The sequence below is a fragment of the Spinacia oleracea genome, chromosome 4, assembly GCF_020520425.1.
Source record: "Spinacia oleracea cultivar Varoflay chromosome 4, BTI_SOV_V1, whole genome shotgun sequence".
Lineage (NCBI taxonomy): Eukaryota > Viridiplantae > Streptophyta > Magnoliopsida > Caryophyllales > Amaranthaceae > Spinacia > Spinacia oleracea.
In genome coordinates, this window is record NC_079490.1 from 42,883,978 (window position 1) to 42,956,066 (window position 72,089).

The 72,089-nt window shown below is 35.6% G+C and overlaps 4 protein-coding genes and 1 long non-coding RNA gene across 9 annotated transcripts; 2 read left to right on the forward strand and 3 right to left on the reverse strand.

Annotated features, from left to right (window-relative positions):
• Positions 1-18,294: 18,294 nt before the first annotated feature.
• On the forward strand, positions 18,295-23,327 carry LOC110796906 (uncharacterized). The gene is made up of 3 exons (XR_002535696.2): positions 18,295-19,690; positions 20,821-20,966; positions 23,095-23,327. It is a non-coding gene; the product is annotated as an uncharacterized lncRNA (long non-coding RNA).
• A 14,276-nt stretch (positions 23,328-37,603) lies between these two features.
• LOC110796894 (protein ABCI12, chloroplastic) lies at positions 37,604-49,357 on the forward strand. Of its 2 annotated transcripts, none has more exons than XM_056843668.1 (7): positions 37,604-38,063; positions 39,441-39,526; positions 46,035-46,191; positions 46,509-46,673; positions 46,807-46,882; positions 47,395-47,459; positions 48,713-49,357. In XM_056843668.1, exons 1-7 carry the CDS (start codon positions 37,734-37,736, stop codon positions 48,860-48,862), a joined length of 1,029 nt encoding a protein of 342 aa, XP_056699646.1. In that variant the 5' UTR covers positions 37,604-37,733; the 3' UTR covers positions 48,863-49,357. The 2 variants fall into 2 exon arrangements, with proteins under 2 accessions (XP_056699646.1, XP_021857678.1); XM_022001986.2 differs by having other exon boundaries at positions 37,606-38,063; positions 39,410-39,526; positions 45,955-46,191.
• A 937-nt stretch (positions 49,358-50,294) lies between these two features.
• Positions 50,295-51,943, reverse strand: LOC110796897 (alkane hydroxylase MAH1-like). The gene has a single exon (XM_022001988.2). The coding sequence runs from the start codon at positions 51,939-51,941 to the stop codon at positions 50,442-50,444; it is 1,500 nt and encodes a 499-aa protein (XP_021857680.1). The 5' UTR covers positions 51,942-51,943; the 3' UTR covers positions 50,295-50,441.
• Positions 51,944-60,549: 8,606 nt separating this feature from the next.
• Positions 60,550-68,046, reverse strand: LOC110796893 (GPI mannosyltransferase 1). 4 transcript variants are annotated; one of them, XM_056841654.1, is made up of 6 exons: positions 67,900-68,046; positions 67,379-67,774; positions 64,037-64,309; positions 63,320-63,502; positions 61,170-61,708; positions 60,550-61,077 (listed from the first exon to the last, which is right to left on the reverse strand). In XM_056841654.1, exons 3-6 carry the CDS (start codon positions 64,302-64,304, stop codon positions 60,766-60,768), a joined length of 1,302 nt encoding a protein of 433 aa, XP_056697632.1. In that variant the 5' UTR covers positions 64,305-64,309; positions 67,379-67,774; positions 67,900-68,046; the 3' UTR covers positions 60,550-60,765. The 4 variants fall into 4 exon arrangements, with proteins under 4 accessions (XP_056697632.1, XP_021857674.1, XP_021857673.1 ...); XM_022001982.2 differs by adding an exon at positions 64,470-64,561 and having other exon boundaries at positions 67,379-68,037; XM_022001981.2 differs by adding an exon at positions 64,470-64,595 and having other exon boundaries at positions 67,379-68,037.
• LOC110796896 (glycine-rich RNA-binding protein 4, mitochondrial-like) lies at positions 66,201-67,385 on the reverse strand. The gene has a single exon (XM_022001987.2). It carries the CDS (start codon positions 66,890-66,892, stop codon positions 66,464-66,466), a length of 429 nt encoding a protein of 142 aa, XP_021857679.1. The 5' UTR covers positions 66,893-67,385; the 3' UTR covers positions 66,201-66,463.
• Positions 68,047-72,089: the final 4,043 nt, after the last annotated feature.

Here is a 72,089-nt window from a genome sequence, read left to right on the forward strand (position 1 = left end):
CCAAGTAGGCATAGAATTCAGGTCACTGAAGCTATGCAATTCTTCTATTAGATAGTGAAGAAACCTACAACTTGCAGTCAAACTATTAACATGTAGATTAATGGGTTTGTGACTTGTAAGAAAGCTATGATGAAATATAGATACCCTAAAATGGTTAGAGGCCATATATAGACTCAATGTTTTAAATGGTTAAAGGCCATAAAACATAACCAATGTTTTAATGACAAAATTGAAATTTTGTTGATTTGCAAGAATGGTTTACACCTATTGGTTGCAAATTGGTTTTAAGGATGAAAACCATCAAACATGGAATTGTGTTCACACAAAGCTAGATTGGTTGCTAAAGGTTACAAGCAAATTCATGGCATGGATTGTGTTGAAACCTCATGCATAATCGTAATGCTCAAGTCTATAATTCAAGCAATGATTGCATATTGGTACATATGGCAATTGGATGACAAAACGTATTCCTCAATCAAATGTTGGAAGAAACTATGTACATGGCATGTTATAGGATTTGTGGATCCAAATAAATACTTGAAAAGAAAAGCTAGCTTATGAAATCTAAGTACAGATTTAAGCAAGCAATTGAGAATTGGAAATGTATTTTAGTGAAGCTAATAAGTATTTTAGTTTCATAAAATGTACATGATTCTTATAGATATATAAGAAGTTTAGTGGGAGTACGTAAAACTTAATTGGTCCTATGTGTATCGCACACACATCTCTCTATTGTGAAATAACATTCAAATGCTAATGACTTAGATTTGAAATTATTCATCAATGATGGACCATGGCGAAACTTAGTACATACTGGGTATTAAGATCTATTTACAAAGATCTCATAATATTGTTTTGGATTAAGTAATGGCATTTACTAAATCAAACACGAAAGACTCCATTGGAGACATTCGACCCATATGAATAAATCTAAGTAAAGGATGTTTGAACTATGTATAAGCATTTACTAAGTTAAACATCAAAGGATCTAAGTGAGATTCTTAACCTATATTATATGTCAAAGAATTTAGCTGGATTCAGTGTCTACTGAAACTGAATGAGCTAAAGTTACATGAATAGAATTCAATTGGGAATTATTCTGCAAAAGAATTTATCATGTATAATATAATATGAGGATCGCCAAAAATGTATCATAAGGCTTTAGGCATGACGAACATATACCAATCTCTATTGATCTAAGTGAAGATCAACTAGATTGATATCAAGAAAAATTTATGGTACTTGAAAAGGTACATAAGAATAGTTCTTGATTCAAGGAAATAAAGATATGATAAATATTGATGCTACGCGCATAAACACTGGCAAAGGATCAAGCAAGATCCCTTTGGAGTTAACCATTGACAAGGACGAGCTAAAGAGCATCGTGTTTTGAAATGGCAACATGGATTGGAGATCATGAGTTGTTGCGTGGGAAATTAAAATAATAATTTCTATGTTCTAAGATACAGATGGAAAGTCTTCCACATATCTATGGACTGCTTGGATAAGTAAATCCAAACAAAGAATCACTAGCAACCTATCAAGTAAAAGTAATTATTGCCTAAGAAGCAATGAAACAGGGTTATTTAAGTTAAAGAGTTCTTCACTGAACTTGGGTGGATCACATGTCTGCTGACTTGATGGTTCTTCATTGCAAAATGCGTAGAACCACTATCGAAGTAAGAAAGACTATATCACATAATAAACAAACTCAAAAGATCTTATCATCATATCTCGAAGAACATTCGATGAAAAGGATATTAAGATTGGCAAAGAATGATAACTAAACCTATGCAACAAGTGAGAAGCAACACTCACATTCTAGCACTGGAAATCAAGCATAGCTTTGAATTCCATGAACTGTTTTAAAGATGGGTTTGAGGCCCATGGTTTTAAAACGTTGGGGTTGAACATTTATCATATATGAAATGTATTTTCATATTCCATTTAATCTTGGTTTAGTATTAAATGATGAGTCCCTTCAATTTGACGATATATTCAAGATAGACTATCAGGACCAGTCCTGTGACTAAGAAATGTCTATCAAGTGAACTTGAATGTCAAAAGTTGAAAATGGTCCCTGGTCGGAGTTTTCTATAAAGATTGACGCATAGAAAACATTAGACGACTAGAATGCAAGATGACTAGTAGTTCTGTTTCTTGAACTATGTGGACATGGCAATATCGTAATCATTTGCATAGATACTTACTTTGGGAAGACTAGTATCGGACAGACCTATGAAACTTTAATGTAAGAGATGAAAATCTGTCATAAGTAAATTTCATTAAAATTATTAGACACTAATCCTCAATACCTGAGTGATTTGAGATTACTTGTTTGAGAACTGCTTACTTTGACGTTGTCAACCATCGCACCGTAAAAGGAGGATATAAAGGCAACGCTCAGGTAATCACCTATTAAACGAAGTCTAATCTCAAGATCACAAGATTGGGATTGTCCTCCCATAAATCGGGATGAGATGCTGAAAAGTTGTACAAGGCCACTCGGAGAGCTAGAAACTGTAAAATGCATGGCCGTGCTCAGATGAATCATAGGCTATGATTATCTGTTTATTTGATCAGTTGAACTCTGAAACCGAGAAACACCTCTGGACATAATAAGGATGACAACTCTTACCTTATGTTCAAGAGCAAGCATCGAGTGACAAAGGAATTAGGAAATGCACACTTGTCCCTAAGGACAAGTGGGAGACTCAAGGAAATAATGCCCTTGGTCCAAGTATGCATTTAATTTTAAGTCTAATAAATGCAGTTCAGTATTAATTAACAAGCTAATAATTCAGTGAGATCAAGTGAACTGTATGCCTAGCTAGAGGCCGCTTCAGTTCAAGTGGAATTAATGATATTAATCCACAGCTTACTCTTGACTGAACCCGTAGGGTCACACAAATAGTATGTAAACGGATCAAGTATTTAATGGCATTAAATACTCCATCTATGGATATTCGAAAATCGACGGATCTTGGTTTCAGTAGGAGCTAAAGATCGTCAAAGGCAAATAATGAATACTCCGGAAACGATGATATTGCCGGAAACGGAAATATGGATCGTATCGGAAATATAAATATTAGTCAAGTCGTAGATGTTGCCGGAAACGGAAACATGGTACGTATCGGAAAATATTATCGGAAATGGAAATATTGCCGGAATCTGAAATATTGCCGGAAACGGAAATATTGTCGGAATTGGAAATATTATTGGAATCGGAAAATAATTCCGGAAACGGAAATATTAAATATTTGTTCGAAACGGAAATTAATTCCGGAATCGGAAATGTTAAATATTGTTCGTATCGGAAATGAATTCCGAAATCGAGAAATTAATCGGAAGCGCGTCGTACGAATTAGCATCGGACGAGACTTGCTAGACGAAGGCCCAGCACGAAGCCAGGCCCGCGTCCAGCAAGTCAGCGCACCACACAAGGAAACCAAGGCCACGCCAGGCCCAGCAGGCCAAGGCGCGCGCGCGATGGGCTGAGAGCTGCGCTGCTTGCGTGGGCTGCGAGGCTCGCGTGGGCCGTAAGGCTTGTGTGGGCTGAGCGCCCGCAAGGGCGAGGCTCGTGTGTGTTTGTGTCCGATACAAATCCTAAATCTAAAGGGATTCGTTCAATGATTAATTCCTAATCCTAATGGATAGAATTAGTTTAAAAAGAGTTTTAATAAAATTCTAAGTAAAGCTAATTAGTATCCTAATAGGATTCCAATTCCCTTTCCATACCCCTATAAATATGTGGCCTAGGTTCACAATTTAAGGGTCAGCAAGGATGCTCTCTTATGCTGGAAGGCTGCAACTGATCAAATCTGTACTTTTTGATATTCAACTCTACTGGTGTCAGATATTTGTTTTACCAAAAAAAGTCATGAAAGAGATTCAGAGAATCTGTAGATGTTTTTTGTGGACTGGTTCTGATGCTGGTTCAAAGAAGGCTCCTATTGCTTGGGATCAGCTGTGTTTGCCTAAGAGTAGTGGTGGTTGGAGTCTGAAGGACCTTACTATTTGGAACAAAGCTGCTGTTCTGAAACATTGTTGGGCGCTATCTTTGAAGCAGGACAGGTTGTGGGTTAAGTGGATACATGCTTACTATATTAAAACTAGCAACTTTTGGACCATGCCTATTCCAAATGGCCTTACTTGGTCACTGAGGAAAATTTGGCAAGGTAGGGATATGTTCTCTCAGCAGAGTGGCTTTGATCAATTTGTTGTTGCAGGATAGTTCAGAATCCAGAAAATGTATAGATTCTTGCATGATGGAGGTGATCCTGTGGAGTGGAGGAGAATTGTGTGCAATAGTAAAGCTAGACCTAAAAGCACCTTTATTGTTTGCCTTGTAGTCCAAAATAGGCTGCCTACTAAAGACAGGCTCATCAATTGGAATATTAGCATGCATAGTACTTGTGTACTTTGTCAGTTGTAGGGTGAATCTCTAAGCCATCTTTTCTTCCAGTGTAGCTATTCTTTGGAGCTTTGGACCATTGTCCTGCAGAAACTTGGAATCGGTATAGGTGTTCTACCTTGGCATGATGAAGTGAGATGGGCTGCAAAGAAAAGCAGAAGCTGCAGACAGAAGGATAGCAAGTGTAGCATTGCATTTGTGGAAGCTGTTTATGCAATATGGATCCAGAGAAATGCTAAAATTTTTAGAAATCAACTTGATCCTGTTTCAGTTGTAGCAAATAGAGTGTTGTTTTATGTTTTTGGTAGAGCTAAGTAAGTTATTCTTAGTTTGTTGTAGTGTCTTTGTGTGACATTGGTGTTAGGGTGTATGGTTGACAATGTTTCTTTCTGACTTGGTTAATAAAATCCTATCTATTTGCCAAAAAAAAGGGTTAAATAATTTGTAGATTGTTGGAAACTTTGATTAGTTGCTGAAAATCTTTATGTGATGCATATTTTCTACTAACCTTCTTGTCATCCAAACCAATAGCCGTTGTAGCTTCAACAATTTCAATTGGAGACAAATCTTGTAGTTTACTCAACGATTCAAAGAGTTGGGTTCTCTTTTCACCAATCTCAACATCACGTAATAAAGACTTCTTCAAATCATTCATGACTGAGGTAGACTCTTTCTCAACATCAATGAGAGACACAAGGGCTTTGGACAAATCCCCCAAGCTCTTCTTTCCCCATTCCCCTTTTCCTTTTACTGCCTTTACTACTTGCAGAACCAGAAGCCTGAGTTGAGCTCATTGAGCCATCATCATTCTTGTCACCCTCATTCTTGTCAACCTCCACATCATCTCCGAGACCCTTGGCCATAGATCCACTAGCACGGTCTTTGGCATAAATTTCACACAGCTTCTCAAACAATGGGAAAGGTTTCATAAAAAGAGCAGAATAAGGTCCATCACGACCCTGCGAATATCGTATGATGAAGAATAATCCATGAAAATATATAAAGCAGACAGAAAAAACATTACCTATACTATATAGCATAAGAAAAACAAACATAAGGTTAAAGCTCACATGACTACATGAGCAATATGGTATGCAGCATGTATATGATAATTGAGCTTGTCAAATCAACAAGTCCAGAAAATAGAATAAAAACCACAAGGCGCAAGAAATTACATAACTGCATCAAATCATGTACAAAAATAATACCAAGAGCAATCAGACACTAACTTTCAAACTGCATCCAATCAGATTCGGAAACAATCACAAGATCATGAAAATACATAAGAGTAAAGGGGCAACAGAAAAATTAACTAGATGATCAACAAGAAAAGAGAGAAGGCTCAGGGAAATCCAAAACCTCTCAGAAATGACAGGTAATACAAACAAATAAGCCGAAACTGGAACTAAATCTTGTATATCAAACAGAAGCCAAAGTTAGTAGCCTTCCTACATGTTAATACTATTGGTTCTGTCTCGCCGTTCCCCTTCCTCATCAACCCATTGCATAGAGTTGATGATGAAGCTATCAAGATAAAGAACAGAGCAATGTTTAAAATGAATGAATGCATTTTACCTAATTGATTGTATATGGTACAAGACACAGAGGAAATGAGAACTTTGACACACAAAAGTTATATAGGCAATAAAAGATTCAGCTTCATGTTTCTGTTTAAGCTAATAAATCAGATCTGCTAATAAAGTAACAAGGATGTTTTTATCTGCAAATAATTTCTTCAACAGTAACCCACAACAGAATAGACGAGATAAAGTAAAAGAAACAAACTTACTTGAGCCCAACCCATAAAGAACTCCTTATCACTAGTAACCATCTTTAACTCGTCGTCCCAACCAAACCCACTGACTGTCTTCTGATTTCAAGAATGTATCCTAGTTGCCTCTTCAAAATTTTGATCTTAGACTCAATATGTGGCTTCCCTTTTAAACCACAGTAAGGAAATCTTTCATGCATCTTCTTCTCGATGTGAGATTGATAACCCGTCTTGTATCCCGTGTCACACTTCCAGTTAGAATGTTGCATTTCCAGAAGAATATCTACCATAGCATTCTCTTCTTGTGAAGGCCACATTCTCTTATTTCTCCCTCTACCTCGTGCATCATCACCCATTTTCCACAATCTATAGAAAAACAAAACTCAATAGAAGATAACTTATAAATGCAAGAAGTAGATAATAGGCAATAGGCAACATGAAGTAAGTTTTATAAAGTAAACTTGTTTAAAGAACCAACAATTGAGAACTACATCAATGCAAGAAAGCATAAAGAGAAGTAGAAGTATAAAATATAAAGCAAGCAATACATCATTGTTGATTTCTCCTAGCCAACCATGAATTATACATGTTTTGAGCTAAACCATTTCTGAAAATAGACCATGCATTAGTAGTATCTAAGTTTTGAATAAACTCCCCAGCATTTTCATCCTCATCATTGCCTTCATCTTCTCTAATATCATCTAACTCCACTTCGATGGGATCAATGCTCATTTGTTGGCGAATATGATTGTGAATATAAACACAAGCTAATATAATATCTATTTGGGTGTGAAGAGGATACTTGGTGCCTTAAGAGAGAGCATCCCATCTTATTTTCAATAACCCAAAAGCATGTTCAATCACATTCCTAGCCGAAGCATGCCTCATATTGAATAGTTCTTCTCGTGTATTTGGTTGTTCATTCCCATTTCTCCATTCATGATAAGGTATGTTTCTATATGGGACAAGAAATCCTTCATAATGCTTATATCCTGCATCTGCTAGATAATAATTACCTATGCCATGAAACGAGAAAATAAAATAAAAACCTATGCAAAATAATCTGCTTCGTCATAAGCTTCATACATGAATAACTGAAATCTTACCCCTTGGAAATTTTAATCCATTTTCCCTATCTAAATCATTTCTAATCACTCCTGCATCCGCCGCCGAACCCTCCCAACCAGCCAATACATAGATAAATTGCATATCCGGTGCACAAGCCCCTAAAACATTGGCAGAAATAGTATTTTTCCTTGATCTATGCCTTGACTTGTCAATCACCAGCACATTCACATTAATTAAAGTCCCGTCTAATGCACCTATATGCAATTCTATAAGAATAATTATTAAGAAACTTTTTAAAAGAAAACACGCCAAAAGACAAAAAAAAGGAAATATTTACCGTAAACCACTTCCACCTATCATCATCACAATCCTCTGGAATTGGAACAGGCTTCTTAAGCAAAACACTCGAAAGTTTAAGAACGGCTCTCAAAACATCATGGAAATGCCTACTAATAGTTTCTCCCGATCGATGAAAATCATACTTTATCTCTCTATTTTTCTCTTCAAATGCAAGGATATGTAAGAACATGACAAGCATTTCCTCCATTACCATATTCTTAGTATCACTTAACCCCCAATTTTACGAATCATTGAAGCAAGGACATTAAAAGTGCGACGGTCCATCCTTAGTTGTTCAATGCAAGAAATATCACTTATAACAATCATACCATCCAAATGTTCAAGTCTATAAATGGGATTATGGGCACTTGGTTCCCGTAACAACCTTCGCCTTACCCTTTACCTTATAATCATAATCAATATCATAACAATGACTCTCCTTACCCTACCTCTCTTCATATTAAACCACAAAAACAGAAATTCCTTAGGAGATCGTTGCATGCGTGCCATGACTGAGAAAAAATAAATAAGCAAGCAAATATAGTGGTGATACCTAATGACATAAACTTGAAATCATCATAAATAAATTTATCTATTGAGCACATCAATTTTAACTTTGTTTTCCAATGTTAAAGAGATAAAAAAAGGCGCAATGATGTATGCGGATCTTTCAAGTGAGGGGCTATAGCTTATAAATATCAATTAGGATCAAACACAAATAGACCAACATCAAAAGAAAGTTTAACAAGCATTAACTAAAAACTAACTGAGACATTTTATCCCACCCACACTTTGCCTAACCAAAGTTCCCATCACGCACCTTCCCTCGTTCCCACTTCCCACCCACACTTTGAAACCCAAAACCCAGAACTGAAACAGATAGGAGGATAACTTAAAAGCTTCATGAAGACAAAAAAAAAAGGGGAACTTTCCTAGATAATATACAAGTGAAGGTATATGATCCTGCTTTCCTCAATGACATTTACCCATAAAAACTAACTGAGACATTTTATCGAACACCTTGCAAACATTACTGCTAACAAAGAGCTTTGCGAAGGATTTTTTTTGTAAATTTGTAGCTAAGAATTCAATGAACGTAATTCCAGACGAGAACAACGATATGATGATACTAAAAAATGCAGCCAGATATTTGGTGCTTGTTATATCAACAACGTATTATCAGCCACATTTTCACCCAGATAACAGTTCTAAATTGACCCAAAAACAACAAATTGAGAAAATCCAACAAATCTCTAATTAAATCAGTACCTCAACTACAAGCGTATAAATCGCGTATGAATCGCAAGCTTATGATCGAATTGCCCCAACCGCAAGCGTAAGAATCGCTAAAAATATAGGAAAATCAAATCCAAAAATTAAAAGAGAAAAACGAAATTGACAATTTAAGGGTAATATTTTGGAGTAATTGAAAGAAATTTCTCACCAATAAGCGCCGTTAGAGAGAGAAAATTAGGGTTTCTGACTTTCTGTCATTTTTTCTTTGCTTTAGGAGAGAGAAAATGAGTTAGAAAGGGAGGAGATAGAAGTGTAATGGGACAAAATGTTATAAACGACATATATTTTCCGCCCATTTAATGAAAGCCCGCTTTTTTATCAAGGAATGGAGCATTACCATTCCTTTCTAATACCAGGGTTTTTCATGGTAATGAAATTGATTAATTTTGGATTTTTATTTACAAGATTTCATTACCTTGCATTACCATTGAAGTTTACCAAACAACTAAAATGTGGTAATGAAATTTTCATTACCATTCCCACCCTATTATTACATACTGAACATAAAACGGGCTGTTAGTGTTACATACTGAACATAAGGTAAGATCCAAGTCATCTTTATTAGGTCCAGAAGTGTTTCTCGAATTATTGAGTTCAACTGTTAAACTTTTACAGAAGGTTAAGCCTGAACCATTCTGAGCACGACCATGCATTTTTCACAGTATCTAACTCTTCGAGAGGCCTTGTACAACAAAAACACCATATCCTGTCAAAGATAGGAGGACAATCCCGTCTGTTAAATTATGAACAACTTACTTTGATTCATAGCTAGAATGAATACTTCTTTTATAGTCTCCTTTTATAGTGCGACTTTTAGCAAGCATCAAAGCAAACTAATTCTCAAACAACTAATCATAGTTACTCGTGTTTTGAGGAATAAGTTCCAATCACCATTAATGAGAACGACTTATGACATGACTTTAATCTATTAAATTGTTCTCATGGTCAATCCGATACAAATTCCAATAAGTATCTATGCAAATGATGTCTAATATCGAAGTCCCATCTAGTGCAAGAAACTGAACTATAAATCAACCTACAATCTTATCTTCATTAGTCATTCTTCGTCCAACCATTCAATCACCTGGATTAGGGACCCTTTTGTGACTCAACTTTCAAGTTCACGTATGGGTGTTTCTTCATCAAAGACTCCAATCTTGATAGCCCATATGAATGATTTTGAATCACTTGGACTTCATCATTTAATACTAAACCATGGTTAAATGAAACAGGAAAATTAATTTCATAAACGATAAATGTTTAAACCAAATGATTTCTAATTTATGGGCCTCTAACCCAAAAATTAAAACATTCATTATTTTACAGATATGGGCCTTTCACCCAATACTTCATTCATGGAACTCAAACTTGATTCCATTTCTTTATATGAGTCGTGTACCTCTTTGTTGCATAGGTTTAGTTTATCATACTTTGCTATTCTTAGAATCTTTTCTATCGAAAGCCTTTCGACGACGTAAGATGAAAAGATATTTAAACATGTTTATTGGATCTAGTATTTTATTGCTTTTAGAAGTATTCTCATATTTAAAATAGAAAACCATTCAGATAACAGACATATGATCTACCTGAGTTCATTGAAGAACTCCCCAACATTAACAATTCCCTTTTATTGCTTACAATGAATTCATTTCGATAATGTAGAATTGTAAATGATGCTTTCTTTTGGAATACTCCAACTAGTTCACTTAGATGTAGGAGATTAATCTTCTAACTAGGAACATGGAAACAAATCAATGATTGTGTTTCCCATGCATCGCATATGGTTTTGAACCTATGTTACCACCCTTTAATTACAAAGCCTAATGACCCATGTATGTTTGTGGTTTACCTAACGACAAGATCCAACTTTTGCTTATGCTATGCATGTGGCATTAACATTTAGTTCATTTTCATTTCCTCTTATCAAGTGCTCATCCTACATGTCCAAATGTATTGGATTTTCTTGATATTATTCTAATGATATTTGATTTAGATCAAGAGAGATTGGTATAAACTCGTCATGATCTAACACTCACGAGTTATCTTTGCGATCTATATATCACCGTACATGATTGATTGTAATGCAAAAACCATTCACAATTTAAAATATATCCATGTAACTTTTAGCTCATTCAGTTTCACGAGATAACGAATCTTGCTAAAATCTTGGCATTGTCATGTGATATAAGGTGAAGGTTCTTCTTCAAGTCCTTCATGCTTAACTTTCGTAATAACAACCTAGCTTTACACTTAGTAAAACATTCATTACTAAGATTTACTCATATGGGTTGAGAGTCTCTTTTGAGTCTCTCGTTTGTGTTTGATTTAGTAATTACTTTAACAGAATTCAAACAACGCTTTAGATACTATCCAATAGATCTTTAACCCAATATGTTCTAAGTTTCGCTATGGTCCTAGTATTGACAAATACTTTCAAATCTAACCATTTAGAATTTTAATGTACTTTTCAATATAGAGATATGTATCTCATATATAGAACCAATAAAGTTGACTTAACTCCACTAATTAAAATTATTATCTATAACATGTTCCATATTTGCACAAAGCTATCATTTTTCAATAGCCTTGTTGAAAAGTATGGTCCAATTCCCACTTGCATGCTATAATCTACCAAGAGATTTCCTAAGATTTCTCATTTATCTAGCATCCAAAACTTTGGCAATGTGTAACGTACACAATTTCTTCCAACAATTCCAATAGAGGAAGATGCTTCATTTTTCTAATTTTCATATTTCCACATAATGACTGCTACACTTATCTAAAATAATTTAAGCATTCCGACTTGGTGAAAAATATTTCAACATTATCAATGTCGTGAAGTTGTTTGTCGTCTTTACCCACCAATCTAGATTTTCTTTTGTATGCATATACAATATCATCTTTGTATATTTTTTAAAACATGTTTGCAACCATGAGCGTGAACCCTTTCTGCGAAACAACCAAATCAAAGACTTGGTTCATTAAGATAAAGATATTTCGAATTTAATTGCCTCAAACCATTTTACATGGCCTCAAACTACTTTTGGGAATTTTTAATTTGTCGTAGCTTACCTGTAAGTTGTATGTTCTTGAAACACTTCCAAAGTCTTAATAGGTTTCATTCCTCAAGATATCTATGTATCTATCTTGGTTGAATTTTATACGATTTACCTATGTATTGAACATCAAACTTTAGTGTCTATAAAGACATTACTCAATCCCCTTAAGTATTAGGATTCTCTTGAAGCACTTCCAAAGTATTCTTGAAGCTCTTCCAAAGGCTCCTAAGTATCCTACATTTGTTTTTTGCTTGACTCGAAGTTCTTTTGATGTCACCTGGAGGTCATTTTCTCCCACTTGCCTCTTTGGAAATATGATGGTTTCCTAAAAGACACTATCTAGAGAAACAACCATGTGTTCCCGGATTTGTGGTAGAATTAATACCTTTTGTTTCTATGAGATTCTCATAAAGAAACATATATCCATTCTTGAGTTTTTTTGATGTAAACACCAACTCCCACTGGGTTTGACAACCCTAGATATATTTACTGAAAAGATGTACCAAAACGAAGTTCAATCCTTATTGTAAGAATAAGATGAAGTTGTATTGCATTGAAATACTTACAAGCTATATATATTACAAGAGGGATAGCTATTTACGTATAGAGTATAATCTAACTAAGGAAAAGAGAATAATATCTCATGAGATGATTATATACAAAGGAAGGAGATAATCACGTAAATAATTATAGGAGATATTATCTTAAATAAAGAGATAATCATGGAGATAATCATGGAGATATTCTAGGAGGAATAATATCAGTTGCTGACTTGATATTATTCGCTACATTCCCCCGCAAGACGGACGGCGAATCTGTAAGTCCGATCTTGGATAATAGAGTATCAAGTCGCGGTCGGGAAAGTGGCTTGGTGAGGAAGTATGCTATTTGATCACCAGTAGATACATGAGTGACCCTTAACGCTTGCTTCTGAACCTGCTCTCGGATGAAATGGAAAGCTATAGCCAAGTGCTTCATTTTAGAGTGAAAGACGGGGTTAGTGCTTAGATAAGTGGCACTAAGATTGTCACAATAAATAACTGGGGTGTGTTGGAGACGAATACCAAGTTCAGTAAGCAAATTATGCACCCACATTAACTCGGCAGTGGTAGAGGCAACTGCACGATATTCTGCTTCAGTGGAGGATATGGCTACTGATCGTTGTTTCTTAGAGCACCAAGTGATAGGAGTTCGACCAAGAAACACAACATAACCCATAGTTGAAGTGTAGTCATCACGATTGCCGGCCCAATCTGCATCCGAAAAGGCATGTAAGATAGGAGGCGGGTCTCGAAATATATTTATCCCTTTGTCAAGAGTGCCGCTCAAGTATCGCATAAGTCGTTTAAGTGCAGACCAATGATCTGTAGTAGGACGATGCATGAATTGAGAGAGCTTGTTCACAGTGAAGGCAACATCTGGACGGGTTAATGTGAGGTATTGAAGACCTCCCACGGCCGCTCTATAGTCCTTCGGTTCTGGCAAAGGAGTTCCCGAATCAACTGTCAGATGTTGTGTGAGTACCATCGGAGTAGGACAAGGCTTAGTGTCAAGCATACCCAAACGATCAAGTAGATCAATAATGTATTGTCTTTGACTGAGAAATAGACCTTGGGAAGTAAGCATAACTTCGACACCGAGAAAGTAGGACAAATCACCCAAGTCTTTTAATGAGAACCTGCTTGCAAAATTCTTGATAAAAAATTTCAAGGTTAGTTGCATTAGGGCCAGTGACAATAATATCATCGACATATACACTGAGATAAATAGGTGTAGTAGAGTGATGCATAATGAACAAAGATGTATCCGAAACACATCGTTGAAAGCCTTGACCAACCAAGTAATTTTGCAGTTCGGTGTACCAAGATCGGGGAGCTTGTTTGAGGCCATAAATAGCCTTTCGAAGTTTGCAGACATGAGAAGGATATTTAGGATCAATAAATCCCGGAGGTTGAGACATGTATACCTCTTCATGTAGAGTTCCCTGCAAGAAAGCATTGTTAATATCAAGTTGGCGCAAGTGCCAATTTTGAGAGACAGCCATACTTAAAAGAGTACGAATGGTGGCGGGCTTCACAACCGGCTAAAAGTTTCTGTGTAATCAACTCCTGGTCTTTGTTGAAAACCCTTAGCAACCAACCGAGCTTTGTATCTTTCTATCACCCCTTTCTTTGTGTATTTAATCCGGAATACCCATTTACATTTGACAATGTTTTGAGCGGTGGTCGGGGATGTTAAATCCCAAGTATGTAACGTGGAAAGGGAATGGAGCTCCTCTTCCATAGCCTTTCTCCACATAGGATCTTGTAGAGCTTGGGAGACCGTCTTTGGAGCTTTTGGTTTTTGTTTAGTAGAAGTATTATGCACATACTTCTTATTGGGTTTAAAGATATTATTTTTGGACCTAGTGATAATACCATTAGGTGGGTGGGTTGGGGTAGTTGTGGGTATTGGGCTTGTTGTAGGATTTGGCAGCAAGTTGGATAAGGAGGGTGTAGGTTGGGGAGATGGAGATACGGGTAGGGTAGAGAGGGGTGTCTGGTTTGTGAATTCGGATCCCGGTAAGTCGGGTTCTTGGAGCGGGTTGGTGAAAGGAAGTGGGCCTGTGGTATGGGAGCTTGAGAGACTGGGATTTGCAGAGTGGGCAGATTGGGTTGGGGAATTAATTAGTGGGCTGGTTGGTGTGGAGTGGCCCATTTGATCTGGGCTTTCAGGTTGAGGCATATGAATTGGACTTTGTAGGATTGGTAAACTCATAAGACACCATGAGTTTGGATGTGGGATTTTGGTGGTAGTGTCTGATTGTACAAGACACGAGTACCGGTATTCCGTTTCGACAAAACGGACATGGCGGGATGTGTACACCCTATTATTTGTCGGGTCTAAACAATGGTAGGCTGATTGGGTTTTAGAATACCCAATGAAAATACAAGGTGTAGACTTAGGATCAAGTTTATGTGTAGTGTACGGTTTTAACCATGGATAACAAAGGCACCCGAATCCCCTTAACTTTAAATAATTTGGCGACGTGCCGAATAGGCAGTGATACGGGGACTTGTGAGAAAGATTAGGAGTAGGTAGCCTATTTATTAAATATGTGGCAGTGGAAAAAGCAAAGGACCAAAATAAGAGTGGTAATTGAGCATGATGAAGGAGGGAAAGCCCGGTCTCAACAATATGACGATGACGACGCTCGGCAAAGCCATTGTGTTCGGGAGTGTGAGGAGGGGAGGTAAGATGAGAAACTCCGTCGATAGTCAAAAAAGATTCTAATGCTTTATACTCTCCCCCATTATCGGAATATAAAACCCGGATAGATTTTGAAAAATATTTTTCAACTAGGGCTTTAAATTGAATGAATACATCTTTTGTATCGGATTTATTTTTGAGAGGATAAAACCATATATATTTAGTAAAATGGTCAATAAATATGACATAATATTTAAAGCCATCAAGGGAGTGAACCGGAGAGGTCCATAAATCCGTATAAATTATGTCAAGAGGAGAATGAGAAATTAAAGTGGATTGATTAAAGGGGAGTTTGTGACTTTTATTGCATTGACAAGCATTACAATTAAAAGACAACGAACTAGAGACATCCAGTTTAAAATCCGAAATAATATTCTTAAAAATAGCGAAAGAAGGATGGCCTAGGAGATGATGCCAATTTATTACCGGAGCCTTGATAGTAGATAATGCTAGGATAGGTGAGGAAGAGTCCCACTCATACACTCCGTGTTTAGTTGGGCCCTTGATAAGATGTTCCCCCGTGATCCGATCCTTCAAAATGAAAGAGTTATGTGAGAATTCAACAACAAGATTATTTTCGAAACACAACTGTGATATGGAAATAATGTTACGTGACATGTGAAGAGCACATAAAACATTTGAAAGATGAATAGATTTGGAAGGAGAGATAGAGAAAGAGGTAGAGCCTGTATGAGTAAAGGGGACTCCAGTTCCATTACCTATAACAATATCTTCCGTACCATCATAGGGGTGATGAAGGGCGAGGTTGGATAGATCATGAGTGACATGATGTGTTGCCCCGGTGTCTAGGAGCCATGTGGACGGAGGTGAGTTGTTGCCGGCAGTAGCAACATGGGCCTGAGGTGGTGTTGGTTGGTGCGGTTGAGGTGGCAGTGTAGGCTTTGCTGTTGGGAATTTTTGCTGAAAAATAGAACATCTAAAGAGAGAGTGTCCATAAGCATGACACCACTGACAACGACCTTGGTACCCTGCTCCTTGTGACTTGTCATTGTTCTTCTTGTATGTGCTTCCTGTTTTAGTGTGGTTATAGTGTGCCCGGTTGTAGGCATCATTGGAGGGAGTTGGCGCAGAATGCCGTGTGGAAGTGGCATGGGCCGAGATTGGCAGCGGAGAAGGAGTAACAGCATTACGGAGAGCAACTTCTTTAAGTAGTAGTTTCTCATGCAACTGGTCAAAGGTAATGAGTGAATCCCGATCATTGATGGCATCGATCACACTTTGATAGTTCGGATCTTGAATGCCCTCAAGCACACGTTCAATTAAGTCTTCTGGTTTGTAGGGCTCACCAAGAACAGCTAGTTGATCTGCGCAAACCAGAATAGAATTCATATACTCAGTAATGCTTTGCGTACCTTTCGAAGTGGACTTGAGGTTGGCCTTAATCAATTTGGCATGACCACGAGTATTGCGAGCAAATGTGTGTGCAAGAATTTCCCATGCCTCCCTTGCTGTTTTGGCCCTAGAGACAAGAGGAACAATGTTGGACTCAAGTGTTCCAAGCAAGGCACCAAATAACAGATTGTCCTGCCGCACCCATGTAGAGTGAACAGGATTGGGAGAAAATGTAGTGCCGTCGCTAACTGTGGCATCAGGTAGAGGATGAGAGCCATCAAGGAATTTGAATAAACCATGACCTGAAAGTATGGCCTCTAGTTGAAGCTTCCATGAGAGGTAGTTGGTGTTAGTGAGTTTGATGATATTGGTCAGATTGACGATGATGAGAGGAGAGGACGGCTGAGCGTCATTCGGGATGGTGTTGGAAGCCATGTATGGCGTTGAAAAAGAGGAAAAAAAATAGGTTAAAGATCTTCCTGCTTTGATACCATGTAAGAATAAGATGAAGTTGTATTGCATTGAAATACTTACAAGCTATATATATTACAAGAGGGATAGCTATTTACGTATAGAGTATAATCTAACTAAGGAAAAGAGAATAATATCTCATGAGATGATTATATACAAAGGAAGGAGATAATCACGTAAATAACTATAGGAGATATTATCTTAAATAAAGAGATAATCATGGAGATATTCTAGGAGGAATAATATCAGTTGCTGACTTGATATTATTCGCTACACTTATGACATCTTATCTATAGATGTGACAAATTTGTTTAGTGTGATTGGCATTTGAGAGTATCATTTAGAAACTATATACGAAAATAGTCATGATTATCAATAATCAAATAGATTTCGATTTCTCCATTAGACATAGCATATTCTTATGGAGCTTTGATTGTAATAATGCCATATAAATAATCTTGATAATCATTCTTGTCTCTTGCAAACAATCACCATGACCCAGTCTAGATGTTCTAAATATTTTTCCAAGTTAATTTTATGTCCTTTTGTGAATCGCATTGAAACATTCATGTATTTCACTTTGAGTAAATCTAGCCATATTTTCTCAAGTTCTTGTGAAATAGACAAGTCATAAAATCCATCTTTGGCCCATGAACATAATTGTTTGGAACCTTCAAACAATAGTCCATTTCCATGTAAGTTTCAACAAGTAAGACCCATGTGTCTTACATTAATCAACTTCCAAAAATCCATCCCATGAGATTTTAGAATGTTGCACTACAAGAAAACTGAGTATTTCCGACTACATTTACCGACTGCTAAAATAATAGTCGGTAAATTTGATTTTACCGACTACTTTTAGAGTAGTCGTTAAAATAAAATAATACCGACCAAATATAAGTAGTCGGTAAAGTTGCGTCTGCTTTTTACACTATACCGACTACTTTAGTAGTCAGTAAAATCTCGACCAAAAATAAATCTCAACATTTTTCAAAATTAAATGTATTTACGACCAATAATATAGTCGGTATTTTTAAAAAAATGATAAAAATTATTACCGACTAATTTTAGTCGGTATTTATTAAAATTTCCGACTAATTTAGTAATCGGTGATTGTTTTTTTAAAAACATAACTTTACCGACCAATAAGTAGCGGTAATTTAGTTTTTTAATTAAAACAAAATATACTACTTTGGGGCTTTGGGCTTTCACGCATCAACATAACCTAACCTAACCCTCCCCTCACTCTCTCCTACCTGCCGTTTCTTCTTTCTCCTCCCTCTTCCTTCTCTCTCCTTTCTAATTCTTTGATCTCTCATTCCTCTCTTCTTCATCATCGTCACCATAGATCATTATCATCTTCATCTTCACCGTTGATCATCATCATCGTCATCATTGATCTCCTTCATCACCGATCTCCTTCATCATCGATCTCCTCATCATCGACGAAAATTGGTGGTTTTTTTTTTATTTGGTTTTTTTAATCTTTTCTCCTCAAATTTTCGTCATAAAATTTGTATTTTTTTGGATTTAATTTGATTTGGATCTGATTCGGGGATTTGATTTTAAATTTGATTTTAGTTTTTAAATTTGATTTTGGTTTTTTTATTTTGATTTTGATTTTTTATTTTGATTTTCGTTTTTTATTTTGATTTTCGTTTTTAAATCTGATTTTCGTTTTCTTATGTAATTTTTGTTTTTTTATTTTCGATTTTTTAATTTGGGGATTTATTTTTGATTTGGGGATCTTTTTTAAATTGATTTTCGTTTTTTAATTTGATTTTAGTTTTTAAATTTGATTTTCGTTTTTAAATTTGATTTTTGTTTTAATTTTGATTTTTGTTTTTTAATTTGATTTTCGTATGTTATATTTATTTTGATTTTTATTTTTAATCTGATTTCGTTTTTCTTATGTAATTTTCATGTTTTAGATTTGAATTATTTCAACCAATATTTTGGGAACTAAATCTTCATGGTTCTGTCTATGTGTGTGTTATTTTTCAATTCTTGTTGATGGGATTTTGTTTCTTCTTTTATAATCAGAGTTGAGAAGAACAATCGTGGATTTGGTATCACTACTACAGAAATATGCTTTTATAGCGTTTTTTTAATAGCGCTTTTACCCATTTTGCTGTTAAAGATATGATAATGTATTTAATAGTGCTTTTAAGATAAACTCTATCATATGTACATTCTATTATAGTGTTTTCAAATAAAACGCTATTAAACGTTTAAGAAAAAAAAATAAAAAAATAAAAGAACCGCCTATGAGAAAATTAAAGGACGGCTTATTCATGTCTCTCACGGAGATTGCTCTACGCCTCCTAACCTCACCTCCTCGAATCTCCATCTCTCTCCTCCTTAAACCAGCCCCTCTCTCCTCCTCTACCGTCATTGATCTTGTAGGGTCTATGGAAACGGTGTCGCGACGGTGGCGTTGTGAGGGATAGATGTCGGTGCTTGTGGCTATGTAATTCCAAGATTAGGGTTTCTATTTTGGTTTATTCGGGTATGAGCTTCTTCAATTTTCTCTCATCATGTTTTTAATTTGGGTTCTTTTGCATAGTTCACTAGTTTAAATGTTAGGTATCATCAGACAAGCAAATGGTTGCCAAATTAATGAATGCGATTCGGTATTCTCGCTATGGCGGTGGAACTACTGCTTTAAAGGTTGTTTTTTTCCTCCCTCATTTCATTTTCTTATTGTTAATAATTTTCAATTTTGTTCACTTTGTATGATTTTGGACTTGGGTTTTTTCAATTTTATGATTTTATAACTGGGAAATTGAGGGATGGGGATGATATTTGGGGAAATCAGAAATTGTACTTAATTAGAATGGTGATTGGTATGTTAATTTGGTACAATATATTTATAATTATAATTTTTATGTTTAACGGAATTGAAAATTTGAAATATTGCATCAGTTTAGAGAAACAGCTGATTAGAATTTCAAATGTGTTGTATTTCTTGTATAGAAGAATGATAGAAAGGCTTGAAGAACACTGTATATTTCACAGTGATGTTGTTAGGTGCATTTTACACTTGTTTATTCTGGTCTTTTTGGGACAAAATTGAAATATGGGTGGTTATGATTCAGTACTAGTATCACTCGACTGGTTAGAGGTTACTATGTAGGTTTTTATGTTCTTGGTTATCTGTTGTTTTGGCATCTCCGTTCTTGTTTTAAAGATTTTGGTATGGAATACATTTGGTGATTATTGTTGATCAACATAATCCTTATTTATTGGTGCGTCGTGGGATATCTTTAAGACTTTTTGGTTCAAAGTAAACCCTCATGAATTAGCAAAAGAGGGAGGAGCTACAAAAGTTGGATCATAGGAACCAAAGTAAAGTAGCTCGATAGAGATAAGTAAAACAATGAATGGTTTTCGTCAGAGGTTTAAGGCTTATTAATTAATCAGATAAACAGGTTTTAGCGTAAGAACTTGGTGTTATGCATAAAAGCAGTTCTGGGGTTAAACCTAAGTTATCCCGGGGGAGTTCATCCTCTGAACTTGGTGTATTTCGTATATTAGCTAGATATGCATCAACATGGAACATTTCAATTCTTCTTCTTTGCTGTTTTATGTGTTTTCCTTTGAAGCTTAGCTCTGGTTGTCCAGATATTGATATTGTACTTATTCAGGTTAGTTTTGTGAATAATTAGGAAACGAAGCCATCTGCTTTACTCTTAAACCTCTTCTCATAATCAACTGATTCAACATTGTATATAAATTTTTGGTTACTGGATTTATGTAATTGTGTAGTCTTCTAACGAGGGTTGTTGTCTATGTTTCAGCATGCATGTTAAGATTGATGTTCCTGATCTAAAGGCCGATGAGGTTTTGCTAAAGGTTGAGGTTGTATCTTTAAACGCATTTGATTGGAAGATACAAAAGGGCATACCTCGTCCCATATTACCCAGAAAGTTCCCTTATGTACCAGGTTTGTCATACTGCATTTTTTCTCAATTTACACAATTTCCTTGAGGCTTAACTTCATGCTGTTAGGATTGCATACTGCTACAGCAGTTTGAATGTCATCTTCTTTTCAAATTTGCAAAGCTTGATGTTGCAATGCACATTGCAGTTTTCTGAGCATGAGGTTCGGTATGGATGGAAGGCATTCCATCTCCTTTCTTCATCTGATACATTACTTGATAATATAACTGCAGTTCTTGTATATATCTTGACATATTAAGTTGTTTTGTTCTTCAACCTTCCCCTTTTCCTTTGAGAAACATGTGGATGGGGTACTTATTATTTTAGTGTCGTCCTTTTCAAAAAGTTGTTATTGTACTAAAAGTTATTTTATTTTAGTGGCGTCAACTATACTAAAGGTCATATACATAATTGTCCATGCTTTTAGTAGAAGCAGTCTTTAATTGCATCGTTTTCTGACAAATCTCATCCTTTAACTAGATCATTTAAGTATAGAAGTAGTTTAGTGGTCTGAAAATTTTGGAGTCTGGTGTTCCCGTGATGACTGTCCTGCTTATACTTCTACTGCTGTTGACTGTCGTGCTTCTTGTCCTGCAACTCTGTTTGTTGATCGAGCTTCATAAATCAGACTAGTTTCTGTAAGTTATTTATAGGAATGCATCAGATAGGAGAGAGTAGCATAGGCAGACTATGACTGAGTACTCAAGATCTAAATCTGATTTAGTAATCTGGCCATACTAAATCTGATTTCTAACCATATAATCTGATCAGTTAGTTACACATAATCTGATTAGTTAGTTACACATAATCTGATTGGTATGAGAAGTATGTATAGAAAAGGCAGGCATCACATGGACTAACAATGATAGACAACCCCCTAATGAATGACCTGTAAATTGAAATTTTGCATCTTCTCCATGGGAATCTATATGGTTTTGGATTTCTGGCATTAATTGCTCTTATATTTCCTTTGCTGCTTCATAAATCCCTCGATGAACAGCTACATGTTTTTCATGTGTTTGTTGCTAGTGTTTAGAAAGGTTTTACAAGCTAGAACCTCTAAATAAATCTCAAAATTAAGAGTTGAACTAGATCGAGTAGGTTGCTTTTACCTCGAATTTTTCTGGCTCATAAAAAAGGTTTGTTTTCCAAGAAGCCATCGACTCAGACTCCTGTAACAGTGCAGTAAGTTTAAACAAATAAGGTCATGTTTTAAGAACAAATACTAGGCTTGCTCTTTTGTCGAGGAACTTTACCAGATCCTTGGTTTCTGAGCTTCTTCTTACCCCAAAATATACAGCAGAATCGTACAATAATATCCAAGGCAACCAAGATAATGGTTTCAATCAGCAAGAATAGAACTATGGCTCTTTCGTTTCCTAGACAAAGAAATAATTAGTATCTCAAATAGTCCTAAACTGTAATCAGTTTGCAGTCGATCTAAACAGAAGGAAAATACATCTCACTTACCTGTATAAACATTGATGCTCTTAGGCCTTAACTCGGAGCAACTAAATGCAAGTTTCAGAACTGCAACCACAAACATAAACTACTTAGTATGCTAGATGTATGAAATTTATAGGCTTTAAAAGAATTAAGTGTCTCAGAGATGATTTACTGTTGCTTCTGCATGGAAGTGGGTTTCCAATCTCTGCATCACATTTTAGAATTGCAAATCTGTCAATTGGACCATTCTAGTAAGAAGCGATACAATATGGAAATTATTTAAATATTTTCAGAAGATTTGTCCCAAAGTTCTGAGATGTAATTATTTAGCATTCAAATTCATAAAATTTCAGCTATAAAGAATAAGGCGAATGGAAAGGGTTATACACATATCAGTTTCAAGCCATTAAGTAAGAGAGCGACTTGTAGAACCTTACTTGCTGCAGCGATAAAAGTGAGATTATCTCCTCGTCTAGATTAAACTTGTATATGTCACTTTGAGATAGGTTTGATACAAATTCACCTAATACAACCAACCTATGTTAAGTGATAATCTATTCCTATAATGTGAAGTTTAGTTTTTTTTTTTCCATATATGGCACTTATTGTTTATTGTAATACTAATTCTTACGGGTTTTTTCCCATCTATATATGTATGAATATCTTATACCCCCATTGTTTCGTAGTACTTTTCAGATTGTCAGTTTCCAAGTTATGACAAGGAGCAGATTGGAGAAGTAAGAACTGAGTGGGTGCGCCATGTTGTTCAACAATTGTATAATCGCTAGGTTACGTTGATTGAACCAAAAAACATACAACTTTATTAATTAATGTACTTTGCGTAGTTTAATGTTTAGAATTTTATTTGTGATCTATGTAATCGGTTTTATTAGGGTGACTATTGCAAAAATTCTTTCCATTGAGGTTGGGAAATTAATATTCAACTATTCACTACTCTTCAATATATGGTTTTATTTTGTGGAAAAAAATGAAATGCTTTTCAGGTAGGCAGCGATATTATAAATAATTAAAAAAAACAAAAAAAAACTTTGATAGCGCTTCATAACATCCGCTATTAGAAAATAATTTGAAAAATAGCGCCAAATCTTCAATAGCATTTCTTTAATAGCGTTTATAATGTGCTATGAAAGAAACATTTGAATTATCCTAGATATTACATATGACAGCGCTTTTGAAAAGCGCTATTAAAGGTACCTTTTACTTTTAATATCGAAGCCATCAACAGCGCTTCAAGAAGCGTTGTTAAAAGCATTATTAACCGCTATTAAAAGCAATTTCTTATGTAATTTTCATGTTTTAGATTTGAATTATTTCAACCAATATTCTGGGAACTAAATCTTCATGGTTCTGTCTATGTGTGTGTTATTTTTCAATTCTTGTTGATGGGATTTTGTTTCTTCTTTTGTAATCAGAGTTGAGAAGAACAAGTGTGAATTTGGTATGCATGTTCCAGAAGAGTACATTACTTTATTATTTTTTGGATCTGCTATCTGGAATTTGATTTGAAGTTAAAACCACCATAGCAAACCGACAATGTGACATTCAGCATCACATTATGATCCGTAAAGTGCAAAATTTCCCTTATGAAATTTGGATGTAAATCATTAATTTCCTTGTTATCGTGGTATATATGTAGTGTGTTTGTATTGGTTTGATTCATGAAATACCACCCATTCTTTGTAAATTGTTCTAACGTGTGAGTTGTCATTATCGATTCATCAGTCTTCAAATGGAAACTGGTAACTGGAATGTCCAGTTGCTGGTTTCAGTTTTTTTTTTTAATACTTTTACCGACTACTTTGTTAGTCGGTAATTAGTCGCTAAATTACCGACTACTTTTTTAGTCGGTAAACTAACGACTACTTTGTTAGTCGCTAAATTACCGACTACTTTGTTAGTCGGTGATTTTCCGACTATCTTTAGTCGGTTAAGTATTCGTACATTTTTACCGACTACTTTTTAGTCGGAATTTGGCCAAACTCCAACCAGGATATCACCGACAACCCTTTACCGACAACTTTTAGTCGGTAAATTTTTTTGCGACCAGAAACACTCTTTTACCGACTACTTTTAGCGATCGCCAATTTGTCGTTTTCTTGTAGTGTTGTCTTGTTGATATGGTCGTATGACCTTGCCAAAGATATGTGGAACACAAATCAAGATATTTGATTTGAACCTTCTTAAGTTCGAATGTCCAGAGATTTGCTTGTTTATTAATCAATCATATGACTCAACCAATAAATGACCATCTCATTCAAAAAAAACATTCAACGATTGTTTTGTTTACTTTGAATGTGAGTCTTTCTGTATCCATACATAAAATTGTTTATGACGATTAATGGAACATAATGCCATTAAGTTCCAACCTTTTCAAGGACTTTAAAACAAACAAGATGACCCTACAGCTAATGTAGCACAAATTTGCTTCATTTCCCACTTGTAGGTTAATAACCAAACTTAGCTTCCAAAATTTGATTTCTTAACAAAAGTGAGAACCTCAAGCGGTAATCCAACACCATAGGATATTTATTTGATAAGTCGTTTCTCTTTAACACAAACTTATAGGTGGAAATAGAACTTTGAATTCATTTCTTTTGTTCTCGTTTCCTATCCCTTCCAGCACCTTTAATTTCTTATTAGTCTAAAAGATTTTACTCTTTGCTTGATCTTCTTACTTTGTTAAGCTTTACAAAGTCCCTTTCTTTCTATTCATTTTTAATGACCACATTCAATGAGTCTAGTTCATTATTGATTCAAAAGGTAATTGGTTGTTAACCTTTGGTAATACATAAGCCTTTCAATACTTCATTATTCCAAAACTACCTAGTATTTTGAATATATGAGGTCCAATTGGTCTACCATTAAACCTTTTGGTTGAAAACAACCATGAAGATCACTATAAGAAAATGTTGCATCTAAGATACGCTCCCATTCTCCTTTCTTTTGAGAATTTCTCTCAAAACATTGTTACCAATTGATCGAGGAAATATTGCAGTTCTATTACCCGAAATGCAATGAAGGAAGATGGATAATTCTACAAAATGAAATGGCAAAGAATAACATTTTGTTGGTTATTGCTCCTAATTTGGGGAAGATTTAATTAGTAAAGACAAAGAAAAAGAAAAGGAGAGAAAAAGAAGGAGAGAAGTTAGAAAGCAGGAAACATTTATTGGCAAATTATTCTGCGATAATTTGGGTCACTAGTTTCTTAGTAATAGGTTGGTTATAAATATGTAATCATATTGATAGTTAAATTAATTCAGAAATATAACATTGTAACATAATTCAGATATATAGAAACACGTTACATTTTTAGAGTATACCATCGAATATTAGTTTATATTTCATAAACACTTTGTGAGTTTATATTATATCATAGAGATATAATTGTTAGCCTATTTTGTTTATACACGAAAGGGAAAGAATATTATTTCCGCTGCAAGATTATTTGTAATCTTTCCCAACAGTCTGGTATCAGAGCTTAATTTAAAATGACCTGCAAGTGGAGAGCTCACTGGCTTAGCCGTATGCATATTAAACCTCTCAAGTAGTTTCTCAATATATCTTTCCTGTGACAGCCATAACTTTTTATTTTTTTTGTCACGAGAGATTTTCATACCAAGTATTTGTTTTGCTGGTCCTAAATCCTTCATAGCAAAGAATTTATTCATCACCTTCTTTAAATTGGCGATTTTATTGTTATCATGGCCAATAATTAACATATCATCGACATAAAGGAGTAGAATGATAAAATCTCCCTCTGCAAATCTTTTAATGAACACACAATGATCTGATGTCGTCCTTTGAAATTTATGATCTTTCATAAAAGACTCAAATTTTCGATACCATTGTCGTGGTGCTTGCTTTAAGCCATACAAGCTCTTATTCAAATGACATACCATGTGTTCCTTTCCCTTAACCTGAAATCCCTCAGGTTGTTCCATATATATTTCTTCTTCCAAATCACCATGTAGGAAGGCTGTTTTCACATCTAGTTGTTCAATTTCCAAAACCATGCATGTTGCCATGCCAAGAACAACTCGTATTGACAACATTTTCACAACTGGTGAAAATATTTCTTCAAAGTCAATACCTTTCTTTTGACTGAACCCCTTCACAACCAGCCTAGCTTTATATCTTGGTTGTGGATTATTTTCTTCACTCTTTAATCTAAACACCCACTTATTCTTGAGTGCTCGTCGCCCCTTTAGTAGCTGTACCAAATCAAATGTGTGATTCTCATGCAAGGATTTTATCTCATCGTGCATGGCTTCCATCCACTTTTCCTGATGTACATCTTTCAAAGCCTCTTCATAGGACTCTGGTTCTCCCCCTTCAGTAAGTAACTGATATTCACCTCCAGCCAATTTTGCTGGAAGTCGTCTATCTCGAGTGGATCTTCTTAATTCTACTTCATGAGATGATTGATTTTCTTGTTGTGGAATATGTTCCACATTCTCATCATCATGAGGTTAATCATCTTGGTGTACTTCTCCCCCGTGATCATCAATTGCATCCGGAGAAGGAACTGGATTCATGATTATAGGCAATTCTTCATGGGATGTTGTAGATTTTCCCAATTTTTGTATGTCTTCAATGGTTTGATCTTCAAAGAAAACAACATCTCTGCTTCTAACAATTTTTCTTTCAGCAGGACTCCATAACCTATAACCGAAGCCATCTTCAGGATAGCCAAGAAAAATACATTGTTTTGTCTTGCTATCAAGTTTTGATCTTTCATCCCTCGGGATGTGAACAAAGGCTCTACTTCCAAACACCTTCAAACTTTCATAGTTTAATCTTCTTCCAGACCATATCATCTGTGGAACATCACCATCAAGTGGGACTGAAGGAGAAAGATTAATCAAATGAACTGCAGTCTTTACTGCCTCCCCCCAAAAAGATTTGGGTAACTTTGCATGTGATAACATCGAACGAACTTTTTCCGTGATCGTTCGATTCATTCTTTCAGCGAGACCATTTTGTTGAGGTGTTTTTGGGACAGTTTTCTCGAGCTTTATCCCATACTTCCTGCAATATTCTTCAAATGGACCTCTATACTCACCACCATTATCTGATCGCACACATTTTAATTTCATGCCAAGTTCTCTTTCTACTTTTGCATGAAACTCCTTAAACGCATCAAAGACTTGGTCTTAACTTTTTAAAAGAAAGACCCACACTTTCCTGGAATGGTCATCAATTAATGTAACAAAATATGATGCACCACCAAGAGATTTCTCTGTCATAGAACAAACGTCTGTATGAACCAAATCTAGAACCCGAGATCTTCTAGAAGGTGGATTTCTTCGAAATGAAACTCTGTGTTGTTTTCCTGCCAAACAATCAACACATGATTTCAAATTAACATCCTTCAAAGGGAGGAGTTGCTTTTGAGTGAGGATTTGTAATCCCTTCTCACTCATATGACCGAGTCGCTTATGCCATAGCTCGGTCGAACATTCTTCAGCTACATTTATTTGTGAGCTGAGCTTTCCATTTGTGACATAAAGGGTTTGTTGCTTCTTTCCGTGAGCAACAATCATCGAGCCCTTTGACAATTTCCACTTTCCATTTGAAAAGTGATTTGCATATCCTTCATCGTCAAGTTTACCAGCTGAAATCAAATTCAGTCGAATATCTGGAACATGTCTGACATCGTGTAGTGTAAGATTACAACCTGTATTGGTTTCCAAACAAACATCTCCAATACCAATAAATTTGGTTGATCCATCATTTCTCATCCTTACAAAACCAAAATCCCCGGTAGTGTAAGATGTAAAATAATTTATATTTGCAGTTAGATGATACGAAGCACCTGTATCAATTACCCAACTACAATCTTCACTTGTTAGGTTATAACACTCGTCATCACCTACAAAATAAATATCATCACCTACTGCTGTAGCCGTGATATTTTTCTTATCTTCATTATCACTACTCCTTTCATTTTTAGATCTCATGTCCCGCTTCCATATTCTACATTCACTTTGCTTATGTCCTGGCTTATGACAATAAAAGCAAGTGAACCTCTTTTTGGATTTTGATCTGCCTCTAGATTTTTCTTAACTTTGGGAACCTCTAAACATTGGTCTCCCACGATTTTCAACAATATGTGCTTCAGTCTGATTTGTCGAGGCAAATTCTTTCCTTCTAGCTTCTTCATTGAATAAGCTGTCTTTCACCATATCAAGGGTGAGTTTACCACTCGGAGCCGAATTGCTCAACGAGATAACAAGAGTTTCCCAGCTATCAGGTAATGAGCTGAGGAGTAATAAGGCTTGGACTTCATCTTCAATTTCCATGCTGACATTTGTTAACTGATTAACAATGCCTTGAAATTCATTCATATGTTCTGCCATATTTTTACCTTCCTTGTATAGAAGACGAACCAACCTTCTCACCAATGTAGCTTTATTTAAAGTTGTCTTCCTCTCATACATTGACTCAAGCTTTTTCCAAAGCTTGTAGGCATCCGTGTCATTAGTAACATGTTGAAAAATTCTCTAATCAATATGTTGTAGTATTAACCCGACCGCCTTACGATTTTCCAACTTCCATGCATCTTCAGTTTTATTTTCCGATTTAGTTTCTTCCTTGATGGGCTTATACAAGTCCTTACAATAAAGGATATCTTCCCTTCGAGATTTCCACATAGAATAGTTGGATGATGTCAATTTAATCATTCCTGATAGACTTACCATCGAATCTTCCATTTGTTTATATACGACGACGTATATGTACGTATCCGGCTCTGATACCAGCTCTCAACAATGTCCTACAAGTGATAAAGAAAAAGAAGAGATGGATAAAGTTCCTTATGCATCTGCAGTTGGCAGTTTGATGTATGCTATGGTTTGTACAAGACCGGACATTTCCTATTCAGTAGGTCTTGTTAGTAGGTTTCTCTCTAATCCAGGAAAAGAACACTGGGAAGCTGTAAAATGGATACTAAGGTATTTACGTGGCACGTAAAAAATGTGCATATGCTTTGGTTTAGGAGATCATGTGTTAAAAGGTTACACAGATGCAGATATGGCTAATGATGTTGATTCGCGAAAGTCAGTATCAGGTTACATGATGACTTTTGCAGGGGGAGCTATATCATGGCAATCAAGGTTACAAAAATGTGTTGCATTATCAACAACAGAAGCCGAGTACATTGCTGTGACAGAAGCTTGCAAAGAGCTCTTGTGGATAAAGAATTTTCTACAAGAGCTAGGAATTAAACAAGAAAATTATATACTTTATTGTGACAGCCAGAGTGCTATTCATCTGGCGAAAAATCCCACCTTTCATTCCCGTTCTAAACATATAGATGTAAGGTATCATTGGATACGAGATGTCTTTGAAGCCAAGCTGTTACATTTGGAAAAGATCCATACTGACCATAATGGCTCAGATATGATGACCAAAATATTGACCATACAAAAGCTTGATGTATGTCGAGGAGAAGCGGGTTTATCAAAAATATTATAATAAGTCGGAAGGGGGAGATTTGTTGGTTATTCCTCCTAATTTGGGGAAGATTTAATTAGTAAAGACAAAGAAAAAGAAAAGGAGAGAAAAAGAAGGAGAGAAGTTAGAAAGCAGGAAACATTTATTGGCAAATTATTCTGCGATAATTTGCGTCATTAGTTTCTTAGTAATAGGTTGGTTATAAATATGTAATCATATTGATAGTTAAATTAATTCAGAAATATAACATTGTAACATAATTCAGATATATAAAAACACGTTACATTTTTAGAGTATACCATCGAATATTAGTTTATATTTCATAAACACTTTGTGAGTTTATATTATATCATAGAGATATAATTGTTAGCCCATTTTGTTTATACACGAAAGGGAAAGAATATTATTTCCGCTGCAAGATTATTTGTAATCTTTCCCAACACATTTAGCATACTTTAATAACTTGAAATAAAAGCATACATGCAATCATTAAAGCTATTTAAACATTTCATTCATGCAATAAATACATAGTACAAAATGAATGAAACAAATCCAAGACCCTAAAAGTCCCTAGTTCTTAAGCATTCTTTGGCTTGTCTTAATCCTTTGAAGATTTTAGGTAAGAAAAACTCAATTGCTAGTAATTCAAAACTACTCTTGGTTAACAAATTAATTCCATAACTTATTCATTTACCACAATATGTACCAATATTGTTTGAGTTGCAACCACAATCAACGTGCTCCTTTGGGATACCTGACTACATAGGAATACTAAAATCGCACCTCGCTTTGGCGGAAACCTACTATCCTAGGTCCGAAATTTTTGTAAGTGCTTGATTTGGAAGGCAATTTTAAACTCAATATTCTTTGGACCTAGTTATTTCTATGTTGGTTTGATTTTTTAGTGAACTAAATCCTTGATCAAAACATGAAATAACAATCTCATGGATAATATACATACACCAATATATAAAAGCATAAGATAAATTTGGTGAACTAGTATGGCCCCTTGACTTGGTCTTGAAGCATCCAATCGTCAAACTCCATCTTGTTAGGTTTGCACCGTCTTGAAAATCATTCAAAATGCTAACTTAGAATTTAAATAGCTACCTAGAAGTACTTTAATTAATAATATAATTATTACACCAAAACTTCATGGTACGCAGACCATATTTAAAAACTTTACATTCAAAGATAAACATTTCGCATACCGTATTTAACTATCCTAGTTGGTTCATACTAGTCACCTGCAAACCCGCAATACATAATAATATAATATGCATTCACGCATTCGTATTCTAAGACGAATGGCCCAAGCAAGCTTACACATAAAATACATGATTAATTAAAATCACGTTCATCTACACGCGCTCTAAAAGATTAATCAATTTAAAATTATTAATACTTAATTATATTCTAATCAAATATTTATTTAATTAAAATTGATCGTCCTGCGAAAATTAAATAAAATAATTAATTTCAATAATTTCATTAAAAGGCTTCCCCTTAAACCAATATTGTTTGCACTTTTAATTTTAAATATTTAATCAATAATATTGTTTGCACTTTTAATTTTAAATATTTAAACCCAAGTAAAATAAAATAAAATATCAACAAAGTCCAACATTAGTCCCTACGTGCACAAATAAGGCCAAAGCCCAAAATTTAGGCCTTGAATCAAAACTTAAGCAAAAATGCACAAAATGATGCAACGTGGGCTTGGCTTGCGCCCAACCCAACGTTGTGATGTGCAGTAGCCACCACCGCACAAGCCAAAGGTCGCAAGGCCCATGCTTGTGATGTAGTGCCCAAGCACGTTTGTCGCGGCCCATGTGCGAGCATTGCCCGTTTTTCTTCCTCGCTTCCCCTTGTGTCGCGCGCTCGCCCACGGGCTTCGCCCATCACTTTATACACAAGGTATGCTACGTGCACGCTTGCTCGCCCATGAGGCTTCGCCCAGCACTGGCACACAGAACAACACAACAAGCGGCATGCACAGGCCATGCGCGTGCCAACGCTTTCTGCTGCCCCTACTCTTCGTCTCGTCGCACGCGCACAACTAGGCACGAGGCCATGCCATGCACAAGCACAACATTCAGACAGTAGCCCCTCATCTTGTGCGAGTGGTTGCTCGTCCATCCAAAACAACAATCCAATTTTGTTTTTCAACATGATGATTTGCACGATTTTAATTTTTATAATTTCAACAAATCCAATTGGTATTTATTACGAAAAATAATTAAAGTGGGGTGATTTATTATTAATTCATACAATCCAATTCATGATAGTAATAAATCTAGGCTAACGTGTGCTCGAATTTCATGAACGAATCTAATCAACAAAATTTTGAATACTTTAGATAAACCAATCCGACAATTTAAATCATTCCAAAGAATTAAATTTCATATTTTTATCAAATTTGGTTTAGGTGTACGATTTAAAGTAACGAATCCAATCAAAATTTTAATCCTTGAATTTTTAAATAAGGTATTTAACCATGAAATCATATTCCCCTACTCGCCTAATAAAATATTCATACCTAACCAATTAATATAATTAATTTCGATCATAAAAATCATTAGTTTAGGGTTTCCTAAATTAGGGTTTATAATTATAATTAATCCATGAAATTAATTTTAAAACTTCATAATAATTATAAATAACCGGTATTACAATCATAAAATAATTATATATTGATTAGCAATCATAATTATTTTTTAAAACCGATTTTATTCAAGATTTAATTATTTCGAAATGAAAAACCCTCAAAAAGTCCAACTTAGAAGCCGAATTTTGGAAGTCTTGGGGGGGATTTTGTGACTTTCTTAGAACTCCATTTCCACCCAAAAAACATTCAAGAAATTTGATAATCTGACACTTTTCGAAAACAACAAACTTTCACCGATTAATCCACTAATCCGAAAAAGGTTCCGAAAAATTCCAGAAAATTTCAACAACAATAAATCAATAATAATTCATTAAAAGATACTTTAAACATGAAGCTCATTATACCACTATTGGGATTTAATGCTAATCTAATTAACAAAAGCGGAAAACACCCAAGATCCAGAATCCATGTAAAAGTACGAATTAAATGAAACATACATTCGATGCGCGTACTCCCACTTGCCTCACGAACATGAACAAGAACTCCATGTATAGTTCCTCTACAATAGTCCACTAACATGTTTAGATCCGCCCTGATTCCGTTAGCTTAGAACTTCCACAAGGTTTTTGGCTTTTTGGGAAAATCTTACTTTGGAGGAAAACTGAAGATTAGGGTTCTTAGTTACCTATAGGGTTAGATTATGTGTTTAGAATGGAAAACTATCTTCATTAGGTTAATGAAAATAACCTATGGGGTTATTATGCTAACCGGCCAAGGTAATAAGCACAAGCCCGACCAGCCTTGCATTCGTACAAGCCCAACCGCTTAATCATGCACACCCGTTGGGCTTGGGCCGCGCGCAGGCCAGTGGCTGCTTGCTTGGTTCTTTCTGCATAGCCCGCGCGCACAGTAGGAAAATCCTTGGGCTTGTCGCGCTGTTGTGCTGCCCCCGTGTTCTGTGCTGCGCCCATGGGCCTAACGCTTGCGCGCTTGGGCTCGTGGGCTAGCAGTTGGCTCGTTCCCCTTTTGTCTTGCGTCTAACGCCTTATGACTATTATTTATCGTATAGTACTTGGCGATCCAACGTCGTACGATACGATTTGTTTCTCCTAGCTTACGAATATACACAATACGATATACGATTACGATCCAACGACTTATCGTATATTTGCGTTTTCTGAACTAAATTCCCGAATAGCCATTAAATGAATTTCCGATTCATTTAATCCGGTGATTTATTTTATATCATTAGTGTGACCTTGTAGGTTCAGTGAAGAGTAAGTTGTGAGCCTAATAAGGATTAGAACTCACTGATCGGAAGCAATGCTCCAGCTAGTTGTTCCGATCATTGGATTTCACTGCAGGGACGAAGCCAGGAACTCATCTTTACGGGGGTCGGACAATTTAATTCATTTTTTTGTAAATAAAAAATAATATACATAAAAATAATAAAGAAAATAAAAAACGATTTTAAAATAGATAATATTATTAGTTCCATAAAATAAAAAGTTAATTCTTTATAAGTATTCTTTGTGAAAGAAATTACTGAGCAAAAATAATCTTTTAAAGAAAGAAGAGAAGATAAAAAGGGAAGGACCGAAGGAGAAGAGGAAAAGAAAACAGGGAAGGACCAAATAAAAGCAAAATGAATGACTTAGAGCTCGAACCTCTGACCTTCTGCGAGAAAACACATGCTTTCAACCACTATGACAAAGAACATTGTTTTGTCTATTCTAATTAGTGTCATAGTTATATAGGAAATCTCTAATTTGTGATAGGGGTCAGGCCCCCCTTGGGCCCCAACATAACTTCGTCCCTGTTTCACTGAATTAATTATTCCGTAATTAATCTAAACCTTAGTATTGGAAAAATGCGCCTTGGGTGAAGGACACATTTCCTTCATAAGTGAAGGAAATAATGCCCTTCGTTCAAGTATGCATTCAATGCTAAGTCTAATAAATGCGGTTCGGTATTAATTAATTATACAAGTTAATAATTCAGTGAGATCAAGTGAACTGTATGCCTAGCTAGAGGCCGCTTCAGTTCAAGTGGAATTAATAATATTAATCCAGAGGTTACTCTTGACTGAACCCGTAGGTCACACAAATAGTACGTGAACGGATCAAGTATTTAAATACTCCATTTATGGATATTTAGAATAGACGGATTTCGGTTCTAGTGGGAGCTGAAATCGTCATAAGGCAAATTATGAATACTCCGAAAACGATGATATTGCCGGAAATGGAAATATGGATCGTATCAGAAATATAAATATTATCCAAGTCATAGATGTTGCCGGAAACGGAAACATGGTATGTATCGGAAAATATTATCGGAAATGGAAATATTGCCGGAATCGAAAATATTGCAGGAAACGGAAATATTATCGAAAATATTAAATATTTGTTCGAAACGGAAAATAATTCCGGAATCGGAAATATTAATATTGTTCGAATCGGAAATGAATTCCGGAATCGGAAAATTAATCGGAAGCGCGTCGTACGAAATAAACATCGGACGAGCTTGCTAGACGCAAGGCCAACACGAAGCCAGGCCTGCACCTAGCAAAGCCCGCGCGCAACAAGGCAAGCAAACAACCCGAGCTCTCCGCGCGCGCGCCCAGCGCCCTTCGTGGGCTGTGCGTTGAGTTCGTGCATGCATCGAATCCTTAAGCGTTTAGGATTAGTTCGATTAAAGATTATTTTCCTAAAACTACTAGAGTTAGTTGTTGCATTAAACACTAACTTAATAGATTTAATTAGTATCTAATTCTAATAAGATTAGGTTAATTAAATCCTAGTAGGTTTCTAGTTCCGATAATCCTACCCTATAAATAGGTGATGGCAATCACAATTTATAACACATCAAAAAGGTATTCATATAGTTTTAAGCTAAAAACTAAAGTTAATAATTTGCCACAAATTATAATCGAATAACATAAAACCTTAGGCTAAATTCTAGTTAATTGAATCTAAGGCGGATCCGAACGTGTTGTGGACTATCTACGGAGGGACAACACTTGGAGTCATAAACTTGTTCTTGTTCGGTTCGGGAGCAGCTAGGGAGGGCACGCTACAAATGTATGCATCCTAAATTGTGCTAATTGTTATGTGGCAATTAATTTGGATTCCTGGCTTTATGGTTTTTCCGCATGGAAAATATATGTTTTATATTTGTCATAACCTAACAATAAGCATACTCCAAGTACAGCTAAACAACTATTCCGTATAACTTATCAAAATAATTATTCGATTTTCTAGTAGTCCTAACAAGTTCAAAGAACAAATTGGATCATATTATTAGACATTTAATGATTATTACACGTGTACAAGTACTTAATTAACAAGAAATAGCTACTTGAAACTGATAACGTTATATTGAGACAACATAAACATTAAAGTATGAAACAATAAATCTATGAGATTGTATCTCTTTCAATCGACTCGAAATCAAACACGACCAATATGTCAAGTGTTCAATCATAATGATATATAAGAACAAAAATCCACAAGACAATAACGTACTCTACAAGTATAAGAATTGAAATTATAACAACTAGCCGAAATTAACTATTAGAAATTGTATTACATCATTAAACATTGATCGGTTATTAGTAGTGTTCAAGTACTTAACCGTAAATAGCTAATTGGAACTGATAACGTTATATTGAGACAGAGGTCGGGACATACATTAAGGTATGAAACAATTAATATATTAGACTGTATTTGTTTTAGTCATTTGTATAGCCTTTTGCTTGCAATAAATCAAGTTAGTTGACGAAGACAAACATTCTAAGCTACTGGTGTTGTTTGCATCAAATGCCATTTGCTTGCACTGAAATGATATTAAAAAATACAAATGGTTCTTAGGGTATTACATGTTGTTTGATCATATATCTCCAGTGTGTAAAAGGCAAATGATGGTACCTAAAAAATTATCTTAATTCATTTTCATGATGCAAGAAGAAAGGAAGATAGAGAAAATGAATGAAAACATTTTGTCCCACATTGGTCAAGAAGTAAAGGAAAAGAGAAGGAAAGGGTTATAAATATAAATTTTTGAGTTTGAGAATGTTTCAAATCACTTTCATTTGGGCTTCTATTTGGGCTTATGGATATAATGACTTGAGGTAAAAACATTTTATGAGATTGGAATTCGAGTTGAACTGGAGCTTGAGTTTCCAAGCCGATTTCAAGTTAGAGTTTGAGTTTTCGAGCCGATTTCGAGTCGAGTTCGAGCTCGAGTTTTATTTCTAGTTGAGTTTGAGCTCGAATTTTATTTCGAGCTAGAGTCGAGTTTGATATTTCTGAGCTTGCGAGTTTTCGAGTTGACCAGAGCTTGACTTTGAGTTTTCGCATTCCAGTCGAGCTTAGCAAAACATGAATTTGAGTAATTAAAAGAGTTAAAGGTAAAACCAGACTGATTTAATACAAAAAGGCTGATTAGAAAAGGATTCAGGTCAACCGGGTCAAATCATATATTTGCGAGTTGATATCGCTGTTGGGTGAAGTTTAGGTGGGTCAAACCGGTGTCGGTTAGATATCAGTTCGGGTCAAACCAAATCGGGTCAGATCAAATATTTACCGGGTCAAATCGGTGTCCGGTGAATTTCAGGTCGGGTCAAACCGGTGTCGGGTGGAGTTTGGGTGGAATCCAACCGGTGACATGTGGAGTTCAGGTCGTATCAAACTGGTTACAGGTGGAGTTCAGATCGAGTGAAACGGGTGTCGGGTAGAGTCAAGTTGATTATAGATCGGGTTTGGGTCCTGGATTTTCCGGGTCAAACCAGTTCGTTTAGAGTTAGAAACAAGTAGTTTTTTGGAGTCGGGTCAACTTCTGACACCTTTAAGGCTCTGTTCTATTCAACTTATTTTACTAATTTATATTATCTGAACTTATCTGAACTTAACTGAACTTAACTGAACTTATTTTATCTGAAAAAACATATTTTATCTGCAATAAAACTTAATTGTGTGTGAAAATGTCTGAAAAAATATTTATTTTTGCTAAACTTATATTATCTGAACTTAACAACTTATTATTTGAAATAAGTCAAAATAGGTTGAACAGAGCAAAACCTAATTGTACAATACGGGAATAGGTGTGTCCGCGCTTTTTTTTTCACTCCTCGAGCTTTCTGCTGCTGCAGTTGAAATGCATTGGTCGGACCAAAGGCTGTCAATGGTGTGCATTTGCACAGCCACTAACCCCTGAAATTTCAACCCAAATCCAATAATCATGATCATTTCTCACACCCTCATCCTACTTTCTCCCTTTCACTTGAAAACCCCACTTCAAAATCTTCACACCCAATTTAGGCCTAAACCAACTATTTCCCTTCCTTCAATCTTCAATCCATGGAAATTAAAGACCTACAAAATCCAGAGTAAAGCAGCAGTTCGTAGTGATGGAGAAGCTTTTAATTGGAAAAAATGGCTGCCCAGGAAAGTTGATTTTGGGCCTGATAAAGTTCTTCAATCAATTGCTGGCGCAACCTCAAGCCCAATTTGTCAGTTTATCACTTCTCCGACCACTTTCTTGCATATTGTTGACCCTAGAATTAAATTGGTAATCTTTCTATCTTTTTATTTGATTTTGGGTATTTTTAAATGTTTGAAACTATGGCTTTCATGTAAACTAAATTACTCTCTTTTGATTATGTGAAAATTGGGTTAAGTTATGTCTACCTGTTTTAGAAGTAAAATTTGATGAGTGATAGATATTGTGATTTCGCATTTGTGTTGACGTGCGCGGGAGGGGTAAGGTTGCGTACATCGAGTATTACGGGGGAAGAACCATAGCTTCATTAGAAGGATACGGGTGATGATTATGTTGTTGTATGCAATGGTCCTGTGTGATGACCAGTATCAGAGCTTGCTGATTGTAGCTAAGAGTTGTTGCTTGGCTAACCCATTTCAACATCTCTGAGCATTGAGAATAGAGAAACTATTTGGTGCTCGGGAAAGATAATGTAGCAACAATGGGCATAACCTCTATGACCCTATGAATGTTTGTGAATGTTTTCTTTCGTTTTCAAGTACTTTTCTTAGCTAACATGTGTAATCATGACCTAAATCGACAAATTTAGTTATGTTTACAATTTGTTTTGTACAATACCCGGGTACACAATTCGCTATCTTATTATGTTAAATTAGTCCAAAGTGTTCCATGATACTAACACGCATTACGTAATACGGGTGTACTCAATACATATTAAGCGGGGTAAATGAACGTATAAGGTAACACTGACAATACCTATCAGCAGGAATAACACATATGTGAAGCTAAATAATAATTGGATGAATCAGGTCATTATTTGTTAATTTTAATAAACATCTGACTGTAGTTTTCAAACACTCTCCCTAAAGACTGGGTTGCCTGAGATTTTTTTCTTATTCCTCGTATAGTTTTTTATACTTGTTTATTTCATCAAGCAAAGTGCAGCCATTTTCTGACTGCAGTTCAGGACTTCAGGTTCCTGCTTCTCTTAATCTTTGTAAATATTTTTGTATTTAAAATCCATGTGAACCGTTGGATAATGAACTTCTAGCTTCAGTTTTCTTCATTGCTCTGCAGCTAATTGATGTGGACTGAAACTATAATTACTTGCGTAGGCGTGGATGAAAATGTGTATTATGATCAACGGTAGTAAAATGCTGTCTCTCCGTTTTTATGGAGTACCTTGTTTGAAAGACATGATATTTGTAGACTCTTAGACTCTATATGGTCTATAGAATTTTGATGTGGATTTCTAGTTTATGGCTTCATTTATTGACAAGCAAACACATTGAGGTGACAAGGGCCTCATTATATTAATCCAAAGAAATCTGATTATTTATATATCTTTTTGTTTGTCTTTCTCATCAGGGTAGGCATTAAATTTCTGTCTGTTAAAATATATGTTTACTTTGCAGGTTTGGCTTATAGTGTTAGTTTTCTTGCCAGCGCGCTCCCATATTTACATGCGCTTTGGGATTGTGCTTTCTCTTGCTCTTCTGTCCACTTGGATACTCCCAACAGACGTGTGGAAGGTAAGTTCAGTCTACATTATTTTGTAGAGCTACTTGTAATTAGCAGTTTCTTTGAGTGATGATGTGATGTAGCTTGAATACATCTCCAAGAATTAATAATGTGTGAAGAACCCTCAATCGTTTACTCTTTGCTATTTACATTTTTGTTTTGTTACTCGTTATATTCTTTTTAATACGACGGCAGTGAAGTAAGTTCTGTTGGGGGTTGTCAATTTGATGTTCCCAGTTAATGTGGTATCCTTGATGCAGGAAGTTGGAAGAAAGGAGTTCTTTTCAAGTTTGATATTGAGAAGGATTTGTGTTTTCACATTTTGCTATAGTCATAAAATAAATGGCTTTCTTTGACTGAATAGAGTTTGTGGATTTGGGTGTCTTTCTTAGGCGTACTTTTTTTATTTATTTCACCTATGCTTAGAGTTGATTTGGTGATTTGAGAAGATCAAGATCTAGAGATGTTATCCTCCCTTATTTATTTGTTTTTATAATTCCTTTCTGGCTGATATTCCCGCTTTCTGGTCCAATGATTGATCTTCAAAGTAGAGGGCTACTGTAACTTAAGCCTTAGTTGCCTTGTTTGTGGGGTTACTGCCATGTCATTTTTAGTAAACTTGTTGGAAGTGTGGTTTGTATACGATCTCCCATCTAACAATCTTCTCTCATAGGTTCTGGTTATTGGGGGTGTTTGGCAAATGGCTTTTAGCTAGTTTTTTCATTGTCTTTTTGGCTTTTTAATGTGGTCAAACCGCCAAAAAAATGTGTTTGGTACTCTTTTCCGACGCTGGCTTTTGTCTTCTCATTATCTATTACTTTTATATCCTTGTTTTTTCACTAATTAACTAATAATTATAATATTGATATACTGGGCTTTTGGCTTCTCACTAAGTAATTAATGATTAAATGCTCCGTAATAAAATAAATTAATAATTAATTAATTAAACAATTAAAGAACTAAATAATTAATAATGAAAAATAATACTTCGTATTAAATAGTTAAAATTAAATAATTATTCATGAGTTATACTTATACTTCAAAAATAATTATAATAATCATTAAATACGAGTAATTAATAAATTTTAATGATTATTACTTAAAGAGTAATTCTTAATTATTCAAATTAATATTAAAAACTTATAATTTAATCAAATTAACAAGAATTAATAGTTTGTACTTAATAATTCATAGTTTTTAATTAGTATAAACTAATCTATGAATGATCACAGTAATACTCTAATTAATAATTTATTTTTAATTAATAATTTATGTATTACTCCCTCTGTTTTCCCGAGTTCTACTTAGTTGTTGTAGCAACAGAAACCAAGGAGAAATCAAGTGAGAAACCATGGAGAACTCAAGGAAAGACCACACAAATGGGTATTTTTGCTGTAAGGAAAGAGATGTAGAAAGTAAGAGAATTATTAGATATTATTGGGCCCCACAAAATGTGGTAGAAATGATATAATATGAATAAAATGTTGACATAAATGTAATAAGTAAAAATGAGTGGAACTTAAGAAAATAGCTCAAAACGAAAAGTGAGTAGAACTTAGGAAAATGGAGGGTATAGTTATTACGTACTACATCATATTTATTGAAAATTGAATAAAGCTCAAATCTCCTCCAATGTCATTTTACATAGCAAACCAACAAGTGATATTACTAAACATATTACTCCCTCCGTCCCTTTTGTTCTTTACGTATTCCATTCCAGTTGTCCCATTTTGTTTTTTACATTCCTTTTATATTATCATATAAATGTCTTAGTATTCTATCAAAATTTGTGTCCAAGAATTATTTTAACCAATTAAATTCATTGGGTTCTTTTTATCTCTCACACTTTTCCATTGGGGCATTAAATATTTCTCATTTTCCCAATGTCAAAGTTTTGATAAAAGTCAAAACATTATAAATAAATGTAATTTGCATTGTTTAAATAAAATAAAATAAAATAGAGGAATCTTAATGCACATTAATTAGTCGTTAAATCGCGTGCATAATACCAAACGTAAAGAAAAAAAAGGGACGGAGGGAGTAGTAAACAACCAATAGTCAAACAACCAACAAAAGCAGCAAATTTAAATTGTTTTCGGTCAAAACAGCCAAGTAAAACAGCCAAGTAAAACAGCCGATAGCCAACAACCAATTACCAAACAAGACCATCATCTGAAGAGCTTGACATACTCATGTTAAAATTGTGTCTTTAAGAATTATGTTAGTCTACGAGAGTCATATTTCTGATGTAAAGTTAAAAGTAAAGGAATCCTTTGCACCTTTTATGTCTGCTTTGGATTTCTATATGGTCATAGATAGCTTATTGGTATTAGAATAATATCTTTGTTTGATGTTGGATAGAAGATACATTATTTTGTAAATTGAATGGGGAAGAGAGTGTTGTAAGTTTGTTGTGGCTTGTGGCCATAGATAAAAAATGCGGTATCGGTCACCGTCGCGGGATCGGTCGCGGAGTCTCGGTAACGGAACTGATGCGTTAGTCGCGGACCGTGTCGCGGTTGTCGCGTAGGAATTTGAAATTTAAAAAGAATCCCCATGTCAGCCCCATTCACTACCTACCCTAGTCCCCCTCCCCTAAACCGTACACGCGACATAATTAAAATGAATTCCTTTCTCTACCTTCTCTCCTCTCTTGTTTTTTATTTGAAAATGGAGTTCTCTACTCTATTTCAATGGAGTTTCTCCATTTCTTTCATTTTTCCCTTTTGTCGAAAACATGGGAATTCGACTGAAAACCGAGTAGATGTGAGGTTTATAACGTTCAATGCGGACAAAATTCGTTGGGATCGGTTGAACCGGCCGAGATCTCGCCGTTTTTAAAAACACCTTTACAACTCGGGATATCTCGTATCGCCAGCCTCCAAAACCTTGTTAACTCGGGCGATACGAGTTAACTCGGGCTAGTTTTTACACCATGCTTGTGGCCATGGAATTAAAACTCGGCCGTTCCGTTACGTAACGGCCGGTCGGCCGTTATGTAACCTATTTTGGATTTGCCGTTCCGCGAAAACCCGTTACGTTACGGTTTGACAAAAATCACGTCTTTCTCCCCGCGTCGTCCGTTACGTAACGGTGACTCGCCGCATTAGACGTTTTTTTTCTCCGTTACACCGTTCTTTTACATAAATTGACCAAAAATATTTATGTAATTAGTTATGTAGTTTATGAAACATGATATTTCGAGTGCTTATTTGTTCACAGAAAATAATACTCACCCATATTAGGATAGATTTGGTTATATTGTGTTGATATAATGCTTTTTAGACCAAAAATATAATAACAAGGCTTAGACATGTTAGTGTGGTTTTTTTCACCGCGTCATCCGAGATCCGTTCTATTCTTCCGTTACAAGCAGTTTCCCCGACAACGCGACCGTTACCGTGAACGCGACCGCATCCGCGTTTTTTTTCTATGCTTGTGGCCTTGTGGAGTTTCTAGGAACTCATGGAAAAATGGCGTTGGTGGTTCACTGAGCTTAGGTATGGTGTTGAATAATCGATGCTTAGGCTATGTTTGGAAAAAAAAAACTGTTGAAAAGGAGCTGAAACTAATAGCTGAATGCCTGAAACTGGAAAAGCAGCAGCTGAGATTGATAAGCTACTTGATTTTAAGCCGACTGGTAACTAGTGATATAAGCACCTGAATTATTTTTGTAAAAACAGGGTTATAGGATATATATATATCTTGTTTCCTTCTTTTTATTTTTGAAAGAAAAGGAAAAGTTAAGAATGGAGGAACCCTTTTAGCGTGTTTGGAATGGGATCTTTGAAATCCTAAGGATCTGAAAAACGGAAGGCATGTTGAAATTTTTTCTTTTCAAGAAATCGTTCATTTCAAAGTTCATTGTTTAGGTGATTATTTCAAGAAGGTAATTTATCAATAAAGAGGAAACTTCAAAAAAGAAATGAGAGATTCAGAAAGGATACTTGTTTAGATGTGACCTAATATGGGATTTTGAAGCAATGTAAAACCTCGTTCTTAAGCACGTATTTGTCAAAAAGTCTCTCTTTCATTTTACCAAACAAAGATTGTTAATGCAATGGACCGAAATTTTCAGTTCACGTCTTTAACATTTCTTTTGAACTTGCCTACCAAAACACAGTGCTATCATTGTGAACCTTGGTGGGTTTGTTAGCCGGACATCTTCTGTGGACAGAAAGATGTGAAATGGACTCTCCTTGCGTCTACTTTTTTATTTTTATACCAGTAGTAGAAGACTTCATAGTCAAATTCTAGAGTCAATTACCTTAGGGTTCTCAGAACTGTGATTCATAGATGTACGACATCACTGACATATCCTCTTGTTAATAAGTTTATCTTCCTGTATAAATACAGGACTCATTCTAACCTGTTCAATTTAACTGAAGTATTTTGTAATTTGATGTCTTGAGGTATTTAGTGGGCAATGCCAGGGATGATCAATTGGTTCCTTTCAAATATTGCAAAGTTGTTTTGAGAGCTTAAAACTGTTCTTGTACCTGTCTGCTGCTGGAACTTAGATGTTCATGGTCTGATTTAGTGGTATTCCGGTCACACACAGATGAAAACAAGTTTCGAGTTTCAATAAACCACCCCGAGTAATTGACTTGTTTGAATCACCTTGTAAATGGTGATTTGGTGTTGTGGAGTTTGATTGTGATTCATAACTGTAACCTACAAAAAAGCACCAGTTGCTTGCTTAACTTTTATGTATCGAAATGGATTCTATTGGAGACTAGACACTTTCAGTGAAAAGTGATAATTCATAAGTTTCTTTCTCTAAAGAAAGTCTCTCTCCCGAATCAAAGCTTACACCTTATGGCTTACAGTTGCACTTTCTGATGGAGACTCAATTGAAATGACTGTGCCAATGCTGTAGCTGAATTGTGGGAGCTGTAGTAGGACAAGACAGTGTTAGATATTGGCACGACTGTGTCAGACCTGGTTGGCCTTTATCTCGAGTCCTCCATCCTTTTTTGGAGTTGCACTCTAATTCTTTTCGATCATCTCCCTTGGCATACCAAACATGGCATCACACCCTCCCAAGCATGTACCTACACACATGAACAACCGTCAACCACTAAGGGAAGACGAATATAACCAAGAGATTAATTAATTACTCTACGGGTCTGTTTGTTTCAACTTATTTGACTTATGTCAGAAAAAATAAATTCTTTTCAATAAAATTAAGTGTTTTTTTCATACAATTGAACACACAAATGAGTAATTTTCAGCAAAAATATGTGCAGACAAAATAAGTTCAAATAAATTTAGATAAGCTCAATTTCAGTCAAACAAGCACTAAACCTATAAAGATGAAAATCAAATAAGGGTAGAAAACACCATCAGCAAAAGGAAGGACTCAAAATTGTATAAGATCTTAGGCTAGGAGTGAGAGGTCTTTCACTTATCAGTTATCACAGGGAGGAGAATGTTTGTTAGATGTCCACCTTTTCAAAAAGAACTGAATCAAGAATGAAGAAATCAGTGACAAGGTGGGTGTGACGTCTATGGAAGGTAAGAAGGTAAAATGTGGGAGGCTAGACATTGAGATGGTTCAGATATATTAAGAGGCATCATTCGGATTTTGTAGCTGAGACTTAAAGTGGTGGAAAAACATGTTTGAGGGGGTATAAAGAAGAAGAGGCATGTCTAAGAGAAAAACTGAGGTTATTAGACTTGGTGAATTGTTAAGTCTGATTTTGTTATATTTTAATTGTTCCAAAACTGTTTCATTTGTACTCTAAGCTCGTTCAGTTGTTCGGTTTGTAATTCTAAGAATGACGTCAACATAGTGTACTTGATTGATCCCGTGCTAGCCAATATAAAACCATGTAAAACAGTAAAAGCCAATTGGGTACGTTATTCATCATGAGAAATTCTTAATGAGAACACTAAGGTTTCATATGTCTTAACAGAATTTTCTGAGTAAATTATTGTTCCATTCTTTCAAGAATCTATTCAGCAGCGGGGGCCTAACTAAAATATATTTTACTTTATTTCAGAATTTAAAAACTAACCTAGTGTATAAAAAGGTGTGCTGACGGCTGAGGCACAAGGCAACATTGGTCATGCACCCTTTTCAGTCTAGGCAAGACGACTTTGATGAGGCACACCCAACGGGAGCTGAGGAGTATATTTTTTTTTATTTTACCAGATATTTTACTTTAGATGCGCCTCACGTCAATGAGGCACACCGAGGTGCGGTGATGGGTTGGGAAATCCCTGAGCTTTTTTGTGCATTTAACCAAACTCGTATATGTTATTTTTCTTACATTACACACTTTGTTATTAAGGAATACAAATTGGGTGTTATCTTTCTCACATTTGTATTTCATTTTTCGGTGAAATCTTTATGATTGTATATATCATTTTTACTGCAATTGAATTGTGGTTAAAATTAGCTTGCTTGAGTTTATTATTTCCCTTTTGCGCGCAGGATCAATTGGGTAGAGTGACTTTGCTATCCATCATTTTATTTTTAGTGCTGGGACTGACTGCTGATGGTGTCCTTCCCAGTGTCTCTCAAAGGACTCCACCACCATCTTTTAGCGGACTTTCAAATATACCTTCATCATTCAAAGGTTATAAATATATGCTTTTCAAGTTTGGACCTTTACAGATGACAAGAAAAGGACTCTCTATTGCAAGTACATCTGCATGCCTCACATTCACTGTAAGTTTATCTCTCTTGTTCCTTCCAGATTGGTTATTTTCTATGTAGGATTTCTAAGGTAATAGTAATTTCTCTGCTAAATTGAATCTCCGTCCCCAGGGCATGTGTCAATGAATTATTGTCATGTACTTTGTAAAGTACCCAAATTTCTCCTTAGTACCTCTTTTCTGTTTATGTTTTTATTCCTTTTCTGTTTACATTTATATTTCATTTGTAGACAGAATAATCCTTCTTCAATCTCCGTCCTCATATTTGCTCAAACTGAAGTTATTACAAGTTAAACAGCTTATATAAGTGACTGTCTGTTATCATGACAGATATTACAAAGTGCTAGCCTCTGTTTGTCGACAACTCCCCCGGAGCAACTGGCGTCAGCATTACGGTGGTTCCTGCTCCCTTTAGCACGTATTGGTGTTCCAGTGGCCGAAATTGTTCTTACTCTAATGCTTTCATTAAGGTTCATAAATCTTATTTTTGACGAGGTAGTTCTTATATCTTTTCTGCATTCTTTTTTTACGGGGCAGTTGAGAAGGCATTTTTATTCTTAGCTGCTTGTGATCAGTAATCATAATGTTTAGTCCTCATACCATTCCTCATCTAACTAGTTTCTGGCAGGTCAAGAATGTTGCGCTTGGAATTCTGTCTCGTAGAATTGATTGGCAGGACATGACACTACTGGAGAAAGTTGATGGTATGTTCAGAACTCCAGCAAAAAATCAGATCCCAATACCTCTGTGCTTGATTTCTGGAAAAGCTTTTGATACTCAAATCAAATGTAGATTTAAATTTAAACTGTAGTTGTTAGTTTTCAGCTTACCAACTGTATTGAGTTTTTTGTATTTTCTGGATAGTTTTGTCACATTCCATGGTCATGGAAATTGGTGAAATCCGTAAAATGTTTTTTGTTTTCCTGGATGGCTCATGTGAGACAACTGTTGCTATTTTTTCCTTTCTTGATAAATATCAGTACCCTTTGTTGTTTTCCTGTAGAGCTCCTTTGTTGTGGCACTATCTTGACTGTAACCACCACATATCTTGCCTCCCATTGCCTTTACAGTTTCCATATTTGCCCTCTTTTATTTGTTGGATGGCAGACATGGTATTCTGAGGAGACTTATTTTGTTCTCCCTTTTTGTTTACTTCCAGTGTGCTGTAAGTTAACTCAGCTTCTAATGAATGTTTTTTTTTTTTCTTGGCATGCAGTCTTCGTGATGTATATCCGGCGGATCTTTAAGAATATTTTTAGCCATGCCGAGCAAATATCACAGGTTCTACTCGTTTTCCTTAGACCTTCTTTCCTCTGGACAATCTTATTTTCGGATTTTTTTTAACAATGATGCAGTACAGAATGTGAGTTTTTTCGGATGTCTAATCTTGTGTAGTTTTGTTACACAAACTTAGCTGAAAGTATTGAACAGGGACACTGTCGCTTTGTGTCAGCAAGTGCACAAAATTTGTGCTATAACTGCTATCTATGGCTTAATTTGAAGTTCCCAAGATTCTTGTGTCTGAGTAGGAAGTACCTTAAACTTACCCAAGATTCTATAGTCTTGAGTTTCACTAACTTCACTAGAAGTATCCAACAGGTTAGCGTTCCAGTGTGTCTAGCAAGTAAACAACTTATATGGAGTAAAATTTATGGCCTTATTGGAAATACCCAAGATTTTATTTCCAATGTCAGTTCTAGTGTGTAGTAATTATGAAGTTTGTACATTTGTGTCTGAAATGATTTCCTAGATGATCTGTTGGTAATAGTTTATAGTTGAGATGTGATCCATTGGCATGCTCACCTTAAGCTGAAATAATTGCATCACTTTTCTCCCTGAGAGGCCGTTGGACACCTTCAACTTGTAGATATATTTCATTTGTATATCATGGACATGCTTCAACACTTTGTGTTCTTGTATAAATGCTCAATTTAGTAAATGTCTGTTTAGATTTTTATCCTTGCATGAAGATTTCTGAGGCATTTCTCTTTCTGGTTGTGGACAAGTGGAGTCAAGAAGTTAGGCTCGTGTAATTTAACAAAGCAACATGCGCAAGGGAGTGAGAACTAAGAACTAAATCCGCTGAAGTGCTCAAGTCTGTGGCTTTGTGTTCAAGCAGTCAGACTGCCTGTTTGGTTTAGGGGCTGGAGGGATGATTGTGCTAGAAAGTGTTTAAATGTGATCCGGTCCGCTAAAAATTGCTTTAAGACAATTGAATTATCTTAATGTTCATTTTAAAACAAAGAAATATGGAGTAAATTGAAGAATGGAAAAAAGAAGAAGATGAGTACTGTAGTTGTGGCATGCCGTATTGCCTTAGCAATTTGATGATAATAGAAGTTTGTGTTGTCTGAACTTATCTGGTGGAATTGGTAACATCACTACTTTTTGTTATGGCCTTTTGGCATTCCGTTCCTAAACTAGTTAGTTCAGTCAGCTGGTTAGTTCCTGGAAAATAAAAGGATCCTTAAATTTATCCTTTTATGTGGTTATGCTTGAACTTGCTGGTATTATTTGATTTGTCAATTTTGCAGGCCATGATTGTTCGAGGTTTCCGAGGTGATAGCAATCGTCACAAGATACACTTCCAACCCTCGTCTTTTACGATGCCAAATCTCATCTCCTTATTAGCTCTGTGTGGTGTTATTGGTGCTACGAGGTTGTCAGGGTCCTTACTTGTCTGATAAGCAGCATGCAGCATGCAGCCTCAGTTATTTATTTTGCAAACGGTGTTATCATCTCTAGTCAAAACTCAACACTCAACACTCCAAGTTTTATCCAAAATTTCATGGCATCCATATGATCAACATGTAAAAACAGCCTCGCCTCTTGGAGTTTCTGGATGACGCTTGATTGACTCGGAAAAACCAACTGTGAATCAAAGGAGTCATTCTTAAGATTCTGTGACAGTAGCAACTCTGAAAATGGATATTTGAAGACTTGCAAGCAAAATTTAGGGGTTTCGATTGGAAAAAGGTCTAACTTTTCACTGGACTGATTTAAAAGACTTGGAATTGAAAATTTGAGTTCAGACGGGTAGACATCGAATCCATCATCTTGACTCCAAAGTTGTTTAAAAATATTAGGAAAATTTGTCAATTACTACCTACGTTTTTAGTGAATTTGAGAATTACTCCTTAATTTGTTAAAGGTTATCAATTACCACCTCTGTTCCTATATGTTCTTTCGGTTACTGTTTTCACGCGACTGAAAGGTAAAAGAGATGGTGAACAAGTGTGTAGTTACTTGTAAGTGGGTGAAAATGACATCTTGTTTATGTGTGAAAGTAGATGAATAAAAAAATCAGTATAATTATGTAAGTGGACCAATAAATGTTGCAAGTGGGTGAATAACAAAATCAGAATAGATGTCTATGTGATATATTGTACAAATTTTGTTCCGAGCTCTAATCAACTCTGAATTTAAAATATTTAGGTGTCCACCAAAGTCCAAAACTAAGCTATTCTTACAAAGTGCAAAGAAATGAAGGAATTTACCACCGATCACCATGACGGTAGTATGGAACGTTGTCGGGCCTTAAATTGGATACTTACTTACTATACTATGAAGATTTATGTGTGATCTAACTAACTATCCAACTTTGGTTCCTCAGGAGTCAGGATGCTCTCTAGATTTTGTTTCTAAGCCTCCTGTCAAGTCCTGGAACTTTGAAACTCAATTTTGATGGTCTTTTTTTTTATGAAAATAACTCCACATTCCACATTCCACATTCCACATCAACAGGTGTAGTTATTAGAGACCTTCATGGCCGGTGATTTAGCAAGCATGTCCTACAATTTAGGCTCTAGTTCTCCTTTTGTCATAGCCCTTCCAAATGGGTAAATTCAATTGTTCTTTCAAGAAACTCCTACGTCAGTTTGATTTGGTTGCCTCTTGTCATGTATTCACTATTCAGTGAAGCAAATAGGGCTGCACTTGGATATTTGATGGATAGCCACCAAGACAGATCCTTTCTTAGATAGTAAATTTTCTTATTTTCTCCTTTTGATAAGTTAGGTCATAATATTAAGAGAAGACGGACCTAATATTTTTGTCTACTTTTATATATTAAAAAAAAAACCTTGGTTCCTCATGAAAATACTCCAACCATTAAAATAAAACAAGGGAATAATTATATCGTTGTTTAACGAGAATAAAAATTACAAACTTTTAGTAATGTATAATTCATAAAATTCAAAAACAAAATAGAAATAGTTTATGCATCGATGATTTGAATAACAAGCTAGATAAGTCCGTACATGACTAAGAAGGGCGACGGAATACCCTAACCTTAAAGCCGTTGTTCATGTGAAGGAATATTGAGACATTAGGAACAACACGTTGTTCTTGAACGGCTTCTATGACATAGTTTTGAATGATGGTGGCAGCAACAATCTTCATTTGGATAAACGCCATGTCTCTTCCTAAGCATGTCCTTGGACCGGCATTGAACACGAAATACTTGTATGATGGCTCATGCTTAATATTCCCTTGTTTTGTTATCCATCTCTCTGGTTTGAACTCATTGCAATCGTCTCCCCATATTGATTTCATCCTTCCCATGGCGTATAAATTAAATACAATTAACATGTTTGGATTCACTTGATGACCGCTAGGGAGTATATCCGATGCAATTGAGGTTTTAGCCTCAAAAGCAATCGGAGGGTATAATCTCATGGTTTCACACAAAGCACCATGAAGATATACTAGCTTGCTATTCATCTCCTTAACATTTGTCCAATCTATCACTATGTTGTCTAATTCTTTTTTAATCTTAGAAGCAACTTCTGGGTATTTAGAGAGGATGTAAAAGAACCAAGACAACGTAATACTAATAGCATCTCGTCCTGCTATAAAGTTAGTCAAAACTGTATCCCTTAAAAACTTATCCCCTTGATAACCAATGGGAGTTTTAAGATTTTCATCATCTTTTATATATAATGTTAGTAGATCAGTACATACCTCATTGTCTTCTTTTTGGTTGTTGTTAATAATATCTTCTCTCTTGGCAGTAATGCACTTGTAGATGAAACTATCAAGGGTTTTCCATGCTTTCTTATACTTGTTCTCTTTTCCTACATTTAACCACCTTTGAAATTTCCAAACACAAGTAGGCACTACATGACGATGGAAGATCACCTCTTCGATGTCATCTAAGGCTTTGGAGGAAGGATTGACAGGGAAGTCGACAGAGAGAGTATTTGGATCGTGATCCATCATGATGGTACATCCTGCATCGAACGTGAATCTTGCAAACAAATCTTGCAAATTCACTTGGATTCCAAGAGTAGAAACATGATCAAGGACTGGGATAAGTCCATTCTCTGCCTTCTTCAAAGTTTTCTTAACCAAAAAATTGTTAAACTTTGGGTGACCAAGGAAGAATTGAGCCATTTTTCGATGGTATTGCCAAACAACAAAGTCAGCATTAAAAATCCCATCTCCAAGAACATCAAATCTCTCATTAAACTTGGATCCTTTCGGATAATTTTGAAAGTTTTTGCTCATCACATGGTGAATGTTGGCAGGATCAATGGTAACAAGTAGTTGCATTTTGGTGAACCAAGGACCTTCAAAAATGAAGGTTAAATCAGATTTTTCTAGAATTTCAACCAAGTAGAGGTGAATTCTATCAACATTTTTTAGGATTTCCGGAAACATACCAACAAGAGGCCAATTTGTAGGTAATCCATTTTTGTTTTGAAAGAATAAGCAAAAGAAAACGAGGGAAAAGAATACTATAAGTATTTCAAAGTAGCCCATTGTATAAATATACTAGTTTATGTTTATGAAGCATAGAGGACGTCCCTTTATATAGTAAGGTCGTTGATAATTAAGGAACCCAACCATTGACTATCTTAGAGCAATAAATAACAGGGGAGTCTCATAGGATACTGTCAATCTACATAAGATCATTAATGTTATCATTAAAAAATATAGCAAAATTTGTCAAAACTACATTTTATAATCATGTTTTTGTAAAAAACTACCTTATAAAAAAATATTGTAATTAACTATCTTATAAAATAGTTATATTGTACTACCTCCGTTTCAGAATAATCTTTACGCTTTGGAAAATGTGTCCAAATTATAAAAACTTTGACCGTAAATTCTCACCATTATATACATCAAAACGTTACATGTAAGATCTTGTTAGATTGGTCTCGGGATGTATTTTCGGAATATCAAATTTTTATAATTTTTTCACATACGAAATTGGATATATTAGTATTTAAATATTGCATTGGAATCCGTGCAAATAGTAACTGTAAAGATCTTTTTGAAACGGAGGTGGTAAGATACTACATTTTTCCGAATTATGAACGTTGACTCAAAATTCCGAGATTGACTTTACCATATGCATCTCACGTGCAATTTAATTACCCATTTCCAGTGGGACGTCACGTGTGATACACCTAGTAAAGTCCTCAATCCAGAAATTTAGAATCAATGATCATAATCTGACCAAAAGTAATATCTTACCACATATTTATATAAAGTAGTTAATTACAATATTTTTTTTATATTGTAGAGAGTAGTTTCTTACAAAAAATAAATTTTATAAGTTAATTTTTGACAAATTTGCAAAAAAGTTTAACTATTTGATTAAAAAGTTAACTATTTATTTTATTATAAATTAATTAAACATAACCATTTAATCCCAAAGTATAACTATTTGGTTAGAAAGTACAACTATTTGATTAGACGACCGGCGTATATAAGTTTTTGTAAATAAACGAGCATATTTATTGAAGCTAAAACTGAACATTAGCGTATACGGAGTATTAAATACTAATTACACCGATCAACACATAATTTTGACATAAATTCCTAAATTAATTCCAATAAAGAAATCTATGTACTATAAATATTTAATAACAGGCAAGTTTGCAAGAAATTTAGAGTGTCATGTGTCCCTCATTATTGGGAAATGATAAATCCAAGGAATAATTCACTTCTTCCAAGGAAATCATCTTTGAAAAAATATGGATTTCCTTGGAAGAAGTAAAAATTTCCTTGGATTTATCACTTCCCCTCATTATTGAAAATATCTTCCTATTTCATTTTTAAAAATTTCATGCTCTTTCCTTCTCTAATTTCATGTCTCTTCACCACCAATAAATTTCATGCCCCTTCCCCGGCCTCCAATAAATTTCAAACCCCTTTTTCTTTCATTTTTTTATTTAATAACAGACAATTTGCAAAAAAAAAAAAATAGAGTGGCACGTGTCCCTCATTAAAATTAATTTCATGCTTTTCTTTCTCCAATTTCATGTCTCTTCACCACCAAAAAGTTTCATGCCCCTTCACCTCCAATAAATTTCATACGCTTTCATCTTTTATTTTTTCTATTAATTTCAAATAATATACCAATTTGCATTTCTATCTTCACTGTTTTCTTAGTGAAACACAAAATGATATATATATATATATATATATATATATATATATATATATATATATATATATATATATATATATATATATATATATATATATATATATATATATATATATATATATATATATATATATATATATATATATATACTCTTTTTTAATGAATTGAAAATTAAAACTCACTTTAAAACATAACAAAAGTCGTGCATAGCACGGGATAAATACTAGTTACATTAAATGCTCATTTGCAGCCCCGCCAAGGTCGACACACTAATACGTATGTACGATTTCATGATGTGCTTTTCAAAGCAACTCATATTCTAGCATGAGTTACCGTCGTGCGGAGGGGCTCCTAAGTTTTTTCTCCTTATCTTTATACGGAAAGATTTATTTTATCTGTTTCACAATAGATGCATCATATTGACTTTTTACTCTATTTATATACTCCCTCGGTCTCAAACTAATCGTCGTAATTTCCTTATTCATCCGTCCAAATTTAATTGTCACACTTCCTTTTATGGCAAGGATTCATTGATATTTTATCACCTCTATTTTCCCATTATCAAAAGTTATGGCACCACATCCTCTCACATTCAATTAAAATAATTTTCCACTATCTCCCACCATACATCTTTTTTTTTACTAAGCTATAATAGATAAGCTTACTATAACTTATTGCATAAAACTCCATAAAAAAACTATTACGACAATTAAATTGGGACATAATTTAAGGATTACTAATTTGACCTTTAATATCCTTAATTTTATATTAATGAAAATTATAAAAGTTAAATACTTTGAAAATATATATTGACCAATGACAATTGAAAAAAGAAATTTGTTTTTACACAATAGTAATAAATATGGTCAAAGTTAATAATGAATAGTGTGAAAAGTCAAAGTGATGCATTTATTAAGAAACGGATAAGGTACCTTCAATATACGTGATCTAAATATGGTACATCGGTGGTATAAGTGTAGTATAATACGGGGTACATAGTACTCCCTCCATCTCTTTTTGTTCTTTACGTTTTTCTTTTTAGGTGTCTTAAAATGTTCTTTACATTTCATTTTATATTATCACATAAATGCTTTAATATTTTATCAAAATTTGTGTCCAATGATTATTTTAACCAATTAAATTCATTGGGTCATTTAATCTTTCACACTTTTTCATAAATTTTTCTCATTTTCACAATATCTGAATTTTGATAAAAGTGAAACATTATAAATAAACGTAATTTGCCTTGTTTAAATAAAAAAATAGAGGAATCTCATTGCACATTAATTAGTCGTTAATAAACGTGTAAAAAGCCAAACGTAAAAAACAAAAAGTGACGGAGGGAGTATTTGTTTTCTTGTATTAGGCGTTGTTATGTTCGACTTATTTTGACTTGGTTTAGACAAAATAAGTTTAAATAAGTTCAGTTAAGTTTAGATAATATAAGTTCTGAAAAAATATATTTTTTTCCAAACATTTTCACACACAAATCAGTTTTTCAGACACGTACAATAACTTTTTTGGATAGAATAAGTTCAGATAAGTTAAAATAATATAATTTCAAATATAATAAGTCGAATAAAACGAAGTCGTGGTGTTTGATGATTTTCCTTATAAAACATACCACGCGGCCCATATTAAATGGTAATCCTTGACATTTTGATGAATTAATGTTGATGATTTTCCCATTCCACCCATAAGGCCATATCGTTCTGTATATTATTAAATAATGTCCTCCATACTTTCTTGAATGGGGCAACTTCAATTTACACATCCCATTTGTTTAAAGTACAGTACTCGATGATCCGTGTACAAGTTGAAATGACAGACTATTCAAGTTCATCCACCTTCGTACATTCATGTTTCAAGAAATGAATTTTAATGAAGGTATGCCGTTCAATGTATCAAACAATTACTGCTTCCGTTCCTTTTTTTTTATTGTTGCTTTAACCAGCTTTCTCCGATCTTTTCTAAGTGTCAAGGTAGCCTCCACTTTGAAAACATAAGTTATTGCACTAAAATATTAGTCATTATTACAAAATGGGGTGGAAAATGTAAAATATGCTTAGGAATATAGTGAAGTTATAGTATTTTCAAGAGATATTTAAGAGTAAATATTATTTTCAAGAAAATTTCATTGTACAACAATATGTATTTGAATTGAAATCCTTAACTAATGTAGTTAGTTAACGCTACAATCAAGGAGTTTCACTTAATCTAACATGATATCACAACTTAGGTTTTAGATCTACCTTCCACACAAATATTTTCTTTTCCTATTCTTTTCCTGGGAACCGTGCAACACCTCCTTAGTCTCAGCCTTCTACACCATGGCCAAGGATGATGAAGTCATCCCTCCTCCTTCTTCACCTCCCTCGAATAAATATCACCCTGTCCTATCTGTCAATAATATTAAGAACGTCATACTCTTAATTCTTGATTAGGAAAAAGTTCAATTCTCGAACTGGGTTTAATTATTCGAATGCATGATTTTAATGTCCTAAATCACATAGATCCAAAAGCTACTCGTCCTACGGACATCTCTTACCCTACATGGAAGCGGCTTGATTCGATTATGAAAAACTGGATCTATGGGAAATTTTCAACATATCCTCTTTAAACAATTCTTTGCAGAGGGGACTCAACTCAATAAATCTGGAATATGCTCAAGGCGATTTTTCAAAATAACAAGCATACCAAGGATGTTTAATAGAAAGTCACTTTAATTCTTTTCAGTTGAATAACTGTTCTTAAGTTGATTCTTAAAATTTGAAATAGGTCCTCGTAATTGAAAAGGATATTCATTACATCATCAAGGATATAGGTGTCTTAATTTATCCACTAATAAAACTTAAAAAGGAATATTGGATGGAGATATGGTAATTGACAACAAATAATGGCTTAATAATTGCCACAAAAAGGCGCAATTAAAGCTCTCAACCCGTTTGGTCAAACCGAACCCGAACACTCTAGGTCTTGAACAAGCATTTGTAAATATGAATCCGAAAGTAACCAACCCAATAGAACCCGTACCCGAAAGTGACCGACTCTGATCCAACCTGGCCCGACCCTTGACAGGTCTAGCCACCACCCAGCATCCCATATCCTATACAAACTCTCTCTCTCACCGTGGAATATTCAAACCCAACCCCTAAATATGGCATAACCGTTAACCCCACTGGCCCCACCCTCACTGATTCTCCTATTCCAAAATTCACATACTAGCTTTGACTGACTAAAATTGGAATGTGGCGATGCAAGATGAATATGGTACTCTAATTAATATATTTACATTGAATTTGGTTCATAAACCTATGGGGGAGAACATTGTGGATTTCATATGGATGCTTACTCACAAAAAAAATGATAAAAGTCATCTTCAAAGGCACAAAGCTCGTCTTGTTTGTGATGACAGGTTATGGAAAAGGGGCTTAGATTGTGATGAGATTTTTAGCCCGATTGTGTGAGGGGGGTCGAAAAGACGAGGCATTTTTGAAGAAATGGCTCGAACGACTATCCTCGCGGATGTGAAAATCATATTAAGTAAAAGGGGATTAATTGTGGGCCATAGCCTCCTTTTAATTAGATCGTGGAGTTGCCATTCAGTTTTCAACGACATTGAGGAAAACTGGCAAAACCCGGTTATTGTGATACGCAAGTAGAGCCGAAGCCCATGCAAAAATATTTGACCACAACGGCCTTAGGTTCCCTTGTGATCCCTGATGTGGAGATCTCTCAACGTACATCCGTAGAGTAGGGATTGAGGGTTCGGGGGACATTTACTAATGCGGGGAGTGCCCATCATTAGCCCATGCGGCGGACCTTACTAGTTCAATAATGAAAGGAACATGCGTTAGGCCACATTAATAATCTGACTTTATTTTAATGCACAAATATTAACTATCAACGTCAAGAGATGATTTAGATTGATAAACGGTACCTTAACAATAACAGATTTGTCCAACAATTATCTTATTAGGCGTGATCAATATAAAATATTATATGAACATATTTGTAATGGTGATGAAAGCAGTAAAAAATGTATATTTACAGGTTACAATATAGCTTAGGCTATACTGCGGTTCTCAGGAACACATACCACTTGTCCTTGCTAGATTTCCGTTTCTGATTAGAACTTCCTGGCAACTGACTGATTGTTCCCGATTTCTGGTGCGATTCCTACAGAGTTTCCCCCTTAGATTCCTTAGTTTAGCCTAGAGAAATGGCTATAACTTCGGTAGTGAATGGGATGATTTTAGTGTTTATACTGATAGAGGCTCGATAACAAAAGTTAATGCGGGCAGGGCTATTACGAACGTAGGGACGGGTTTTAAGCTTCGGTCAATACTCAAGCTTAAGGTTAGGAATTGGTGAATATTTTGAACCAATTTCCGGAATTCAGAGGCTTATATTTATAGTGCAACTGATCGAATAAAAATAAACTTTTGAAGAGATTGAATTTCACTGAAAATGCAAAGCCAGCGCTAGAAATTTCTAGCGCTAGCCTGATCAGCGCTAGAAAATAACAGCGATGGTAAGGACGCGTCAGATGTGTTAGAATCTGAGTCAGCGACAACTCATTCTGGAATTCTATTTTTTCTTTGATTGGGTGAGAACCACATTGGAGCGCCTTAAAAGAGTGGCGATAGGGTTGGCGCGCTAGAAATAAACGGCGCATGTGTGCCAGGCGCACGCGTTTTTCTAGATTCTTCCTGTTTGTTCCGGTTTCTATATCTTTCAAGGTTTTATCTCTTCTGTGATATAGTTGGAGTGCAACTCTTATCTTTTCCAAGGGATTAATTTTAGTGCAACGTAATCTCCTCGAATATTTATCTTGTGAGATTTCTATATTTGGTAGCTGTTTAATACGACAGTTAGTATAAATGTAAGTTACTAAAAATGGAAATGTGGATTCTACGATCACTTCACTTAGTCGTAGGATGTTCGTTGCTTACTTAGGAAAGAGTTCACAAGTACTGTTCGGTGTCACCCTAAAACTTACCGCTTCTGGCCAGGGGTCAAATGTAGGCGTCTACAAATTGTTATGACGGCTACTATTCACAGAGTTTTGGGTTTGGAAATGGCTCGGGAACGGTCTAGTAATCAACTAAATGTAAAAGAAATGATTTCCTCCATAATGACTTACATGAGACCATATGTACGCATCAACCTCCAGGTTTTATTGATAGACGGGTTGCTTATATGTGTTTACTCTGTAAGGCACTTTATGATCTCAACAGGCTCTGCGTGCGTGGTATCAAAGGTTTAGCTAACTTTTTACTACAGGTGAGTTTTGTCATTACTAAAAGTGATGCTTCATTATTCACCTACACACAGGGTGATCATATGGTGTACCTACTTCTTTATGTTGATGACATTGTTTTGTGTACTTCTTCAAATGCATTATCTGATAGTTTGATTGCACATTTGACGACCGGATTTTCGATATCTGATTTAGAGTCGTTTAATTATTTCTAGGGGATTTCAGTCACTCGTACTCCTTCTATATGCTTCTTTCTCAACAGAACTATGCACAGAAAAATTTTAAACATGGAGGCATGGAGACTTGTAAGCTTGCAGCCACTTCTATAGATATTGACTCCAATTATGCTTAATGTAGATCTGGGTCCTTTATTGGAGGATCCTACTCATTATCGCGGCTTAATAGGTGCTTTTTAGTACCTAACTTTCACTCTACTTGATATTGCTTATGCGGTCCAGTAGTGAATCCTTTTACGCAAGAAGGAGCCTCACTTGAATAAAATAAAACGCGGCCTGCGATATATACGGCCATACGGGGAACCATTGATCAAGGGTTACATTTATATCCTACTACCACCACCCGCTTGTTACATATATTGTTGCAGGAGTCCCGTCGTTCAAATTTAAGGAATATTTTTCTTTTTAGGGGATAACCTTATTTCTTGGTTGTCTAAGCCACATCCTACTCTTTCGAGATCAAGTGCGAAGGTGGAATATCGAGGTGTCGTGAATGTCATTTCCGAAACATATTGGATTCTTAATCTCTTTCTTGAGTTACATAGCCCTCTTCGATAGGCTAATATTGGTTATTGTGATAATGTGAGTGCTATTTATCTTCTCTGGTGCATATGCACCAAACATGTTGAGATTGACATACATTTCGTTCAGAAAACGGTGGCATTTGATCGTTCTTGCATGTTCCTTCAAGGTATCAGTTTCCCAACATTGTCACGAAAGGCCTACCACGACAATTATTCTTGAATTTCATATCCATACTTAGTGTAGAACCTCCTCCCGCTATGACTGCGGGATGATATAGAAATATAGAATATTAATATAGGATATAATTTAATATATATTAGAATCATTATTATGTCAGGTTTCCTAACATTATTGTAACTGATATATATTGATGAATGGTCAACACTTGAATCAAGGAGATTGACATAATGTAATTAACATCAAATTCGTTACTACACAATTATTAATAATCCAAAGGTAAGGAGGGGAAGAATAGAACAAGGATCTGGAGCTGATCGAAATTAGATTGCGGGGAAATTCCTCTTCCTCTGTGCATAATACACGTCTACTACAATTGTGGATGAGCTGAAATTAGCATCATGGTTTGATGGGTCCATGGTTTGTATTCTGAGCTGTATATGTTATACTTATTCTGAGTGGTGGCAATGGATCTTGACCAAGTTAGTATGAGTACGGTGTTGGGGGTATTTTGACCCAGTATGAGTACGGTGTTGCAATCAATTTTAGACATTTAAGTTAATGCTTAATATTCTGTTTTAGATCATTTTATTCGGAAAACAAAATAGAAAATTGGTGTGCTAATGAAAAAGAGAGCTAATTAGGCACATGTTCAACTTGAGATTTGACTCATATAGGCTTAGCTTGGCCCAACTTAAATCAGTCAGGACAAAATTAATCCACCTGAGCAAAGCATTTGAATTGAGCTCAATCCAAACAAGATCAAGCTTATCAGAGCAATCGAGCCCAATTCTTTCTTGAATGTAAATTCATGGCAAACTGCCTATAAAAAATTCAATAACCTCTCATGTTTTGTCGAAATTACATGGTAATCAACATGAGAGAAAAGGTGTACGATTTCATTTGGTATAAACGTACCAGCTCATACATGTAGCACAAAAAAGTTACAAGTACCTGATATAGTCTCAAGGACTGATGGCTGGCTTACTTGACTTTTAATCGCTCCTTTGAGCTCGAGTTAAGATGCTGAAATATTGATGAGTATCTATGACAGCGAATTATCACAATGAGAACATAACAGTTAGCAGCCATGAATAATAGGCTTGCGCCCCAGAGAGGTAACAACACATTCTTGCCCTTGAATTCCAACAAATAACCCCACATCAGCCAGTTAAGTTGAATCCCCATCCAAACTAAAATACAGATTACACCTTCCCATTTCAGTTTCATTTTACTCCACGGCAATACGATTGGTATCAAGCAAAAGAACCACACAAAATATTGTGCTGTAATTACCTGGTGTAGAGAGCAAAAATCCAAATTTTAACAAACAGCATTAATTATATAGTAATTAGAATCATATGCTTTTAATGGAGATAATCACTAACCTTATTGAATGCTACAAATGCCACTGTCTGCACAAGAAAGCAGAAGGGAAGATCCAGGGCATAATTGAACATTAGAACCAGTTGAACAGCAAACTGTGGCAGGAAAGAGGCAAGCTTTTCTAGTATTGACAACTCCTGCTCGTAATGGAGGTATATGTGGTAGAAATATATGGAGAAATTGTGCCTTGGATCAGTTCGAGTGAGATGATAAAGCAGTGCCTCATGTAGATATTCCCAACCATATAAATAATAGAAGAGACCCGTGAAACCAAGGAAGACAGCCCCGGACATCAAACCAAACAGGATTCGAGTTCCAGAGAAGATGCTTGCAAGCACACTCCATGAAGACTTCGGGTATGTATCACCTAAGCACTGATTAGAGTTTCCTTGATGAGAGCTCCATTTCACAAGCATGGGTTTCTGACCAGATTTGATATACTGTCGATCAAGAACCAATACAATGGGAAGTGCATATATAATAGGATATATTCTGAAGTGGACAATAAGTCCGTACCAAACTGCAGCTTGGTAGACCTTCCCTGTTGAGAGAAATAGAGAACAGGACTTCAGAATACCCGATCATCAATCAAATACACTAGAAACAAACAAATAAATCAGAAGTTTGGTAGAACATTTTGAGTTACCATCATATGAGATAGGCATGTGGTAAAATTTACACAAAATGTACAATCCCTGACATTTACAAACAATCAAATGCCCACATTTTATACTTGCATTTGTCAGAAAGCATTGGTATTATATAATACTACACACTTTGCTTAGTTCCGCTCTATTTGTTCAAGTCTTTTATACTCTATTTGTTCAAGTCTTTTATACTCTATTTAGCACCACCAAAGTTTGAATACAACATAGAAATTATTGATGGACCACTGTTAAAAGAGTCAAAAGACTGATTTTACACATTCAAGAGCATCTTTTCACATACATATATAACCACGCACAATACCTAGAAAATATTGACGGTATTCTATTAAAAGATCGCTCTTATAACACATTCAAATGCACCATTTTATATACACTTCCCAATGCATGTCTTACAAGGAGGAGACTGAAAGAGTTCTTAAATGCTTTCCATTTTTCAATAGTTCCTGATGGTAGATCAATAGTTTCTAGCATACAAAAAGAAACCCATGTACAAGCATAGTTCGAACCTATCAAGAGATTTACCTGTACAAAGCTACCAGTTTAGTTGCTGTCTCAGATGAATACAGAGGTTCTAGTTTTCGTGAAACTGATGAATTTTTCACGGAGTTTTTTTCATATATATAAAATAAAAAAAATAACAAACTGGTGTATTTCAACATACAGGCAGCAAAAGACAAAGACAAACAATACCCCTCATAATACAGGTAATGATCACCCACAAGATCACTACGCAAAGTTCGCAACCATAGGCTCACAATTCCCACAAAACAATGACAGACAGTAAACGTAAAAAACACAATAGCAAGTACATCCAGTGTTCCCTAATACTCCATATGGGACTAATGGGAGACTTGCAAGACTCCCATATGGAAGTTAGATACAATGACGTTTATTATCCAGTAAAAACCTGTCTCATTACAAGCAATTACACAGCGGAGGAAGTAGACTTGAACCTGGAAAATTATCAATATTTCATACAACGCCTCAACAGTATACCACTAGGAAGAGCCCTTAATGACAAAGAGTGCTTCCCTCAACAATGCATTCACATATGTAATTATACAGTACATAAATTTCTCACCCAGGAGGCCTTGACACATTGTCATGAGCAATGGTCACTGGATAATGGATACATTCTGCTAGCACTCTCTCGATTTATTTTCCTAGATGGAGCGTGAAAAGTACTTGTATTTTTTCACTTTTTCAATAGTTTCTAATAGTATATCACTAATTTTCTAGCACAAAAGGAAAGAAACCCATGTCAAAGCACAGTGTGAACCTATCCAAAAAAAACTATGTGTACAAACTACAAAGCACAGTCCTGGACCTCCTAGCAGATGTTTAGTAAGGTTAGTTAAGCTTTTGTGCGAGTGATAAACTTGTCACAGAGGTAAAATAATAGCTTGTGCAATATACCATACAGAAGGAGCAAAAGATAAGGACAAAGACCAATAACGAAAAGAAGATTCAGTTTAGAATATTACCCCTCATAATACAGGTAAGGACCCACAAGATCACTGCACAAACAATAGGCTCACAGTTTCCACGAGTTCCTATGGTGAAGGTAAACGGATTGAAAAGCCATGCCATCACACAGTAAGTGCATATTTTCTCTGGTACTCCACGTAGCTTCAAAATAGTCCGAATTAAGTAGCCTACTAGCAGATCTGCATATCAGACATATTATAACTCAGATAATGGCCAAATATACTTATGCACGTAAATATGTCATATTTCCTTGCAAAATCCCAAAATCTGCAATTAGCAAGACCACAATAGCAGAAGTTATGGCAAAGGGATTGTTGACCATAGGAATAGATCAAAACTTTCACTTCTTTCTAATGATACATCGAGCACTAACCCCGGAATTTCAAAAAATAAAAAATTCAGAATGCAAAGAAGTAAACAATATCATAAAAACATGGTCATCCGTCCATCCTTGGTCAAAAATCAAAAGCTCGTCTAAAGATTAATTTGGGAAAATTTCTATTCCCATATTAGAGAATAACCAATAATGTACTAAACAAAAGAGCAGACTGATATAGTATAAAACTAATCTTGGGCTTCAACCATCAGCTTAAGCTTTTGGTTGAGTTGGTTATTTGACACAGACACACAAAGATGCTGACATTATGATATCTAATTAAAGTAGTGCCAGCTAAAATACCTTTTCTAAAGCTGGTGTGATGATTCTTTCATACCTGCAGCTGAGAATAAATATTTCCCCCAAGAACGATGAAGAATCGCATTTGGTATGAGTAGAAAGGCGAGCAGTGGTGAATACCGATAGGTGGTCCTTTTGAACGGAGACTCCCCAGAAAATATCAAATTAGCAGCATCCGAAAATACTAGATAATCAACATCAGTGTATCTAACTTCCATATGGGTGTCTTGCCAGTCTCCATAGAGGATCAACAGTACCCGTAAAATTGTTGAGAATATGAGCACTAAACCAAAATTGATCACCATGGATACTACAGGGGATAAAAAAAAATGCAATTACGTATCCAAATGTTTTACATACTCTGTCAGTGAATGAATTTCATCAACACGATACAAATATCAAAGCCACTTCTATGAGCCAAGTACGTATGTTGATAAAGATCTGCTAAAGATAAATAGAGAAAGAAGAACCTGAAATAGGAAGAGGTGTTCACAATCTTACGCCCAAAATTAAGTGCAAATAGTGGCAGTCGGCTTCGGTTCAAATATTATTCAACATTAATCTTCCATTGTTGAAATTTAAATCAAACAACTAGCCTTCAGTTCAACAACAATATTATAAAAATCAAGTTAACACTGATAAATTGAGTCTATTAAAACAATAAAAACAGCATAGGGTAAAATGTTGGATATCAAATTGCGAATTCGTCAAGTTCAATGAGAATGAAATTGGATCTAGAAAAGATAAAATCAATAAATAGAAATGAAAAAGTTGAATCAAATGAGAGAAAAGGGAAATGTACCCAAAAGATGATTCGATAATGCAATTTAGATCTCCGTCGCTCAAACCACCCGCGTTGCCGGATGCTACAAACACTGGGCTTTTCTTTTGGGTGGCTAAGGGGGCATGAGCCAGATAGCGGGAACTTGTTTTTCCGCCTTTAGACCATATGTAAAATAATTTCTCCCCTATCCTTCCCCTTCTCAACCTCACTTCCTAATAACTTTATTTTACCTTGTAGATTTTCTTTTATTTTCCTTTCGTCTAGAGAGAGCCACGAAAGGCAAGACAATCTAATCTAATCTAATATATATATATATATATATATACATATATATATATATATATATATATATATATATATATATATATATATATATATATATATAAAAAGGAGGCATATTTGCTGAATTATTAGAGCACCACCTAGGATTATTAATGATTTCAGCCAATGAAAAAAAAGATTTCTAATTTATTTTTGAATTAAAAAAATCGAGTGCCACGTAGATAATTAATTAGGTGCCACGCAGATAATTAATTATGTGCCACGTAGAAATTTTAATTAATTACTAATATATACGACTCCATCCAAAATCCCACGTAGGTTCGTCTTTACTTTTTGTATTATTTTATTTACTTTTAATTGGAAAACCATTACTTTGACCTTTTATACTATCAAATTGATGAAATTGAAAGTGGAAAACAGTTTCCTGTATATACAGTCTGGAAAAAAGCTTCCTTGATTCCTTCCCAAGATGCACCAACAAGTCAGACAACTAAGTATCAACACTCAGAAAGACCATGCACTTAAAGAACAACTCATGCACTTAAAAAGCTTTCTTCCTACAACTCATGCACTTAGGCTCCATTTGGTAAGGCGTAAAACGTTTTCATTGTAAAATGATTTTCCATGGAAAACATTTTCCAAGGGAAAACACAATTCCAAACCAGGTTTCCTTTGTTTGGTACCTTAAAGGAAAACGGGAGAAGATGGTGAAGATTGAGGGGAAGAAAAGAGAGGGAGGTAAGGAGGAAAGAAGGAAAAGTGATTTCCCTCCCTTTCAAATGAAAACGGGTTTTCCACCTTTGAGGGAGTCATGAAAAATTGGTTTTCATCCCTTACACAACCAAACAACGTAAAATGATTGAAAAGGGGAAAATCACATGAACGTAGTATAAAAAAAACCTACTACTCTCCAGAAAACCTAAGACTGCTTCCAAGCGTACAAGTCGACATCAAATCTCGGTGGAAGAAGAACAACAAGCACAAACGCCGTTCTACCTCCATATTCCATACTACGTTATTGAAAGAGATCAAGCCCGGTGGCCCTCGCTCAAGACGTCCGACAAAACAAGTTCTTGCGGTTGTAGAGATCGAATCAGTGGATAAACACATTAGAGATTGTACCCAAATACAAAAATCAATAAAAATTATTTTGTTCACTTATTTTGAGTTCGTTATTTTGCAGACTCTGAAATTTGTGTTTACACCGACATCCAGACTTCAAAAACGACAAAACCACAACACAGATCCATAAAAAGTCTCAAGTACGGGAAGCTTGTATCCATTTTTATACCATTCTCAAAGCAAAATGAAGAAAAACCTAAAACACTTTGATAGTGACAACATCTTGATCTCATATTCATTTATTTGATCTTGAAACTTCCTTAAACAGTCACTGATTTAGTTCTTGTATCTGATAGCAGCTTCAGAGTCCCGAATGCGAGATACCATTGTTGGATCTCCTCGAACCCTATCAACAGCAAAGCTTATCCTCATTGGACGACCTAAAAGCTCCTTACCATCCATAGCATCTTTTGCAGATACCGCAAAATCATCCTTGGCAAAGTAAACAAATCCAAACCCTCTAGACCTTCCTGTGACTTTATCATACATTATCCTCACTTCTGTCACCTCACCAAAATTGGAGAAAGCATCCAACAAAGATCTCTCATCAACCGACCAAGACAACCCAGCAACAAACAGCTTATTATTATTATTGGGGGGAGCTGAAACGGACGAAGACAACGATCGATAATACGGACTAAAACTCGAGGTAGGGTTGTAAAAAGCAGCTGATGTTCTTCTTGCAAATAACTTTAGACTGTTCATTGCTCACACATTCCCTTTCCTGTCCAATTTAGATTGGAATGCGCTCAGAAAAATTCAATCCATTTTGAGGGGTATCTCACAAACTTAAACTTTATCTTTTACCCATCTTCTTCCCCCACCTCACAGTCATAGGGCTCACATTCCATTCAACCAATTTCTCAGATTATTAAATCTAATTGTCTTTGATAATTATTCAAAGACCATATAGCCATATATGATGTTTGTGATTTTTAACCGATACATGATGTTTGTAGGTAATTTTGAGAAGTTTAACAATTGAAAAAGCCCAGAAAAAATATCAAATTGAAGAACCATAGGTTAATGTCAAATATAAATAATTGCTACTTATATTAGGGTAGGGAGTATATACTAGACGAAGAAAAGCAGAATCAATATAAACGTCATCCAAAATAGAGGGAACAAATTTAGCTAAACCATAAAAGGAGGGGGGAATGGAAAAAAATACAAGAAGAGAAGGAATGATACCTGAGAAACGAACTTCAATCCGAAAAAGGAGCACCGCGGACACAGGGGCGGATACAGGGGTACATTACAGTCAAACCCAGAAAACTCTCCACACAATTAAACGCGATTATTTCTCTCTCCTCAACTCCTCAAACACTGAAACGGTAGATCTGAATTTCGATTTCCGGCGCCGGCTTCCCTTCACCGTGGCTTCTGTATTCTTCCCCCGGCTATTCGGCGACGACGACTCACCCAGAGTTACGAGCTAGTAAGTTTTCTTAATTTTAGTTTTTTTTTTTCCAGTTATTTAGACTTTGAATCTGAATTAATGGGTGAATAATCTGCCTGAGCATTCCCGTTAAGGCATTAACGATTGGTCGATTGATTGCGTTGGTGTTGGGGGTAATCTGAATTAATCTGTGGATATAGGCGCATGAATTAGCCCTATTAAGGACAATTGTTGATTTGTTGTTAATTAGAATTAAGAAACAAATGAGATGACGCTTAAAGCAAAAAAAAAACTACTAATTTTTTAAACTAACCAGTATAATTGAGCAAAAAAACGCCCCTGTTAACAATGAATTGATAATGAATTTCTAATGAGTAATGACCAACTGACCATATAATTGAGTAATGTGCTTATTAAACAAATCAAAAAGCCTCCAACTTGGAGTACTCCGTATAAAATATCACAATGTCAGAGCTCTACCTAGCTTAATTCAATTAGCTTAAGTTTGAATTTTATTTTCCAATTGTTAAGAGTGGACTTTAATTTCTGTTCTTTTGATTTTAAATTTCAGTTACAAAGGATGCTAAACAGGAGCTTAGAATTCTTTTGGAAGGGAGGTGGAGGAAAATCACATGAGTCCTCTAATTCATCTTCTCCAACTTCATGAGAAGTCCCTGTGCAAGAAAATGAGCAAGAGGTTAAGAGAAATTTCAAAACAATTCCCTTGATTGGCATATCAAGTGGTATTTTCGTAATTATAATGAAAAAATATACAATTTAAAGATTGCGATGTACAATATATTTGATATTTTAAAAAAGTAAAAATAAAAGAAAATAATTTTAATATAAAAAGAGATTGTAAAATATTTAGATTGTATATTTTGATAATTTATTTACGAAAATACCACTCGATATGCTTACCTTGTCAATCAAGGGGATTGATCGGGCAGAGCTCGGAGGTTAATGTCCCTCCCATTCAAGAAGAAAATAAGGATGAAGTTCCTAGTTCTATGCCATCTGAAACCCTGCTCAAAGTACAGCAAGAACTCATTGTGAAAAAGCTATTTATGATGTTGATCTTCTTCCTCACGATCCTGGGGAAAGAAAGCCAATGTCCTTTTATACTCATGATGATCGAGATGTTAAGTTATGATACATATAAACGAATATAAATCATGCGGAAAAACCATAAACGCCAGGATTCCAAATTAATTGCCACATAACAATTAGCATAATTAGGATGCATACTCTTTGTAGCGTGCCCTCCCTTGCTGCGCCCGAACCAAACAAGAACAAGTCTTTAGGACTCCAAGTGTCGTCCCTCCGTAGAAAGTCCACAGCACGTCCGGATCCGCCTAAAGATTGACCAACTAGAATCGCCCTTAAGGTACTAAAATATTCGGCTATTGTGGGCAAGTGTATGACTGAATTTTTGCTCAAATTCTTACCTTTGAATACTTCAAACTCGTTATAAATTATGAGCCTTGAACTCATATTTATAGACCATGGAATAAGCAATCGAATCCTACTAGGATACGGATTAATTAAATTAGAATCGTAGCAGAACTCTAAATTAATTAATCTATCTTTTTAGGATTAGCAAATTCAATCAACAAATGAATCCTATACGCTTTAGGCTTCGTAAGTGAACACAAACACACACGCACGCACAGCAGCCCACGAGAGGCCCCATGTGCGCGCGCAGCCCAAGCACTCGCAGCCCACTCGCCACGAAGCCCACACGCTACGGCAGCCTTGGGCGCGCGCTGGGCTTGCCTTGCGGTGGGCCTGGCGCAGCCTTGGGCTGGCGTGTTGTGGCGCGCGTTTCCCTTGCTGGACGTGGGCCTGGCTTCGTGATCGGCCTTCGTCTAGGAAGTTCGTCCGATGCTAATTCGTACGACGCGCTTCCGACTAATTTCCCGATTCCGGAATTCATTTCCGATACGAACAATATTTAGCATTTCCAATACCGGAATTAATTTCCGTCTGGAACAAATTTTTAATATTTCCGTTTCCTGAATTATTTTTCGATTCCGATAATATTTCCGATTCTGACAATATTCCCGTTTCCAGCAATATTTCCGATTCCGACAATATTTCCATTTCCGATAATATTTTCCGATACGTACCATGTTTCCGTTTCCGGCAACATCTACGACTTGGATAATATTTATATTTTCGATACGATCCATATTTTCGTTTCCGGCAATATCATCGTTTCCGGAGTATTCATTTACTTGCCTTTGACGATCTCAGTTCCCACTGAAACCAAGATCCGTCGATTCCGAATATGTATTAGATAGAGTATTCAATGTCATTAAATACTTGATCCGTTTACGTACTATTTGTGTGACCTTACGGGTTCAGTCAAGAGTAAGATGTGGATTAATATCATTAATCCACTTGAACTGAAGCGGCCTCTAGCTAGGCATACAGTGTTAGGTTATGATACATATGACAATTCATAAATCATGCGGAAAAACCATAAAGCCAGGAAAACATATTATTTACACATAATCATTTAGCATAGTTTAGATGCATACACTTTGTTGCGTGCCTTCCCTAGCTGCGCCCGAACCGAACAAGAACAAGTCTTTAGGACTCTAAGTGTCGTCCCTCCGTAGATAGTCCACAGCACGTCCGGATCCGCCTTAAGATTGACCAACTAGAATCGCCCTTAAGGTACTATTATTTTCGGCACTTTTAGGCAAATGTGTGACTGAATTTTTCTCTCAAAAACTCACTTTGAATACTTGAAAACTCGTTGTAAATATGTGACCCTAGGCACCTATTTATAGAGTTATGGAAAAGGATTTGGAATCCTATTAGGATACTAATTTATTTAATTATAATCCTACTAGGACTCTAATTAAATAAACTAAATCTTTTAGGATTAGATTTAATCATATGACGAATCCCGGTAGCCTTAGGATTCGAGTAACACACTTCGAGTAATACGCTAGCACCGCACGCAGGCCTTGCGGCCCACGCACAGCGCCAGCCCACTCGTCGCAGCCCCGCGCGCGCGCCTAAGCTTCGGTTGGGCCTGGCTTTTGCGCTGGGCCTGGTCGTATGCTTGGCGTGTGGTTGTTGCGCTTGGCTTGCTGGGCGATGGCCGGCTTCGTGCTGGGCCTTCGTCTGGCAGGCCTCGTCCGATGCTAATTCGTACGATGCGGCTTCCGATTAAATTCTCGATTCCGTAATTCATTTCCGATACGAACAATATTTAATATTTCCGATTCCGGAATTAATTTCCGTTTCGAACAAATATTTAATATTTCCGTTTCCGGAACTATTTTCCGATTCCGATAATATTTCCGATTCTGACAATATTTCCGTTTCCGGCAATATTTCCGATTCCGGCAATATTTCCATTTCCGATAATATTTTCCGATACGTACCATGTTTCCGTTTCCGGCAACATCTACGACTTGGATAATATTTATATTTCCGATACGATCCATATTTCCGTTTCCGGCAATATCATCGTTTCCGGAGTATTCATTTCTTGCCTGTGACGATCTCAGCTCCCACTGAAACCAAGATCCGTCGATTCCGAATATCCATAGATGGAGTATTTAATGCCTTTAAATACTTGATCCGTTTACGTACTATTTGTGTGACCCTACGGGTTCAGTCAAGAGTAAGCTGTGGATTAATATCATTAATTCCACTTGAACTGAAGCGGCCTCTAGCTAGGCATTCAGCTCACTTGATCTCACTGAATTATTAACTTGTTAATTAATACTGAACCGCATTTATTAGACTTAACATTGAATGCATACTTGGACCAAGGGCATTATTTCCTTCAGTCTCCCACTTGTCCTTAGGGACAAGTGTGCATTTCCTAATTCCTTTGTCGCTCGATGCTTGCTCTTGAACATAAGGTAAGAGTTGTCATCCTTATTATGTCCAGAGGTGTTCCTCGGTTTCAGAGTTCAACTGATCAAATAAACAGATAATCATAGCCTATGATTCATCCGAGCACGGCCATGCATTTCACAGTTTCTAGCTCTCCGAGTGGCCTTGTACAACTTTTAAGCATCTCATCCCGATTTATGGGAGGACAATCCCAATCTTGCGATCTTGAGATTAGACTTCGTTTGATAGGTGATTACCTGAGCGTTGCCTTTATAGCCTCCTTTTACGGTGCGACGGTTGGTCAACGTCAAAGTAACCAGTTCTCAAACAAGTAATTTCAAATCACTCAGGTATTGAGGAATTAGTGTCTAATAATTTTAATGAAATTTACTTATGACAGATTTTCATCTCTTACAGTAAAGTTTCATAGGTCTTGTCCGATACTAGTCTTCCCAAAGTAAGTATCTATGTAAATGATTATGACATTGCCATGTCCACATAGTTCAAGAAACAGAACTACTAGTCATCTTGCATTCTAATCGTCTAACGTTTTCTATGCGTCCAATTTTATAGAAAACTCCGACTAGGGACCATTTTCAACCTTTGACATTCAAGTTCACTTGATAGACATTTCTTAGTCAC

Excerpts from the sequence above, each read along its gene's own strand:
- LOC110796894 (XM_022001986.2), top strand. The coding sequence starts at position 37,734 with ATGATCATTTCTCACACCCTCATCCTACTTTCTCCCTTTCACTTGAAA. Across the intron at positions 38,064-39,409 it reads TTGACCCTAGAATTAAATTG|GTTTGGCTTATAGTGTTAGT; the intron begins GTAATCTTTCTA and ends TTTACTTTGCAG. Across the intron at positions 47,460-48,712 it reads ATGCCGAGCAAATATCACAG|GCCATGATTGTTCGAGGTTT; the intron begins GTTCTACTCGTT and ends TCAATTTTGCAG.
- LOC110796893 (XM_056841654.1), bottom strand. The coding sequence starts at position 64,304 with ATGGTGATCAATTTTGGTTTAGTGCTCATATTCTCAACAATTTTACGG. Across the intron at positions 63,503-64,036 it reads ATATTTATTCTCAGCTGCAG|ATCTGCTAGTAGGCTACTTA; the intron begins GTATGAAAGAAT and ends TCTGATATGCAG. Across the intron at positions 61,709-63,319 it reads CCTTACCTGTATTATGAGGG|GGAAGGTCTACCAAGCTGCA; the intron begins GTAATATTCTAA and ends TTCTCTCAACAG.
- LOC110796896 (XM_022001987.2), bottom strand. The coding sequence starts at position 66,892 with ATGAACAGTCTAAAGTTATTTGCAAGAAGAACATCAGCTGCTTTTTAC.
- LOC110796897 (XM_022001988.2), bottom strand. The coding sequence starts at position 51,941 with ATGGGCTACTTTGAAATACTTATAGTATTCTTTTCCCTCGTTTTCTTT.